Genomic DNA, 72,089 nt, shown 5'->3' on the forward strand with positions numbered 1-72,089 from the left:
AAATCTAATGTATTTTAATTCTAAATTTTTATATTTTATATGAGAAAACTAGGTGTCAGAGGTCCATGTACTATAAATGTGATCATTTAGATGACTTATGAGAAGCTGACCTTGTTCTGTTGATGTACTATATTTGTTCTGTTTAGATGTTTAAATTTAGATGTTTTACTCATAAATGATTTTAATAAGTATTTTGTGTTTAATAAGGACATGTTAGATGACTAATTATTTTCACTAAAAATATGCTCTTCTCTTTTTGTGCCTCTCTCTTCAGGTGTCTCTTTTGTTCATGCATGACTCTACTGTTTGCTGATGGAACAGAAGGTCCTCAGTAAGTCCTCCATGGTGTCTAGACTGCCGAAATTTGGTGCCCGTCCTGTCAGTGGTACCCCCTCATCCCTTCCCAATGGTACAGCCCAGACTGCTCTCACGCAAGATGGCAAGAATCCCCCAGCTAGGCCAAATGGAGTGGTCAGAGCCTCCTCCTTCTCCATGAAATGGAGAAAGGATAGTGGTGGGCCGGTGGACCCTTCAAACACAGTTGAGGGCACGATACCAGAAGAGAGGGAAGAAGTTTGTTCCCAAAATTCTACAGGAAGTAGGGAGTTAAAAAGCCCTTCTACTCCCACAACCAAAGTGCACAGGTCTGCCTCCTCATTGCCCACTGGAAGCCCTAAATCTGCACCCAAAACCCCTAAATCCTTCCAGAGTCCTAAACCAAAGTCCAAAATTTCTCAAATCACGACAGCCTCCAAAAGTCAGGACATATCCCAAAAAAGCTCAGGCTCGAAGCCAACTCAAAATGGGACTTCATCTCTGGGCTATTCACCGAGCCAAGCAAGCTCTTCGGGGCTTCAGCGATCAAGGGCGAACTCCAACTCTACTCGAAGCACCTCTAAAGACAGTTTGTCCCAGTCCAACGACAGCCTCTCGCGCCAGTCACTCGTGCCTGACTACTTGGTGCGTTCTCAGAGCTTCACTCACTTCAAGCAACTGCCCTCGCAAACATCCGCACCCATGACACGCTCCTTCTCTTTCAACAAGGCAGTGGAGCTGGCCAAACCGCTAGCTAATACACAGCTCCGTCCTCCGAGAACACTTGGACTCAAATCTCCTTTGAGTCTGAGTAAAGGCCGGCTAGTGCTTGGTTTGGGATTTGAAAAGGGGATAACAGATAGACTACCTTCTGAGAATCCTTCTTCAGGGAGTTTAACACCAACTAATTCCATAAAAAGGCCTCTTCTGCCTAACTCTGTGCTGACAAAACCCTCATCACAGGCCTACAGGCTAAATCGACCAATTCCTGCCAAACCGCAGTTCCCTCTAGTGGTTGGGAGGAGCCCAGTGGCTCGTGACATTATAACCCCGCCCCTCTCTCCTGAATTGCTTCATTGTGCCACAAAGAACGTAAGTGTCTGATTCCATAATTTACAGTACCATGCATAATTTAATATTTTGGATTTAGGGCTGGACAATATATTGAATGATATGATTTGGGGTGCACCGATCATGATCGGCCGATCGTTATGCGCATCTCGTCAGTAAAGCCGGTTCTCTAATCAGTGGTAAATTCCATCAGGTGCGTGATTTCACATAGAGCAGCTGTTACTACACAGAGCCATTGTTAACTGAGAAGCTTCGCAAATCCACGTTCATTTTCAGCGTTTATTTGCGCATCTTCTCAGTTAATAATGGCCCTGTTTAGTAACAGCTGCTCTATGTGTTTAAACATGATGAGCACAATAAATATAACAAGGCAGAAGTGTCAGTCCTTGTGCACTTGTGAGCAGATATTAGGTTAGAATATGTGCATTTGCACAGAGTGTCTTTTAGTGCACATTGGGTGGGTTGAGTATGGATGTAAGTAAACTGACCATTGTGCAGTTGTGCAAGAGTGTCTATAGTGCAAGTGAAAGTGCAGTGTCCATTGGAGTGTTATTTTTTTCCCCCTTCTTTCCTGTAGACATGGGGTAGGAAGGCAGTTAATGATGGTAGTAGGATGCTGGGTGGCATCAGCTTATTCAGGATTCTGACAGCCTTGGGGGAAAAAGCTGTTGCAGAACCTTGCTGTGTGGGTCCTGATGCTGCGTAGTCTTCTGCCTGATGGCAGAGGGTCAAACAGATGGTGGGAGGGGTGAAATGAATCTTTCACAATGGTGGAGGCTCTGTGTACACAGCGTGCCTGATAATGTCCTTGATCGAGGGGAGGGAGATCCCTATGATTTTCTCAGCTGTCCTCACTATGCGCCGGAGGGTCTTGCATTCTGCTATTTTGCCATTACCGAACCACACAGTGATGCAGCTGGCCAGGATGCTCTCCTCAGTTCCTCTGTGGAAGATGGTGAGGATGGGTGGTGGGAGGCTGGCTCTCTTTAGCTTCCCCAGGAAGTGAAGATGTTGTTGTGCCTTCTTCTCAGTGGTGTTGATGGATCAGGTGAAGTCGTCAGAAATGTGCACACCAAGAAACTTGATGCTCCTGACTCTCTCTACAGCAGAGCCACTGATGAGCAAGGGAAGATCATCAGTTGTACTTCTCCAAAAATCCACATTGATAGACAGATTGTTGCTGAAGCATCAGCTCGCCAGTTGTTCCAGCTCCTCTCTTTATGGCGTTTCATTATCGTTGCTGATGAGGCCCACTACTGTCGTGTCTTCAGCAATCTTGACAACAAGGTTGGATTCTGACTTGGCTGTGCATTCGTGTGTTAGCAGCATGAACAACAGTGGACTGAGAACACAGCCTTGAAGGGCCCCTGTGCTTAATGTGTTGGTGCCTGATGTTCTGCCACCCATGTGCACTGACTGTGGTCTCTCTTTCAGGAAGTCTAGAATCCAGTTGCAGAGTGGTGTGTAGAGACCCTGTAGAGAAAGCTTACTCCCTAGTTGTTGTGGAATAATTGTATTGAATTCTGAGCTAAAGTCAATGAAGAGTATTCTGACATATGAGTCTTTTGTGTTCAGATGTGATAACACTGAGTGCAGTGTGTAGGAGATAGCATCATCAGTAGAGCGGTTGGGGCGATATGCAAACTGTAGAGGGTCTAGTGAAGAGGGCAAAGTGGAGTGGATGTGTTTTTTGACCAGACGTTCAAAGCACTTCATAGTGATGGGAGTCAGTGCCAAAGTGATTATCGGCCAATTGTGATCAGTAGCCGATCTATCGGAGCACCCTACTATAAGTTGCTCTACTGGAGCAAAATTGTATTTTGGTGCCACCACAGAGAAGTCACACTATTGAAACATGACTTCATTGCAATTAAATAGTTTTATTTCCATTTTGTATGTGTGGAAAGGCATCAGGTTCCACAGTTTCCACAGTTTCCCCAGAGGAGCCCGTGACCGAGCCAGGGCTGGATGGGAACCTCAGCTACACTGGAGAGGGAATGGAGGACATGTCTCTCTCCTCTGCATCTTCTCTGGAGAGGAATGACACAAGTGAAGAGTTCCTAGATGACTTTGATCATCTAGGCGACCAGTCTGAAAATGGCATCCATTTGAACAAAAATCCTGTGGCCACTCCCACCCAAATGCACATACAGGGATTCTTTAATGAGACCGTGGACTGGACTGGGATTGGTCTGGCAGGTATAGCTGTACATTATTCATCTAATTCTTGCATTTATTTGACAAACAGTACATTGTTGATAATATTATCCTATTGTGGCAAACATGCAGATTTTATGCTATGTTATACCATGTCTGTTCTCAGGTGACAAGACAGATTCAAGTGATCCGCCGCTCATGTCCCCTGATGTGGATCGTCACACGACCTCTTCTTTGGAGCTCTCCCCCTCTAACAGCTCTGGAGGAACATACATGTGGGATGAGGAGGGCTTGGAGCCGCTGGGACACAACACACACATACACCGTAGCAGCAGTTATGAGTCAGATCTCAACAGCATTGTGAGTATACACACACCCTCCCAAAATGAGTTTGAACTACCTTTAGAAACCTGGGATTTACATATATGCATTGAGCATACACTTTTTTTATAAGCTCCAATGTACAGTAAGCATTTAAGTACATTTAATAAATTATATAAAGAAGGGTAGTGAATAAAGATAACTAGTAATTTTTTTATAATTACAATTATAATAATATAATAATTATAATTACTTTATATAATAATTTTTGTTGTTGCAGATAAGTTATTTTCTTTTTGCATATAATGATAATAATAATAATAATAATACTGAGTAATAATAATAATAATAATAATAATATTACTGAATAATAATTATAATAATACTATTATTTTTATTATTATTATTATTATTATTACTATTATTACTATTATTATTAATATTATTTAAAAAATATTTTAATACTATGTTAACGGTAATGCCTTGCTTTTGGCTGATAATAATAATAACTTTACCTTCTGTTACCAGCCCGATTTTAAGCACACCTGAACTATTCTCACATTATGAAATACAACAGGGTGACTGAATGTGGCTCTGCAAGTCTTGTAGAAGGCTGTTCTGTTCCATACTATGTGGATGTTCATAATCTTTCCTCTGCTGTGCATTTCGATAACCCATCGCTCCTGTACTACTTGTTGTTGGTTAGCACGTGCACTTGTGTGTGTGACGGGATCTCTCTGTCCCTATCCTGCTAATAATCACTTTGCTAATTTGGGATTAGTCTCTGTGTCTCTTGCTCGTGACTCTGCATGAGTCTGACTCTGGGTCCCGCCGTGCTGTTTCCAAAGCCCTCGATCACGTGGGAATGCAGAACAGTGCCACTTAACATTCCAGCTTTTGATCCCACTGAGGAAGACTATGATGTTGTTCCTAATTTTTCTTTTCTTTTTTTCTATGATTGTTGATGTCGGATCGGCTCAGTGTAATGCCGAAAGAGTTTGGCTAGATTTGAAACCGTAATCAGATTTGAAATATCAGACTTCCCCTGTAGCAGATACACACATGCACCCACACACACAGACATGCTGACTTGACTCTGACTTGAGACATTATGTAATCGCAGCATATATACATTTTAGAGTGGCTGAGTCATTGTTGTTATACTTGAGTGGGTTGTTCCTCAGATGTAGTTGTATATCGAGGAGTTCAGGTTACATAATGATCCATGATCCACCAACACTGCACGTTTTCATTGTCTCCTTAATCAAATAAACCTGATTCAGCTCATCAGCTCATTAGTAGAGACTGCGTGTCAGACCAAGGAGAGATACAAAATGTGCAGTGTTGGGGGGCCTCCAGAAACGTGGTTGGGAACCACTGACACAATGGATGGTTTCAGTTTGAGCTGGACTTTAAGTGACATCTTGTGGTGTACTGTAGGTACTGCAGAAATTCATTTTGCACGAATTTTTTGTTTGTGATGCTTCTTAACACCAAACATGAACTATTAAAGTTTGTTGCATAACTTTTCCTAGATCTTTATGAAGTGTCTTTGCTTGACCTGTGTTATACTGTTTACGTGTTAATCAGGTGGAGTCACATGCACAGTAATTGAATGATTAATTTGATCTCCTGACATCAGTGGATCACCTTTAGATCCTTGCTCTGTGTCTATCTTTAGTTTAAGACTCCTCTGCTCTTACCGATACTGAAACAGAGGCCTGATCTCACCCTCAGCAGGTGATGTAATGGCAAACTTTATTTGCAATGTATATGCAGGAGGTCAAACTTAAACTTAGGTCTAAACTAAAATTCAGGTAACTTTTTATTTTTATTAAAATGTTTTATTTTAATAATATTAATAATACTATTCAGAATATTCCATAAACCTTTCATATTAGTTATTATATTTTTATATTTTTTATATTATACATTATATTTTTTATTATAAACTAATATGTAATTCCTTCTTACACATTCTAAAAATAAGAATTATTTATTCTTGTACTTTTTATATTTAGTTTCTGCTTCTGGGGTATGATACTTAATAAATTGTCTATACAGTAGGTTTTTCTTTTTGCAGTCATTTAATTATCCTTTAGTAATTTGATCAATTTGCTTATATATATATATATATATATATATATATATATATATATATATATATAAACTAATATCCTTAGGTTTCCTATAGTTATTATTAGTGTAATGAAGGCCATTTCAGTAGTTGTACTGTATGTTTTTTAAATGTTGGATGCATTTAAAAAAATTCATAAGCTAGGGTGAGGCATGCAGAAATTCCTGTCTTAAGGTGGAGAATACATATGATTGAATTAAGACTAGTTTTCATGCTTGGCTATTTTTATGTATTTTTTTTTTTATGTCAGATTTCAAAACCCTTTCTGCACTCGTGACCACAAGAGGGCAATATAGATTCAAGAGGCACAAGACAGGTTTCTTTCCACATTGTGTACTTGTGTGTTGTGTGTGTGTGTTATATTCCTCTATTAAAAGCACACCACCTTTTGGGCTCTTTTAAGATTTGCTTATTTGTTCTAAATATAGTCTGTCTTGCATGAGTCATTTACAGGCCAATTCACTAACTTCTAATTAATCTAGGAGCAGAAGCCTTTGTTTTTAACACCGTAAGTGATTCTGAGGCTGTTTCTGCATTAACTTGCTGAGATTTATAGAGCATTGTTTAAAGGGGTCATATGATGTTGCTAAAAAAAACATAATTTTTTGTATTTGGTGTAATGAAATGTGTTTATGCGGTTTAAGGTTAAAAAACATATTATTTTCCACATACTGTACATTATATTTTCTCCTCTATGCCCCGCCTTCTGAAACGCATAATTTTTGACAAAGCTCATCGGTCTGAAAAGTGAGGTGTGCTCTGATTGGCCAGCTATCCAGTGCGTTGTGATTGGCCAAATGTTTAAAACGTCTGATGGAAATGTTACGTCCCTCAACATATACTGTTGTGGCATGTCCCAGTCAGAACACCGACATGACAGGACAAAAACAATAAAACCCATTACAAATGAGGCAGTTGCATCCAGTGGGAACATAATTACTGATTACAATGATTTATACATGTCTCCACTTCGTCCACAGTGCTCTGGCTTAGTCTTAACTTATATCTCTTTGGATTTGAGACTTTAGTCTTTGCAGCTTTACAGATCTTCTTTATGCACAAGAGCTAGTAACACTCCAGAGAGAAAGGAACATTTTTAATTGCATCAAATGACCCCTTTAAGCTTTATCATTTGCTAACATGAATAATACTGTAAACAGGATTTATATAATTTTTTTTATAAACATTTAATGTCTGTAATCAGCTCTCAATTTATTAGGCTAACTGGGTTATTGGCTCTTTCTTATTTTGCTTAATCTCTTTAAGACCTGCGATTCCAAATGGCTTTTGAGAGCCTTTCCATGCACACAACCACCACACGGTCTCAGAGACTGTGTTTTGTGTGGGAGTGCTTGGCAGCGTTCTGTGTGGCACTACCAGTTTGTGAAGTGGAATCTAATGCACATATTCAGGGTGACAGGAACACAGAAAAAATCTTTAGAATTTTAGAATTACAAGCATATTGACCTCTTTTTTTAAAATTACCATTGAAAGTTTGGCTCTGTTCAGAGTATATCTGTAGGTGTCTGCGTAATTGTGTCATGTATGCAATATAATTCAGGAATTCAAACGCATTCCTTTTGAATCCCCTTATCTGATAATCTTATCTGAGGTTCTGTCTGTATCGGTCCGGCTCTAAAGAGACCTTTAATCCAATCTTCCAGGCTGATTCGCGCTGGCCTGTGTGAAATGGGCTATGTTATTTCAGATCTTTCAGCACTGGTGGAGGGTGCTGATGGAGCTTGGGCTGCGTATCTAAGCTGCCGTCCGGCGCTGTGAAATGTCATTTCCTCTGAAGCAACTGCCATGACTAAGCCCCTTTATACATGGAGAAGAGTCCGAGCGAGAGGGACCTGCGAGACTATGTATGTGTAGGTGAAGTGTATGAACACTGGCTGCTTTGAATACACATTTTGTGTCCACTTGTAAGACCGTACATTTTGTGTGCATGTATTAACATCCAGGAGAGGGGCCTGTCTGTTTTTAAGTACATATTTATATGATGGATGGGATTGGAGGATGTCTTGTCAGCTTAGATGACTTGAAGAGATGTTTTTATTCACAGTTGCATGATTGATAATGTTTTCCAAAGTATGCTGAGAGCATATTTGTACTGTTTTTTTTTTTTCTCCTGCTGTATATAAAATATTGGAAATTATGCAGAAACTTTCATAATGTACTGTTATTTTTGCAAGAAAGTCCCCCATTTAGGAAAGCCAATGTATTTAAAATAGCTTGAAGGGATAGTTCAGAAATGAAAATTCTGTCATCATTTACTCCACACATCATTTCTTTCTTCTGTGGAACACAAAAGAAGATTTTTCTCAAAGAATATCCTATTATTTTCAAAATTATGAAAATGAATGATGGCCTGGACTGTTGAGCACTAAAATGAGAAAAAATGTGGTCCATATGATTCATGCACTACATAAAAGGCTGAATCTCCAGCAGCCAGTATTTCAATCTTAAGTGTCACATTATTCTTTAGAATTTGTCATTATCATAATTTTAAAAAGCTGTATTTAAAAACAACATAATGGTTAATCACTGGGCTGCCAACACAAAGGCACAGGTTTGAAACACAGTAGGGCAATAATTAAACCTTTAACTGAAGTAGTACCAGCATTGCACCTCTGAACAAGACACTTAACCCCACATTGATCTATAGAAAATGTCCCTGCAATTAGTGCAGTGTTAAGCATTTGTTAAGTGAAGTGACTAATTAAAAAACAAAACAAATTTATCACCAAGAAGCAATTTCATTCTCCATGCACATAAATGGTTAAATGACTGTAGATTCATGACAGTGCTATCCAGTATTTTCTGTATGTTTTGGAAATGATGAATCATGAAATAAATGAACTAAATATCCTTTCAATTGGTTCCAGGCCTTTTATACTCACTCCTGCTCTCAAATTTTACTTTCAACTTGAAATCAATTCAGAGCGGTTTTATGGTATTTCTTAAAATATTTTAGCACATAGAATTGGGAGAACATCTTTCTTCAAAGATCTTATTTTCTTTTGAACTCTCTGTGCCAGACTTGATGTTCAGAATCGCTTTAAAATGCATTAAACAGCACCGCAATAGCTGATAACTGCCCCTTATGTCTCTGACACACAGCTTGAAATGTCCTTTCATTTTCTGTCTGAGGACAAATTGAGGTTTTGTTGAGGCATATTGATTTTCACCTTGGTGTGCTTTTGGATTTTCATATAATCCAGATGGCCTGAGAAGTCGTCGTTTTTATATACAGTGGGTACGGAAAGTATTCAGACCCCCTTACATTTTTCACTCTTTGTTATATTGCAGCCATTTGCTAAAATAGTTTGTTCATTTTTTGCTCAATGTACACACAGCACCCCATATCGACAGAAAAACACAATTGTTGACATTTTTGCAGATTAAAAAAGAAAAACCGAAATATCACATGGTCTTAAGTATTCAGACCCTTTGCTGTGACACTCATATATTTAACTCAGGTGCTGTCCATTTCTTCTGATTCTACACCTTCATTTGAGTCCAGCTGTGTTTGATTATACTGATTGGACTTGATTAGGGAAGCCACACACCTGTCTGTATAAGACCTTACAGCTCACAGTGCATGTCAGAGCAAAAGAGAATCATGAGGTCAAAGGAACTGCCTGAAGAGCTCAGAGACAGAATTGTGGTAAGGCACAGATCTGGCCAAGGTTACAAAAACATTTCTGCTGCACTTATGGTTCCTAAGAGCACAGGGGCCTCCATAATCCTTAAATGGAAGACTTTGGGATGACCAGAACCCTTCCTAGAGCTGGCCGTCCGGCCAAACTGAGCTATCGGGGGAGAAGAGCCTTGGTGAGAGAGGTAAAGAAGAACCCAAAGATCACTGTGGCTGAGCTCCAGAGATGCAGTTGGGAGGTGGGAGAAAGCTGTAGAAAGTCAACCATCACTGCAGCCCTCCACCAGTCGGGGCTTTATGGCAGAGTGGCCCGACGGAAACCTCTCCTCAATGCAAGACACATGAAAGCCCCCATGGAGTTTGCTAAAAAAAACACCTGAAGGATTCTCTGGTCTGATAAGACCAAGATAGAACTTTTTGGCCTTAATTCTAAGCGGTATGTGTGGAGAAATCCAGGCACTGCTCATCACCTGTCCAATTCAGTCCCAACAGTGAAGCATCATGCTGTGGGAGTGTTTTTCAGCTGCAGGGACCGGACGACTGGTTGCAATCGAGGGAAAGATGAATACAGCCAAGTACAGGGATATCCTGGACGAAAACCTTCTCCAGTGTGCTCAGGACTTCAGACTGGGCCGAAGGTTCACCTTCCAACAAGACAATGACCCTAAGCACACAGCTAAAATAATGAAGGAATGGCTTCACAACAACTCCGTGACTGTTCCCAGCCAGAGCCCTGACTTAAAACCTATTGAGCATCTCTGGAAAATCCTGAAAATGGCTGTCCACCAACATTTACCATCCAACCTGACAGAACTTGAGAGGATCCCCAAATCCAGTAGTGAAAAACTTGTTTCATCTTTCCCAAAAAGACCCATGGCTGTATTAGGTCAACAGGGTGCTTCTACTAAATACTGAGTAAAGGGTCTGAATACTTAAGACCATGTGACATTTCAGTTTTTCTTTTTTTAATAAATCAGCAAAAATTTCAACAATTCTGTGTTTTTCTGTCAATATGGGGTGCTGTGTGTACATTAATGAGGAAAAAAAAATACTTAAATGATTTTAGCAAATGATTTTAGCAAATCAAAAAAAATAAATTACTTAAAATGATTTTAGCAAATGATTTTAGCAATATAACAGAGTGAAACATTTAAGGGGGTTTGAATACTTTCCGTACCCACTGTATATGCTTTTCATGTTAAGCAAAAACATTTAGTTTGTATTCATGTAGCTTTTTGGTGGCTGTATATATTCCCTTTCTTTTATGTCATTGTCCTTACATAAAGAGTGCGAGTGAATTACTACAAATGTCTTTTCTGTTAAATGTAATGCAGTTTTCCATTTCTATTAAACTCTCTCTCTCTCTCTCATTGGTTGTTTCTCATGCACAGGACATTCTGAACAACTTGGATAACACTGGCTCATGTGACCTGGAAGATGATGACCTCATGCTTGATGTGGATCTGTCAGAGGACGGGGCCTTACTCAATGGTTAGCACACACTAACATACAGTGTAACTCGGTGTAAGAGTAGTATAACCAGTAATCATTTACTAAGCCAAAGCTGCTTTCTATTTGATGTCTAGTGTGCTTCAGAATCACATCTGCATCAGTTTTCTCAAAACTTGTAAATCTGGTTAGTATATAACTTAATAGAAAAATGTCTCTCTTATTCTTTTGAACACCAGTACAGGAGTTTATCAGCAGCTATTTACCACTGTAGTCCACTTGAATTGAATTTCTAATATAATTATCCTTGCGTTTATCTTTGATCTATTAATTAATCTTCTGTTTGCGTAGATAATGATAGTTGACCAGTTTTAATCATTATGTTGATTGATCACAGCCAAGTGCAAGTGATAATCACTATATTGAATGTGAATGGCTTTTGTACGGATGGCCATGTCAGAGTTTCCTACAGCTCGGTGTGATTTGAATGAATTTAATGTGGTGTAGAGATTGAATTCAGTATATCATTAGTTCAGTTGGATTTAGTATATCATTTCGTATTTGAATTTATGTTTTGTGGAATGTTAAGTGTTGTAGAGATCTGACATGACTGGGTAAGCTAGTGTATTATTTTTCAAGACTGTGTGGGAAGGGCTTTTTCAGGATTATTTATTATATGACTGCTGGCAGTGTGGAGCTTTGTTTTTGTTTTTTATATGTTTGATGGATGAATCATGAGTTAAGGCTTATATGATTACTTCTCCCCAGCAAAACATTATAGTAAATTAACCTAAAATATTGGGGTAAAATACCTATTTCACGTGAATTATTTCCCTTTTGGATTCTGTGCAGTTAATTTAATAGTGCTGTAATGTGACATTAGTTTATATATTAATATTAAATGTATAAAAATGTATTTAAGGCTTTCAGTTAATCTGAGGACATTAAATGCATTAATTATTGTTATCAATAGTTAGATTTTTTTTTTTAAATATCCAAATTAGTGTTAGACTAAGTTTTGCAAGTTACATTGAAGACTGCTGTCACTGCTCAACTGCGCAAGTCAGTTGCCAAATACTGTTAAGAAACTAAATGAGTTATTAATGCAACTTTAATGCATGCATTTTTTTTTTAGCAAGAACACATTAAATTAATCAAAAGACATTAACATTAACATTAATTAACATTAAAGACAAGTGTGAAGTGAGTTTTTTTTTCTTCAAATAAATTCTGTAAAATAGAAAACCGTTATAAATGTAATAAAATTTCACGATATTGCTGTTTTTCTATTGTATTTTTGATCAAATAAATGCAGCCTTGGTGAACACGAGGCTTCTTTCAAAAACATAAAATCTTACCGAACCCAAACATTTGAATGGAAGTATATATTGCTGTATTGCACTAACTGTCCTGTGATACCACATACTGTTAAACAAATTAAAGTAAATAACAGTAAAGACATACAATAGTGCCTGTGTCACTTGCCTGTCATGAATGAGTTGCTATTCAAGACCGCCCCAGCTAGGAATACTGAATGTCAACTGAATCATCCGAGTGACTCTCAGATAAACTCTGTTTTGGAAGAGAATGTCCTAATGTCGCTTCCTGTTTTCTTCAATCTCAGAGTGTGATTTTTAGAGTGTGCGAGTGAGGTCACAGGGTGGTTACGGGTTGTGCAGATTCCAGACTCTTGTGTACGTAGACAAATTCCACGTTAGAGAGATGGCAAACAAAAGACTTCATTACATACACTTCACAGATGACATTTAAATGAAGGAGTACGGGAACCGCAAGAACAAAACATTTCCTGTTTGGGACCATTCTTTCAGCTGTTTGTGTCATGTTAAAAAAATGTTTATTTTGAGCATCTTGCTTGGTTTTTGTGTTTTGTCATGTTGACAGTATTCAGTATTTTGGCCTGAGCCAACAGTGGGAATCGGTCAGTTTTACAGTGCTGTATTTGTGTGTGTGGGTTGTATTTATAGTCCTGGGCATCATGGCCTGCAGTCATGTGAAGGGGGTTGCAGAGCCAGAAAGAGCCAGAGGAGGGAATAGATGACTTCAGAGCCCCCTCCCCCTTGTCTCTCCCCTCCCTGTCTGTCTGTCTCCTCCTGTGGCTGACCCGTCTACTTGGCAGGCAGAAAGGCCTGCTGTTTTGACGCTAGTTCCTGTGACTAGAGGGGAGACCCTGCCCAAGGGCTGTGCTGACTTCGGTCGAGAGCACCACCGTCAGTTCCTCTTCTCTTCTGAAGGCCCCAAGGCTCAGGGATTACAGCTGTATGTGTCTGGTTCTGGTCAAATCTCCCAGGGAGTTCCCAGAACTCTCAAACTCATACACCCATGATTTAACAGAGCGGAAAAGTTATTGGATTTGCAGATGCTCGGCTGGCCGGTGAGAAAGTCGCAAGAAGTTTGGCAATTTTTGAAAGTTTTCTACGTACTTTAGTTTTGGAGTTATTCACCACACAACTTTGGAATTTTTAACTTTGGGGAATTTCTGTCCAGCTGCATTTCAACTTTTTTTTTGGATGCATCAGTCAAAACAGACCATCTCTGCTCTTAGTTTGAAGGTTATTTGTATTCGTGTGGGTGAGTTTTGGACTGTTATTCGAGTTGGTTTTTGAGGCTCTGGCAGTGAACTAGACAGCAAGGACGAGAGGAATGTAGCAGGTCTGTTTTGGAGCTTAGTTTTCTGTCTGTTCTTCTTAGTCTTATTCAGTGCTAGAAGTGTATAGAAAGATTGAAAGAGAGCTTGTGTGTGAGACAGAGAGATTTTGTGTGCCTCCGAGTGTGTTAGTGTGTAAGTTTGCCCTGATACTATCTCGCCTCAGGCAGTGTGAATGCTTTGTATCTAACTCCTAAGAGCTCGACCTTCCAGAGAAAGATGAGCCAAGGAGTGTGTGTCTGTTTCAGAGTGTTTCTTGGAGACTAACTGAATTGTGTTTAAAAGTGAATTGGGTTGTGGGCAGTTGTTCAATGCGTTTGTTTATTTGTCATTGACTGCTGTTGACCCCTCTGTGCATGCAGATGGGATGGCCCACTTCGAGCGCTCTGACAGGGGAGGCCGGCCGACTCAATGGAGGAGGAGACAGCAGAGATGGAGTGGAATGGATCATGCTCACAATGACAACAGGTAAATGCCTTAGAACACACATTTTCTGAATTAAACATGATATAAAAAATGTATAATAGGAATTCATTGGATTATGAAAAGTAGCGGTTACCGCTATCAAGAGAAGTTTCGCTGTTAGCGTTTATATTTTATAAAGTATACTATTATACATTATCATATATTTACTATAAATTATATTTTAGTCAAAGTTGAGTACTATACATATAGCATCCAGGAATAGAACTGTAAAATGTATAATACAGTGTTAATTATATTATATGATATCATATTGCTCTGAGATTTATTCATAAGTTGTTTTTGTTTTTTTGCATGAACATTATTAATAGTTAATTTAATATCGTTTATTTTTTCAATATTTTGTACCCTATTACTGACCCTCAGAACTAAATTATTATAGTGCTTTATAATTTGTTTTTAACCAACTTTTATGAACAGCTGTTTAAAGCTGTTTGGGGTCTTTATATTTATAATTTTTTATATTTTTGAAAGCAGTGTCTTATGCTCACCAAGGCTGCATTTATTTGATTAGTAAAAAAAGCACTATTATGAAATATAACTATTTTAAAATGTAACATTTCTGTGGCTGCAAAATTATGTATTTTGAAACACTATAAATGTATTTACTATATACTATATAAATGTATTGTATGTATTTTGGGTTAATTTACCCAAACTCTTGAATGGTAGTGTTGATCGTGACAAAGCAAATAGGCCACACGTTAGTCAGATGTTGTGAGAGACGTTGTTAAAATAAACCTTAACATTAAGGAAACTTTAATTTCTAGATATATATACAGGAATAAAAAATGATTGATTTAAAAATAATAATGGCAATTTCCTGAACTTTGAATAGATGTTGTTTATGTATAAATAGTCATCTGATTGCCAAGTAGTCTGTGCATTCTGGTTGACATCATAAAGTTTGGAAGAAGCTGTCTTTTTGAACTGGAGAGAAAGTTTTGAAAGTTGCAGTTTGTTTTAGTGAGGTGAAGTGACGTAACATCCAAGCAAGCAAGTAAGTATGGTGACCCATACTCAAAATTTGTGCTCTGCATTTAACCCATCCAAAGTGCACACACACACACACATACCCGGAGCAGTGGGCAGCCATTTATGCTGAGGCACCGGGGAACATAAAAACCTTGTTCAAAGGCACCTAAGTCAGGGTATTGCCTGTCTGAGACTCAAACCCACAACCCTAGGGTTAGGAGTCAAACTCTCTAACCACTAGGCCAAAACCTTCCCCTGATTTAATCACTTCTGGTTTCAAAGATCAAGAAAGTTTTTCTTTAATGCTGATTATTGTTTCTTTTTTTTGTATTTCCTTCTATTAATGCTATTAAATCTGAACTCTCTCTTACTCTCTTTTAGGCTGGCTGGGTTTCATCGGCCCTTCCATCCTGCAGTTCAGCAAGACAGTCACACAGTGGCGCTAGATGAACTCACTCTCAAGCACATGACGGAGGACTGCTCATCTGTCAAATCACAGCTGCTCAGACTTAAGAGTCTGTTGCAGGTACCACACGCACACAGCTGGAACTGTCAAATTTGCACTTACATATGCAAACCCAGCTGTTACCTTCTGAGCAGCTTTAGTATGGGTATAGGGTAAAACAAAAAGAGGAAAATAATAAAAGAACTAGATAAGTTGTCAACATGAGCATTTTAACTCCAGAATAAATTATATTTTTTTTGTAGATTGATGATGGTGAGATTATTCCAGAGAGTTTGGATTCCAGAGAAGATGACAACAGAGCCCAGAAGGTCTGTAACATCCCATAAACACCTGTCTGAATAGAGCTGTCCAGCTTGCTGTCCCAAACCCTGAAAAAGAACATTGGCATTTTCAAGCCATAGGCTCCCTCAGGAATTTCTAATGTGTATCTATAAATGTGTTTTTCAAATGCTAAATAATGGAAACGATTGTGCCGGTTTGTTCTATAGCATAAGTTACACACATTCATATCTTAAAACATAAACTTTCAAGCTGTTAAAAATGTTGCGAGCAAGTTGCTACATAAAGGCTATGTGGGTGAAGTCGTGGTCTAATGGTTAGATATTTGGACTCATAATCCAAAGATTGCTAGGTCAAGTCTCGTGCCGGCAGGAATTGTAGGTGAGGGGAGTTCATTTACAGTGCTCTCTCCACCCTCGATACCATGACTGAGGTGACCTTGAGCAAGGCACTGAACCCCCAACTGCTCCCCGTGTGCCACAGCATAAATGGCTGCCCACTGCTCCGGGTGTGTGTACACGGAGTGTGTTGGGATGGGTTAAATGCAGAGCACGAATTCCGAGTATGGGTCACCCTCCTTGGCTGAATGTCACTTCACTTTAAAGGCTAAAACTATAAGTGCATGAGATTCCTAGTATAGTAGCTTGTGTTTTCAAAGCACACAGTTTCATAATTCACGTTTAAGCTGGATGTAATTTATGAGGTAGAAAGAAGTGTATATATATATATATATATATATATATATATATATATATATATATATATATATATACATTCTTGAGTAATGTTTACCACAGACCTTATTATATTCATAAATTGCAAACTGCTATTCTAAAATGCCATTAATTATTCCAGAGGGAACCCACGGTGAATTAGTGAATTAGTTCCGTTTTGGCATATAAACAGATCCGTTTACAGGCCAAAATTAGTTCAGTTTTGGCCACCAACCGATCTATGCATCTCTTTTTCCATTCTGTACACTTTTGTTATTTATGTGTATACAATTGAATATTTGTTTTGTATTTGTGTGTCAGATGGAAGATCTGATGAAGGAGGTGGCGCATCTCAGGGAAGAGCTGAAAAATAAAGATAAAATCATTACACGACTCACTCATCAACAGCATCAACAATCTGTGAGCCATCGCCATTCCTGACACATTCACACTTGTGCTCATTTTGACCATTTATATTGATTGACAATACATAATGCATGAGTGACTAATCGGAGCCTGCAGTGTCTGCTAGAAGATACTGTAGTCATGCTAACTCCATGTCTGCATGAATGAGATGAAATCAGGACGAAATGTTCTCAGAACAAACCCACATCTCATACTGTTCATTAATTTCACCGTTCCAAGCCATAAAAACTGCGAATTGTGCATCAACACGTGCACTTTAGCCTTTAATCCCAATTACTGTCACCTTCAGTGAGCAATTATATCATTAGCTCTAATAAACTTGCTCACCTCTTTTGCATTATTCTGATTGCAAAGGAAAGATGAAAGCAATTGAGATTTCCTTACATTAGAACAAGCGTATGTTATTAGTGGGGGTTAAGGCAAGGTTCATTATTAGTTATACATTGGGTAAGAAAATTTATGGAATTTAAACTCTCCCTCATTTCTTGTGCTATTGCCATGAATGATACCTCAAATTCTGTGGTTAACACACATGCTTAAAGTTTAGTAGTTCTGAGAAAATTTAGATTGCAAATCTACTTTGAGTAAACATAAAAGTAATGATTTATTAGGAATAATGTATTAAAACATTTTTTATAATAATAAATGGCTTTATTTTAATTTATTAATTGATTTATATTTATTTATCAGTAGTAGTAGTATTTATAATAATTCCTAATGCATTGTTGTTTAATGATTTTTAGTTGTCGTGTCACCCTACAAGTTTTGAATGCATAAGACATTTAAACCATTTGTATTTTATTTACAATGTGTGCAAATCAAATTATTATTGCTTTGATTATTTTTCTTTCAGCCGGTGAGATGTCAGTGTCATCAGCAGAAATCAGGGGTCAAAGGTGAAAGAAAAAGAACTCATCATGATAAATCCACTCAGACGACATGGCGACCGCCGCATCATCACCCTGCTGTGAGTATTTTTTAGCTATCTGGCTACTTGATCGCATCATCAAGGCACCAAAAACTCTCCCAAAATGTCAGTTTAGTGAGTCAAGTGCATCTATGTGCGTCCTTGGTGAGCCATCTGCCTTGTTTTCATTTCCTGTTTCCCTCTAAACCTCTCTAGGCTTTATAGGTGGCTAGTTGTTTACAAAAGGGGGAAGCAAATGTGTTGTCAGGGCTGACAAACTAGACGACACATTCCTTCTGTTCTTTTCCTCTGCTCCATCCTTTCCTCCCTCGCATTCATTTTTCATGGTGAAATAGCCCGACGGTCTCGCGGGATGCACTGAGCTGAGGCTCGTTTGCCGAGGTGCCGATTTAGCCAATTTGCAACTGCAAGGGGAAACTGGGCATCTACTACAGAGTGCAGAATGATTGTCATCTCCTATTTAAGTGAAGCCGTGCTGCACTTACTCTGGTGGTTTAGCTTTCAGAGCCCCAGCCTGAGAAGTTCACCAGGGGACGTGTTCTTATCAAGGACCGGCACACAATCAGTAAGGCCAACGGGACACAGGGCGAAAGCTGAAATCAGGAGAGATTATAGGGAGGAGAGAGAGTTGAGGGAGGTAACAAACGATGGATGAGAATTTGAAAGTGGAATGGGGAAGAGAAATAAACAGTTATTGAGGATTGGAGATAACAGGGCAACTTGTGTTCAGTTTGCATATATGTTAGTGTTTGAAAATAAAGAGTTCATAGTTTCTGTATGACTTTCACCTCCTACAGTCTGTGAATTTTCACCAACTTTCTTCTGTGGGACATAAATGAAGATGTTTAGATGATTTTTCCATATAATCAAAGTGAATAGTGACCATAGCTGTCAAGCAAAATTATCATAATATAAATTTTTGTCTGTTTCTTGCACTAAGCTGGTTTTAAAAAACTTTGAATATAGTGTAAGATTTGTAGGGATAACATATATGTAATTTAAAAAAAAAATTTGTGCACTTAGTAGCACTTGGTTCCCATTCACTTTTATCATATGTTCCATTCATTTATCATTCTCTGACATTCTGATTAACCCTTTGGGGGGAAAAGCCATGCAGGTATGGACAGGACAAATGGGTAAATATATATATATTTTTGATCAGATATCCATTTAATGTAGAAAATAAGTTGTAAAATCTTAGAAATAGCAGGAAATATTAGCTTAAAGGGATAGTTCACCCAAAATTAGAATATTTATCAATTTAGCCTGATGTTGTTCCACAACCATGTGACTTCGGAAAAAAATGAAGATATTTTTAATGAAATCTAAAGAGGTGAGGAAATAATGAGATAATATTATTATTTTTTTTTAATAATTTTTTTTTTATAATTAAGGTTTTTTGACGGGATGTTAAAAGTTGAACCTTGCATTTGTTTATTATGAATTAAGTTATCGGTGATCAGTTATTACTGGTCACAAAACTGCAAACACTAAAGAAATGTGTAGCATGTTAACAATTTTTAATCAGTGGTTGCTGGCTTTATCATAACTCAAACACTCAAATATTTGTTCTGCTTACCATGAGTGTGACGTGTTCCTGGACGGACTAACTTCGTTGTCCTTGGAACAACGTTCCTTTCAGTCTATCATAGATCTCACTCTTTCCGTAATGCTAAATGAATGCCTAAAATTAGCAGATAATGACTGGTTGATTGGACTCATTCCTGTGAATAATGCTGATTCAGGAAAATTTCCTACTTGCGTAAATGACATATTGTATATTAATTATGTACCAGTTATCATAGCATATTTTGTTTACCCCAGTTGTGTCTTGTAAAACAGCTGTTACATCGCATTTTGTCTATACTGTCATTTTAAGAGAAATCTGCAAATTGCACATTGAATACATACTCGGTAATGTGCTGTATCTTGTTTGTTTAAGCATTAAGTGAAGTGAAGTGAAAGTGACATTCAGCCAAGTATGGTGACCCATACTCAGAATTTGTGCTCTGCATTTAACCCATCCGAAATGCACACACACAGAGCAGTGAACACACACACACACACTGTGAGCACACACCCGGAGCAGTGGGCAGCCATTTATGCTGCGGCGCCCGGGGAGCAGTTGGGGGTTCGATGCCTTGCTCAAGGGCACCTAAGTCGTGGTATTGAAGGTGGAGAGAGAGCTGTTCATGCACTACCCCCACCCACAATTCCGTCCGGCCCGAGACTCGAACTCACAACCCTTCGATTGGGAGTCCAACCCTCTAACCAGTAGGCCACGACTTCCCACTGAGTTTTGCTGAGCCAGTATTTTGACTGGTCCACTTTACAGCTTTATTCTGGCCAGGAACAACCCACTTTGACAAGAAGAAACTTGCTTTTATGTACTGTTTGAGGGTGGGTAAATCTGAAATCGGTCATACTGTAAAAAAAGAAAAAAAAGAAAAGAAACGGCAGTCTCTATGAATGGTTCTGTCCATCAAAAAGTACAGATAGATTAACAGACATGAGTTAATACCAAGCCAAATAAGCAGTTGTGCTGATGAATATCCCATTTACTTGATGTTTAGCCAAAGCCAAATATCATTCTGTTTAGTTTGATTAAAACAGTTAATTTGTCTTAAGTCTGACTTAATCATGTTTTTTGGGTGAGTTAGATTTGTTAATGTTTTTAAAATATGTCTCTTATGATCCCAAAGACTGCATTTATTTGGTCAATAATACAGTAAAAACAGTATTTTTTAGTTTTATAACTATTTTATATTTAAATATATTTTAAAATGTAATTTATTCCTTTGATGGCAAAGCTAATTTTCAGCAGCCGTTAGTCCAGTGTCACATGGTCCTTCAGAAATCATTCTAATATGCTGATTTTGGGCTTAAGTAAAACATTTATTATTATTATCAATGTTGAAAATCGTTGTACTGCTTAATATTTTTGTGATAACTGATTTTTTTATCAGGGTTCTCAAGTTCCAAAAATTATTTAGGATGTTTAGAATAGAAATAATGTGTAACATTATAAATATCTTTACTGTCACTTTTGATAAAATGAACACATCTTTGCCTTAAAGGGTAAGTTCACCCAAAAATGTAATTAATGACTCACCCTCATATCGTTCCAAACCAGGAAGACTGTTCATCTTCGTAACACAGTTTAAGATATTTTAGATTTAGTCTGAGAGCTTTCTGTCCCTCCATTGAAACTGTGTGTATAGTATACTGTCCATGTCCAGAAAGGTAAGAAAAACATCATCAAAGTAGTCCATGTGACACCAGAGTGTCAGTTAGATTTTGTTGAAGCATCGAAAATACATTTTGGTCCAAAAATTACGACTTTATTCAGCATTGTCTCCTCTTCCGGGTCTGTTGTGAGTGCGTTCACATTAATGTATACATTAATTGAACTACAATCAGCTTTGGTCTTGTGTGCTTGCTGTAGGAGATCCTTTATATATTCAGTTGCCCAATTTTTATCACGTATACAGACAGATGAACACTAGCTTAAGTAAAAAAAACAAAAACAATAAAAAACCTGCTGTAACTCAATTGTAACTGTGCATGTAAACGTACTCTGAGTTATAATATAAAGGTAAACAAGTTTAGTGTTCTGTTCATAATGAAAAGGCTTGAGAGACTCAAGACCATGCTCACTTTCTGGGCATCAGGTTTACGCCATACAATAATTTGTTCCCTTTTGTTTTTTTCACTTCAACCTTGCATTTGATAATGCTTCATGGGGAAACCCCTTCCTCCAAATACTATTGAAAGCTTATTGAATCACACCAATAACATTGGTGTTTAAGCACACAAAATATAGCGAGGGCTTCTCTCTCTAAGTAAGGCAATGTTTGGAGATCATCCATTCAGAATCTTTTCCTTCAGCCAGCTTTCTGCAGGAAGCCTATCATCAAAGACTTCTCACCAATATTCTACACACTGCAGTCAGTGGACAATGCCCTGGAACACAGCAATCCCCTGCTGTGTTACAGTAAGTTTCAGACAAGGATTACCTCTAGGGATTGCCTTTCTTGCACAGAGCCAATTGAACATTCTGATGGCCATCATCTTGGCCATCATTCAAGGTGATGAACTCGCCCAACAAGCCCTGCTGTGCTCTTCCTTTAAAGCCTCTTTCGAGCCGAGAAGTGCCATGAGCTTCTGATATGGATCTGTCAGGGTATATCAACATTTATTAAAAAAAAAAAAAGGAAAAAAAAAAGTCATACAAAATTCATGGCAGTTGTTTCGTTTTGAGTTTATATCCCGACTGCTAGATGGTAGTCTTCATTTCTGAACTTAAACAGTGACAGGAAATACTAGCATTAAGACGTGCCACTATTATTAGCGTTTATTTAGTTCGCTGCCATTAATGGAGGATGAGAGAATTGTTCCAGTTCCCGCCTCGGTGTACAAAGCTAAGTGTGCTGTCTTTTAAGGTTTTGTGGTAACATTCGCCCCCCGCACCTCGGTTCCGCCGCATGTCATGTCCCCTGGGAAGAGCCACGACTGTTGCTTTCTCTCGTAATGGGGGCGTTTTGTGCAGTTGGGGTGGTGCTTGTGTGTGTGTGTGTGTGTGTGCGTGTGTATGTGTATATATACTGTATATGTGTATGTATATATGTGTATATATATATGTATGTGTATGTATGTATATGTGTATATATATATATATATACTGTATATGTGTATATATATATATATATACTGTATATGTGTATGTATATATGTGTATGTATGTATATGTGTATATATACTGTATATGTGTATGTATATATGTGTATATATATATGTATGTGTATGTATGTATATGTGTATATATATATACTGTATATGTGTATATATATATATATATATATATATATATATATATATATATACTGTATATGTGTATGTATATATGTGTATGTATGTATATGTGTATATATACTGTATATGTGTATGTATATATGTGTATATATATGTATGTGTATGTATATATGTGTGTATAATGTGTATATATATTTAAAACATTTATTAAATATTTATTTAGTTTCACATCTAGGTGGAATTTATTTTTTTATTTCTACCACTGTCTGTTCAAAATAAATGAAAAGAAACCGAGCCTAGTAGATTTTGTTTTTCCCTGTTGTATCGAAATCGTATCGAACCGTGACCCCCGAACCGAGGTACATAATGAACCGTGACATCTGTGTACCGTTCCAACCCTAGTAGTTAGTCTTCATAGAAGAGATGTGTGCCATTTCTCTCTGTGATGTGTTTTTTTTTTTTTTTTCTAAACTGTTTTGTGTCTAGATTCACTAGGGTTTGTCTCTGCAGCTGTGCGGGTGTTGTGTGTGTGTGTGTGTGTGTGTCACAGTTTTTCTGTGTGTTGCAGGCTGTATCCACTCCGCTCCTCTCTCCCTGGCAGTGCCAGTACCAGACTGCACCTCGTGCCAGCATGCCTCAACGCCGGCAAAGTGAGTCATTAACCCCTGACCTCTGACCCCATTCCCTTGGCAAAATGTTCAGATTTCTTTCCCATCATCCTCGGTTTCTTTCTCTGCTGTTTCCTTTCCTTCTTTCATATTCTGTCTCTCTGTAGGTTTATGGATATATATATATACACAATATAGTTACACCAGGCAGTGAGTCAGGGCTGTATAAATAGGATATTAGTGTAATGAGAGAGAGAGAGAAAGGAGGAGGAGGAGATGTGTTAGACAGATGAAAGTTGAATTTGTTTAAGAGGGTTAGACAAAGTCAGCAGATGCCCGCTGGGCAGTTTTGAAGCATCTCTGTCAGGTCTAGGTGGGTCACTGCACTGGGTGGATCACACCATCCGTCCCACAGTGTGTTTGTGTGGATGGCTCCGCTGTGTCCTGTCTTCAGGTGTGTTTGTGCAGGGATTTTTGGATACACATTGCTGTGCACCAGTGCGGTCAGTTGAAGAGCCAGCATTTGTTGTCTGAAACAGCATGAACACATGCAGGTTTAACAGATTGTGTGTGAGAGGGAGAGAGATCTGGGAGTAATAGGATTCACTATGGAAGAAGAGCATCTTTATGTCTGTATTTAAATTGGTTTAAATTTACTTTGGCAAAAGTAAATGTTATATTGTTCTGAATATAATAATGGATAAATGGGTAGCTCTGTCTCAAACTCATCCCATTGACTGAGCTTGAAGTTGGCTTGTCAGATCAAACAATCAGAGCTGCAAAAACCAAAGGTGAATTTAACCTACAAATGGCTGTAATTGGTTATAGTTGTCTGCACATTAACCTGGAATGGGTGTGGAAACCGGTTTTTGCCTAATAGAAAATAAAATGATAAATCTGATTTTTTGAGAGATGAAATTAAATTATGATTATGATAAATAAATAAGATATGTATACTACCATTCAAAGATAAAAGTTAGCATGAATCAAACATATCACTGTTTCCACAAAAACAATAAGCAGCACAAGTTTTTAAAAGACAAACTGTATTTAATATATATATATATATATATATATAAGAGGTGGAAATGAGCTTCTATGGATTAGAGAAAGTATATTACTTAGGAAAAAACGGCAATTAACGCCTTAAGGATTTGACTCCTATTCCAAAACTTTAAGTCCTTATGAATGAACTTAAAACTTGTTGCTATACCAATATTTTTAGCAACAGTTTTTATAGTAAGTTTCAGTAAGGTTCAATTTGCAATAAATTGAAGATAGTGTAACTGTGTGCACAGTAAATTCAGTTGTATTGTCCTTACTATGCTCTATCACAACTTTACGCCCATGGCAGTGGAGGATTCAGGTATATATCATGAAAGATAAGTGAGGACAGCAGTAATTTAGTTTTGTAGTCATTTAATTTTGCAAGAAGAAAGCTGTGATAATTTGATTGTAAACATTGCTGTAGTTCAGGTAGAGCAGATGTCAGATTGTTTGGTGTCTTCCTCAACCGATCGGACACTTTCTTCTTCTTATTTTTTTTTTTTTTACTCACTATCTGGTCTGTCTTCCTCTTCCCATGTTCTCCTCCCTGTCTTTTCCTTTTCTCTTCCCTCTTTCTATTTCCTGATTGGATGAACTTGTGCTCTGTGTTGTTTCTCCCCCTCTGCTTAACCCATAATACTCCGGGACAGGGGTGGAGCATCTTATACATTACTTCCGCGACACAGCGTGGTACAGTAACCTCTACTAAAAGCTTCAGCCTTTGCATGGTCATGTGACTTGAATGACCGATGCATGCTTTTGAATCTGATTTGTATTTTTGAAGCATGGATTCGTTTTTTTTTTTTTTTTTTCTGAAACATTCACTTACAAAACAAAATACAGTTGGCATGAGACATTTTTGGCTTGGTTCATGACTTTTTTGCCCAAACCACCTATATGAAGTCCTCTCTTCCTCCGTGAGCTATGATTGCTGTGGTTATGTCAGATCTGTCTTTGCTTTGATGGAGCTACAGTGTTGTTTACTGGTGTGTTCTGGGAGACCCACCATCTCTCTCAGCCTGCTCCCAGAGACTTTATCCAAACAGGCATCTGTCTGCACAGGTGAACCAGGGTTTAAATATCTCAAAACATACACACAAGCAATGAATTAGCCCATAGTGCAATTGTCCTTGGTTCTGTGACTGCACAGGGAGACGCTGAAACATTTTAGAGGGCAATTAAAATAAAATGATCCAATAACTCCTTCAGGATTCACATTTTAACCTCCTCTTCTACAAACCCAGGATATTAAAAACTCTTCTATTATCAAAATGGCCACATTTCATCAGCCAAATCTTACAGTAAGACGAATGACTGAATTAAAGCCAGACTTTATTACAACTCTCTCTGTTGTAATATCCAGCAATCGTGTTGCGAAGTTATCTTTTGAAATATTTTGGAGGGAGTTGATTCTCCCTGCTTTTCTTGGAAATCTGGATGGCTTTTTAATGCTAAATGATAAAGGATGTTTCTCTTCTAGGACAAACAGGCCAGTACTTTAGTTTTAAATAGACACCACCACAAACAAACAACAAACCTATGAAATAATTTTAATTATTAAATTATATATATTTTTTAAATTAGGTTTTCTTTACCAATAAATAAATAAATACAATTATAATTTGCAACACTAGCGGGAAATTATGCAGCTATAACTATGTGAGAGCAAAGAGTTCATATTCCTTTTTTTACTCTATTCTAAAGCAATAGCATTAAGTGCACAGCATTACTGATTTGTGATAGTCTTGCAAGCGTCCTACAAGTCATCATTGCAATTTTTGCACATCCTTATCACTAGTGTTATAGTAACTTTTCTTTTCAGACATACTAATCAGCAAATTAAAAAAAAAACATTTCAATACAACAGACAAAACCATTTGAACACAATATACTGTATGTAATCCATTAACATAAGTTTAGTGACAACTCCGCATTGGTCAGCTCAGCCATGCTTAACCCTCTGGGGTCTGAGGTGATTTTGGAACTCTTGAGCCTTGCATTGTAAAGACTCAATCAATAACCTGGTCCTTATTCTACTGGAATTATTTCAGATTCTTCAGGCACTCATTCAGAAACCCCTTTAAAAGGTTTCACAGATTTTGAATCCGTCCACTAAAGCAAAGCAGCATGGAATCTGTTTGCTGTTGCTGTTTTTCATTTTACTGTTTTGTTGCTGTTGTGCGTTTGGTGTTGCATGATTCTTTTGTTTTTATGATGTTAGTATTGTATGATGAAACCAATATTTTCAACTCTAAATTCTAATTAGATGAGCATTGTTTGAAGACAATATAAAAAAAAAAACACATATGATGAATTTTATAATAAAGTTGCTATGTTGCTTGGCAACCCTAAAACTGCATAGAGACAGTATAATGAACTATAATTCTTGGCACGAGAATTGTTTATCATGTACAAATTGTTAATTTGAACATTTGGTGTCATTTTTCATAATGCTTTTGCTGCTTTTATAAAAGCAATAAGGCTGTGGGGCTGTTCATTACAGCAATTGTACCACAGTAAAGGGTATTTTAGGTACTCATCTTTGTATTATGCTTAAGAATATACCTTAACCATACTGTAAAAAGTGGCATTGATTGTCTTATTGCTTCTTTTAATGAAAGTGTAGAAACAGCATTATGACAACAAGCTAATATTATAACCGTACACCACTGTTCAATAAATATTTTACACACTAAAACAATTTATCTGCAAAATTATAGTTTTTTACGGTAATGTCATCCTCTGGAACTGGGGCTTTCACCAATAAAGCAAGACATTTAAAATTAGTTGGACTTGACTGAAGCAAATCAATTATTGGTATAAACAGTTTATTAATATGTTTTAATTATTTCGATTTCGATTTTATGATTTTGAAAGCATTGTTGAAAACAGTAAAGGAGTTATTTGTCAAAGTTGTGTACTTTTCATTGGTTGACATTCTAAAGCCCCATTCACATTGACAGTGATTTGGAGTGACCAAACTGACCAGATGTCAGTTGTTTTCAGAGTTGGCAACAGAGGCGCAATTTTACCATTGAGAGTTTTTCGCATTTATGCAAATGGACAGTGATACGATGCGACAAATACTGAAAGGAGTGAAGACAGTGAAGCACACATGTCAGTCCACATCATTTAAGAAAAAAAGGGCATGGAAAATAATGCCAGTCTGTCAACATTTTGAGTGATCTATGTAAATGGGGTTTTAAGTTCTTACAGAGTTTAAAAAGTTACAGTTCCTGAGATGACTATTCTCACTAAGAGACCGAGATGGCCAGAGATAAATACATTTTGGATGTGTTCTCTGAAGGTGTCTGTACATGTGTCTGCACCCCTGAGTCTTTGGGATTATACATAGAGGATGTGACTGTCTGTACCTCACAATTCTATATTAAATACAATACTATTCGCTGGCAAACTTCCTGCACATAAACTCTCACACACACGCTTTTACCCCCTTGTACCTGCTTTCTTTAAGTGAGGAATGAGCATGTTGATGGCATGTGATACAATTGTTTTGTGTTTGTATTTGGAGATAATGGTCCCCGGCTGAATAGAAATGTGGCAAGCTGAATGAAATCACTGTTAGCCAATAGGGGGTGCTGTGGTTTCAGTACATTTCTTTTGCAGCTCATGAGAAACAGAGAGTGAATGAGAAGGAAACAAGGACTTGCGCCACTGTCATGGTGTACAGTTGTCTTCATTGAAACTCACATGCATACATGCTCATCCACCCAAAACAATTCTATTACCACATTATTGTCACATTTGGTTCGCAACTCAACAGTCAAGTAACCAATTCTCACTATTAACAAGTTGCTAATTAACATTACTTTATATTGGCTGTTTATTAGAACTCATGATGCACATTTGAACAATAAATCTTACCCCTAAACATAACCAACTACCTTACCAACTACCATTGAGCAGCAAATTAGTAGTTTACTGAAAAAATTGTCCATTTAATTCATTTGGATTCTAGTTTATTTGAATTCTACTTTTTTCTTTCATCATAAATTCAGGAATTGATTCAGAAATGAAAAGGCCTTCTCAGTTTTTGAATTGTGCATAATGCTGGTTCAAGCACAATTTAGTTTTTAAGTAGATAACCACATCGTAACCTAAGTGACTAATTTCTTAGACTTGCAGCCAAATTTTATAAGTGAATTTGACTAATCATTGCTGTGTAAACGAGACTAGCAACAGTTTTTGTCAGTTAAAATCCCTTTTTTACAGCATTGCTATAGCTGCTTCTGTAAACTGTTCTATGAATGGGATTATACGAGAGTCACACCTGTTTGTAAATACAGATATCAGTCCCATACACTGACTATGGGATTGTAACCCCCTGATCACAGATCTCAATCCTGGTTTATTGTGATAAATAATGTTGTGTTTTGTCTTCTGCAGCCTCAAATACTTCAGCCCATCAGTCACATCCCCAAAGAAACCCTCATCCAGGGAAAACTAGCAAGAATAGTCCCCACCGGGGGCCACAATGAAGCATGCACCGAAGAGGAATGGCTTCTTGTGTCCTGTCCTCCAGCCAACTGCACCTTTCCAATTCTTCCTCCTGCTAAAGACCCTCACATGGAGTCAAAATCTCTGCCTGACCCAGAAGAGCTGAGCCGGTTGCTTAGCACCCACCTTCGCATACAAGACGACAGTGAGAATGACTCACCAGGGGCTGGAGAACAGATTGCGAAATTGACCCCTGAAAGCCGTCAAAACAATCTCCTGCAGCACAGCCCGCGTGTCCTGCAACCTCCACGTCTACACAAATGGGTAACTCTCCCTGCTCTGTCTATAGGGGGCGGTAGTGGGTCAAACCCAAAACCAGGATCCTCAGTGATCCACCAGGCCCAGCAGCTTCTTCCTCCTCCTCTGTCCAGAGGTTTGCCATGCTTCAGTGCAGGGAACCACAACATTACTCGCGGCCGGCTCTCTCAGCCTTGGCCAGCAGTGGTCAGGAGTGAGGCTGACCCTCAACACAATGCTCCGGTACTGCTTGGCGTCTCCACAAGACTTAAAAAGCCAAAGATCCAGTGAGGGTCAGCTGCAGCCATAGACACTGATAAGGCTACCTCCCTGAATGCATGAACACACATGCGGCTTGCACTAGACTAGGTGGTGTTAGTGGCTAGGTAATGTTTTAAGCTAAACAAAGCAGCTAAGCTATCGCATCTAACTATGCAACAAAAAGTATTGTCACAATCAGCGAATCTTTCGCGCAAAACTGCTCTATCACTTCAAACTAAAAGTCACTGATCATAATTCCTTAACCACTAAGAAACCTTTACCACTCACAATTACATCAACCATACAAGATAATTATAATCTAGCTGGATCCTAATGGATTGATAAACTGAAGAAAAGACTGACAGACAGAAATTCAGTCTGAAAGAGAAGGCAAAAGCAGAAAACGAGTACTAGAGAAGTCTTTGTACTAATACTCAACAAACGTCAAAGATGACGTGAGTGCTGTGTCATTGACTGCCTGTGGAGATTATTCAAGACACACTCTGTGTCTGGCTATTTCCCCATGCGGTGTGCCCTCAGGACACCAACTCATTTAGTGGGTGAATATGACATTTACAACACCAACCTCCTGAGGTTTAACTGCGAAAACGCATATTATTTTTTTTGCAGCCTCACAGATCTGGTCTAAAAGAGAGAGTCATTATGTCATGTGACCCAAGTCTTCTCTCCAGTTTCCAAAGGAAAACTTCTCGGTCTGCTGTGATCTGATCTGATCTGTTTGTGTATTACTTTATGCCTCATTTCTCATCTTTGTCTGAATTCACCACATAAACACGAAGAAAACAGTGCAAGCTACAAAATCTTTTTTTTTCTTTCGTTTCCATTCCTACATAACGTCTTGTTTCCAAGTGCAGCAGAGTCTCTTTGACCTATAGACAGTGTTTTGGCAGGTGGGTATGCACGCCACTGACATTGTTCCCTTTATTTTCACCTTGGCTGCAGTCATGATCAGATGATTTTCAGTTTAATTAGGCTTATGCCTCATGTGTTAACAAGGTTCTTTTTTTATGGATTATGGCATGCTCAAAGCATAAACTTGCTTTTTCAACCCTCCCCTCCCCCACATTAGTTGAATACAATATTGCTATAATGCTTTTTCATTATTTATACATTAAGATGTTTACAGTTAAAATGCCTTTATTAATCTGTTTGGTCTGTTCCAGTGCTGCAGGAATAACATTTTTGCCTTGTCTTTGGAATAGAAATACTCTTGCGGTGAAACTTTAAATGTACATAAAGTACCTACCTGAGCAATTTCTTAATTTTTGAAAAAGATTTTTGTCTTGATGTTGCACTAACTTATTTTTGGCTCCGCAAGTAATGATACTTAAAACATTATCATTCATGGAAAAATTGGACAATTTGTCTTTTGCCATTAGGTTTGAATGATTTGTAGAGGTTGCTTTTGTTACCAGTAGCTGTTTTCTAAGGAGAATGGTTTTCAGTTTGTTCTCCTTATGGAAATGTTTCTCTTTCTTAAGGTCAGATTACATAAATATGTCTCAGAAGGTTGATAAGATTGTCTGTACTTTGAGTTTTTGTGCTTTTGGCATGCCTTGATACATAATGCACACTGTAATACATAAATATACAACAAAATCCACTTCATGGAAGCACATGGACTTATCTGTACTATGATTTTAAATATGCAAGAACCCACCTCTGTGTGTTTGTGCAATATATGTATCAGAGGGTGTATACGTATCAATATATATACCCTTAACCTTCAAAGTGGAAGTTTATTCTAAAGAAAAAATGTTTCCTTTTTTCCACCATACAAGGGGCATTTGGTATTACAACATGCTCTTACGTGGGCCATATACTTCTAGACACACCCTGAGCAGAGACGGGCAGCCATGTCTAAAACCAACTAAAGTAAATCAATAGAAGAAGGATATTTGTGTGTGTTTCTCTCTCACCCAACTCTGTGGTTATACTAAGCATAAAATCGATGGAGGGCTTGTTTTATAATGCTCTGGACGCACTTTGTTTGTATTTCTCTCTCTCTTTCTGTCTCTCTTTTTATCGGTGTACGTGTGCAGGAGGAGAGGCCACACATAATACGCTGTCTACTTGCTAATGCAAAGTCGCAGAAGTACATTGATTCCGTCTGCTGTGGTCAGAGGTGAATCGCTCATGTCAGTGTCTGTTTACAGATAGGAGCATCTTATCTTTCATTTGCCTGTTAACAAATGAGGTGATACACACACAAAAAATAGTGTATAATTAAAGGGATAGTTCACTCAAAAGCTGCTTATGTCATTCCAAAGTATGATGACTTTCTTCTGTGGGAGACACAAGTAGATCTTTAGCAAAAAGTCCATATAGTGAAAGTCAAGCACAAAAACGATCCTGTCTGCTTGCATTTTGGACCACATTGAAAAAAAAAAAAATATTCCTTTGTGTTCCACAGAGAAAAAAACAGGTTTGGAATGACATTTTCATTTTTGGATAAACTGCGTCTTTAGATGTGTCTAGAACTTCAACGTTTCAAGAATATCTGCAAAGATGGCAGTACCTTTAACTAATAACCATTAAGGAGCCGCAGTGTAGAAAAACAAAACCAAAAAAGAAAAAACCTTAATCAAGAACAGTTAATTGCATCAATAAAATACTAGGTATATTTCCTAATTGCATTATTAAGTGCACCTATACAAAGACCTGATACTGTTGTGTAAAATACATTTATGACTTGCTGCCCATGTGTTTATGACACCACCTGGGTTCTTATAACCTGAACAATTCTTTGAAAGCATGAAAGTGTCTGAAACAAACACTTACTATAAACTTAACAATTTCCCTTCCATATAGTTCATATCTTGTCATGTTTTTTTCCAACTGCTTTGACATGAAAGTATGCAGCAATTTCAGAATGCTACCATTGCTTCATTGTAGCTTCATGAATACAACAGCTACAACCTGTTTGTATGGACAGAAGAGGTGTTTACTAAAAGAGGAATGAATTCAAGCACTTTAAATTTCAACCTCAACACTGGAGAGACTGTGGTCTTTTTGACCGGTTTAATTTGCTGTCATCTTATAGTGTGCAACTACTTTTATTTGGCTGTTTGTTTTTTGATGTTCTGTCCCTGTGTGCCCTGGTCCAGTGGAAGTTGTGAGACTTTAATAAAGTGAAGGAATATAATTCACACTCTTTGTTGCAATTTCTTTGTGTCAGACATTCATTTGCGTGGATTGCTACAGCTCTTCTTTTTTTCAGGCCTGCTTTATGCCACTGTTCATTATACTAAGAATCCACACATTAGGAAAGAATTGTTTAATATCCTCAGAGTCTGCCCTAAACACTGTGTATAAACAGCCTTGACAATAAAGACAAATAAGAGCTGAACTTAAGCATTTTCTGAAGAAAAGTTTCAGCATTGTTTCTCCAACATAGGTGGGTATACAGAGAAATACAATTTTATTCCTTCAGTTTCATCGTGCAATTACACCAAAAACAGTCTGGAAATTGTCTTGACGATTTGACGATATTTTACTATAGATTTTACTATATAGATACTACAGATAGATGGACGGATAAATAGATAGACCACATATAATCTGCGTTTGTCTTTTTCAAATGTCTTGTTGCTGACAGCCTGTATCCCTTCTCAGGGCGCTGATGATTGTGTGAAGATTTGTTGAAGGGCAGAGATCCAGGAATGCTATGCTGCTGCCAACAAGTCATTCTCGTTTCTCAGTGCACTGAACTGAAAATGCTGCATCCTTAAATTCTCTGCAGCAGTGCAAAATACAAGTGGTGTTGATGTACAGCCTAAATCTCTGCATTTCCTGCTTGGAAAGTTGGAAGCTTTTATTTTCTTATATTTTTTATTTATTTATATTTTTGACTTTTTCAGTAACTTTATCAGTAAGTGAAGTTTTCTTCTTCTTTTGATCTACTAGGAAGTGTCAAAGAGGCCGGCTAAGGTGAGACTGGGCTGGTCAGTCAGCCTGTAGAAGCTTGTATAGGTGTTTGAAGTGTATTTGGCTTTGAAGTTGAGTGTAGGAGGGTTAACTCCAACCAGGACACTGATTGCTATTGTAGCATAGAACAGGAACTGAATGGAGGACTTATCTGGAGTCTTGTAGTTAAAGTGTTGATCATCTGACCCCATCTGCCCCACCAATCATGTTTTCGAACTGTAATCTAGAGGTCAAGATAGTAGATGGGTATCTTTGCAGTCGATGCTGAGTGTCTAATGGTCTCTTGACTGGATAAATTGGGTATGTGTGCAGTTTTTTTGAGAGAGAGAGAGACAAAGAAATAGGGAAGAGAGATTGGAGAATGCAGTGTGAAAGAAATTAATTACATAATTGTTGTCTGTGATTATCTGGACCTCCAGAGCAGGTTTGTTTTTCTGTTGTTCATTTGTTTATTTCAATCCAAAACAAAGGCACTGACAGTCTTTACATTTCCTTGTAATAAAAAACTACAGAAAGAAAGGTTTGGAAAATGGAGAAGAGAAAACAAAAAGAGCCAACACTGTCCACTTTTCTCTCACTTATTTCTCTTTTTCTCTATAAAATTGCTTTTCCAAGCAAGGTTAGGTCAGAGGATTATTGAGGTCTTTGCCACAAGCTTTACAATGCAGTCCATAAATGGTTATTGAGGTTAATATTTAATAATATACTAATATAAAAACTATTATGGGAAAAAAATATTAAGTTTTAAGCAAATCAAGTGCAGAAGAGCAGTTTAATGCAGAAAAGTGTGTATCCGTTTGCTTGAATAGGCTGTGCTGTCTTAGAGAAGAGGAACGTTAGAGTAGTATCAAGCATTCAGACATGCCCCACTTGAACCTCTGCTCTTCATAACCACGCAATCACTGGAGTGAGCACTTAAACTCATCTTACAGGCTGCCTAGAGGTCAGACAACACTTGAAGCTCTGTATTCAGTGCCCATTGAAGAAGGGTTTGCTGTCCTGCAAGCACACAAGGAGGTCATCATGAACACTGAGGCCTGTTTCAATACTTTTTCATCTCGATGTCCATTTTAACAGTAAGTTCATAATTCATGTGAGAGGTGCGCGCTGTGAGTTTCGGCAGAGCTCCCCACACATCTGTTGGGCCTGAAGTTCCTCATGCAGTCACTGACAAGCAACACTTTCTATGCATATAATAATAGCAGTTTAGTTACAAATTGGGCTTTGGGTTCTGTTCTGTATGAATCAATTACCATTTGGATGTTAAAGTTATCCCTCCTTCTCACGTAGAATGCATTTCCACAGTCATGTTTGAAATAATTCTCAGTGCCACACTCTTGATTGCCATTTCATAATTCATGGCTGTTATTAAATTAAATGCCTAACATAGTAACCCCATAATCACTTTACTTTCTGTTCAGAGATGCAGCTATAATCCCGTCAGCATGAAAACACAATACAAGCCTGCAGTACACGTAGAGCTGGACACTACCATGGTACATATAAGCCACTCTATAAGTTATTTTCTAGGATCTTTGATAGTTTCATCTCTGAGACTATGAGTAATCCTATTTATTACATTTTTGTCTATTCAAGTATGATATACAGTTGAACTGAGGAGGATTCCCTGTAGGGATCAGACCTGCAATCTTCTGTTTACCAGCCCTGAGCTTTAACCATTAGTTTTTTCCAGATCTGTCTCTGTGCTCCCTCTAAACCGGCTGCATGTATTCAGTGCACAAGTGAACTGCCATCTTGTTAGTTTTTTGCTGCTGCAAATGTAAATATATATTTGCAGCAGCAGCAGTGGTTCTCAATTACAGTCCTCATGACTCCCCCGCTTTGTATTTATCTGCAAAGCTATCTCATGGCCAATTCATACATATTTTACGATGTGGCTAAATTTATATGATTTCAGTGATTGTTAAGTTTAGGGGCTAATTTACCACCTCGTAAAACACGTAAGATTTTTCACAAATCATAAGAATTTGTACGAGTAAGGTCATAAGTGGACATCACAGGATATCTGGCCATGATTCCAGCTTGAAGGGAGTGTATATGTTCAATTCAAATGCCGTTAAAGTGTGCGAGATGGGAATTCAAATTGTATTTATTTACAGAAGTATGGGTTGCACTTTATTTTACAGTACGTGTACTTACATGTACTTATAGTGTACTTACAGTGTATTTATCTAAGAAAGTTCTGGTAATACAAGGTATCTACATGGGGTAGGGTTAGGTTTAGGGGTAGGTTCAGGGTTAGTACCTAGTTATTACAATTATTGTAATTACTATAATAAGTACATAGTATGTACATGGGGAACAGTACTGTAAAATAAAGTGCTACCGAAGTATGTTATGTCACACTTCACACTTCTCTAGTAAGTTTCGTCTGTGTGTGAAGAAGCTGCAGCTGTGGTGCAAGTGAAATAAACTTCAACAGATTTCCCGAGCTCAGGGAGTAGGGAGCAATGAACACTGTGTAGGGATCTGTCAATCGGAACACAGTTCATGCACGGTGCTCACTTCTAACAACCTGATGATCTGAGTCAGGTGTGTTAAATAAGATAGACATGCAAAACATGCAGAGCGGTGGTACATGAGGACTGGAATTGAGAACCACTGTCGTACAGGATGGCAGTTTGTCAGATGTTTGTTTTGTGGATTAGTAACCTGTGCAATTCTAGACAGATCAGTGCACTTGATGTCTGAAGTATGTTGTACATGCAGCTGAGTGCTTTTGTTCATGACTGATGAATTTTAGAAGAATAGTTCTCAACGGGTGGGTTGCTTTCAAAAAATGGGAAACAAGGAAAAATAAATATGCAAATGCAATTTATAATATGCCAATTATTTCAAACCAAGAAATCATGCCTCGTTAGGAAGGGAAAATAAATAGGCTTACTTAAGTGTAAAAATGAGATTAAAAATAATATATAAAAATGTATTACATTTATTTGAATATTTTTTTCCAAGTGGAATAAAATGACTCACACTACATGAATTACTGAATTTCTTGCAAAGAGGGGCAACCATAAACTTCTCTGAGCAGTCAATTTTTGGCTGCTAAGAACATGAAACCATCAAAATTCAAAAGACATTTAGAAACCAAATTTAGGCAAAACAAAACCAGTTAATAAATACTGATCTAGTACACTAAACAGTCAGAAATCTGCTAGAATCAGCAAAAGACCTCCACAGAAAACCATCCAGCTTCACTTATGATCGAAAAAAACATATATGAATGATTGAAATATTTATTTATATTTGGTAAATGAATGTTTGACAAAGCCACAAACAACTTCCCCTGCCATTTTTCATACTTTAGTGATAATGAGTTTTTTTTTTAGATGAGATGATCTTTAATGAAAAGATTTTTTTTTCTCTCTGTTGCATTATCTATTTTTAATGGCTGTTTTATCAGAATAATCCTTGATGAATCAACCATCATTGTTAAAGCCTATGTTTGATGAAGCATTAATGAGCTTTTCTCCATCAGTAACCGCTGAATGAATATTTTAGTGGTTGTAAGCTCAAATCAAAATTTTGTATGGTTAACAATAATTGATTACTGTCTGCTACACACTTTCCTGTACAGAATACTTGTTTGGGAGTGATTTATACATATTACTAGCTTTTAAAACAGATGGAATGTGTAATATCCACTAGGAATTAAGAAATTAATAATAAAGTCTGATATTGTACACACACAATATATATATATATATATATATATATATATATATATATATATATATATATATATGTATATGTATAGTTTTTTTTTTGTTTTTTTTTGCACAATTCAATAGCACTCATGCAAAGCTTGTCCAGTCAGATAAGCTTTCAATCTGTCATCTCTCTGCTCAAGAAATGGGTTTTCCTTTCAAAAAGAATATGGTGTAATATTTATACTGCTCTGGGCAATGGTTGGATTTAAAATGACCTGCAGAAACCTAGTGAGGGTTGAAATCGTACAAGCACAACTGCACATCAATAACAAACGAATTTGAGAATGTATATATCTGAATCAGTGACACTATAATAACACAAAGTTCATTTGAGACACAGTTTACCATTAATCACTAAACCTCATGCTTATTAACAAGAAACAGGGAAATAAAGAGGGCAATCAGCCAGGCTCCCTCCGGCAGTTTGCTATGGGACGGACTCTACTGTAGGCAAAACTAATTAAAGGAAAAAATGAATTTAGAAAGCCACCAAGCACAGGTATAATCTACTACCTCGACAGACCTGAATTGGTTTTATTCAGTAACCAAGCAAGTGGAGAAAATTAGGTAGCGTGAAAGAATCAGTTTAATCAAATTTGACACCCATGTTTCGTAACAACCCCCTGGAAACAGTTTCTGATAATCAGTCATGTCCTCCATGGTAAATATAACAACACAAATGTGAATGGAAGCAGAAAGGGATGATGAAAACAATTCAGTAAACTGAACACAAAAAAAAAAAACAAAGAACCATAACATCAACCAAACGGCTCAGTCCAGAGTTTATGTGAAGTTTATATTGAAGTGTACTTGAAATGAATCCTTTAGTCTTATGCTTGACAGTCTGTCAGTGAGTCACAGATCATTTGAGGTGCGACCTGGTATAAAAATCTGAAATGAAGCACAGAGAGGGACATGAGTCAAATCGACCATATTCAATCAAAATCTCTACAGTTACATTTATAGTATTTAACCATATAGGAGCAGGGTAACTCATTTAACTGTGAATGAAAAATGGGCTGTTTTAGTCCGCAGAAAACCTCCTTACATTAGTTTCAGCTGAAGAGATCTTATTAAATTGGTGGCTGCATAGCGTGTAAATATGTGTGGGAGTGGGTTATTTATTTAAAATCAGTGTTGCCGGAAGCCTCTGGGGATTTGCAATGATGTAAATATTTGAAGAGGTCTTGGTTATATTGTCTAAAAACTGTGCAGCATTTGGAAGTTTAAAAATGCAAAACTTTTTCCTTCTCTTACTAAATATTTAAACACTATATATGCAGCATTTATTTATCACCAGAATGATGTGTTTGATGAAGTTAGGAACATCGATGCTGTACCAGAGAATACGACAGAGGTGCTTAATGGGATAGTTCACCCAAAAGGGAAAACTGTGTCATCATTTATTCACCCTTATGTCATTCCAAACCTTTATGACTTTCTCTGTTTTTCTTTCTTCTGCAGAACAAAAAAGGATGAAGACAATGAACGGTGAAAGGAATTTCAAGCTTCAAAAAAGATACCAGAGCACTATTAAAGTATCATGAAAGTAGTCCTTTTGATGCATTGCAAGTCTTATGATACCTGTGTGAGAAACAGACCAAAATGTAAGTCATTATTGGTAAAAAAAAAACTTCTTGACATCCATCCTAGTTCTTCTTGATACATTCATGGGAGACGTAGCAGTGTCTGATTCATGAACGAAGTCTTTTTTGGAGTCAGATCTTTTCAATTTATTGGTCCACAGAAAGGTCTGAATGTTTGATTCAAAAGCCAGACTGTCTGTTCTTGAGTTTAACTCACTAACTCACCAGTCACAGTGGCTAACAGCTGGCTGTCGTCATATGGAGCTTTTTGTGCTTTTGCTTCCTATTTTAATGTTTTAAAAGCCTCCGTCTCCATTCAAGAAGAGCAGTTACCAGCACAGTATTCAGAATTCCTCCTTTAGTGCCCTGTAGAAAAAGCAAAACATGATATTAAGCAGGTAAGTAAAATAATAACTTGATTGTAATTTTTTGGTGTGAGATTTTTCCCCTCAAGTCTCCTGTTTCAGGTTAACATAACATTTTGTAGATTTGTAAAGTTATGTTATGAATACAGTCCCTTCCTCTTCAATGTTTGTTCTGTCCTCAGGAGCTCTTTCCCATAGTTTACCAAAGCTATTCTTTATTATAATTAGTTTCTGCTCTCTATAGTTCTTTCTCTTGCTGTTTCAGAAGTGCACAGTGAGCTTCCGTTTAATCACAGCTTCCCTGCACTTGCCAAAGGCAGATTACAAAGCCTGTGGAAAAAGCCCCTGGAGACAAAACTTTTGCCTGTTTATGTTTCCATTTTTCCTTAGCCACTAAGTTATTTTCTTCCAAAGTACCTAAAAGCACATAATCATTCACTTGTTTTCTTTCAAATATATATATATATATATATATATATATATATATATATATATATATATATATATATATATATATTTTTTTTTTTTTTTTTTTTTTTTTTACGAGAGCTGCAGGCTTCTTTGATGGTTTAAGGTCTGTAATACCTGGAGAGAATCATCCATTAGCATTCAAAGCCAAAATAAGTGGCTTAAAGTGGAAACTTGCTTCTTTTTTCCCCATTAATTGTGTTTATACAGTATATCAGGTCGATCTTTAATGGATTGTAGATTTGCTTGCTAGTTATATCACATTATAGGATTTTGGATAATTAATGTCAATAAACCAGTAACTAGGTTCCTCTTGAGCACACTTGGCTTCACTTGGTCAGTCTCTGTATACGCTGTTGCACTTGAGTCTATAATCCAATAATTGCAATTTATATGTTTTTGTGGATCAACAGAAATAGAAGCTATCTGTGTATGCAAAGACTTCTCTGTCTTCTAATGCAGGTGTATCAAAGTTCAGCATTGCAGTATAAATGACAAACTTCTAATCTGCCCCCCTTTAGGTAATAAATACTCATAATAAATACTAATAGTCATAATAGTCATAATAGTCTGAATGAAAATACTTGGCCTGAACTGTCGAGAACCCTCACAGAGCTAGAGAACTTTTTATTTTTTTATTTAATTCTTTAGCAGGCCTTTTTTTTATTATCCACAGCCAGTGCTAGTGCATAAAATAGACTACTATATGGTGGTTTATCATTAATTTAGAAATAAATATTGTTTTTTTTCTTTCTTGTGCAGTTGTTAGGGGTACAGTAAGCTTAGGGTTTGGTGATGAAAAATATCCACATTAATGTTTAATATAATTAAACAACTATATTTATTATAAAAATAAATGTATTATAGTGTGGTTGAATCCACTTCGGTGTATGGTGTTATTCAACCAAATATTGCTGAGGCTTTAACAGAATCTGATTTACTCATTAATTTTCTTTTTTTTTTCTATTATTATTATTTTGATGTGTTTGTAAGCCAAACCACAAAAGTGAAATATGATTATATCTAAAATGTGTTGATGAGAGAGTTAACTGCTCAAAGAAATATATGGCTGTATGGCTTTGATGAATTGCCAGTGTTTGGCTGAGTGAGTTTGGCTCTATTAGTATATACAGTATATTTCCTTCCACTTACTGAGGCTGTGATAAATGAATATTTTTATTTTACCATTTCAAAGGCTTTAGTCTGGAGAATTTATTGCTTTTATTGACCTGAAGAACTGGATACAGCTTAAGGGCATCTTCAGGGGAAGTCTTCAAACAGCATGTTAGTGCCTTCAGTGAACTGAGAAAGCCAGACAGTCGCCATCACCCAGGAGACAACTTCCAAGTTCTCCATAAGAATAAGACCTCCATCATTTTTATAAACAGCTGAACCCTTACAGAGTTACAGAGATACCTTCCAAGCACAGATTCCTCTATAATCAAACGCTTGGCCCCCAATTAGCAGCTTCAGCTGGAGGATTCATATGACAGATCAAATGTTAGGCAGGGCATTCTGAAGTGCGATAGAAATGGGACCCAGCTGCTGAAAAAGTCTGTGTCCCTGAGCATTTCTGAAAAGATAAGTAAGAGTTTATAAACGATTCTACACATACAGGGTGTGTGATAATGACAGGCTACTGAAAGTTGTTTGTTTTTTGTTTTACGTTCTTTTCACCTCTGTAATGCTTCATTCTGTATAAGTATGCAGTGAGTCTACTTCACCTCCCAGGAGTACTGTAACGCTCCATACCCAGTGAAGACCATTTCTTTATGTGTGTCACTAGCTACCGTTCTAGTTATTCTAGATTCATTGCACACAAACTGAAATATTCCAAGATTTATTTTTTGTTTTAATTCTAATGGTTATGACTTAAAGCTTAGGAAAATAAAAAATTCAGTATCTCAAAATATTTGAATATTCCAAATTGATTAGTTTGATACATTTTAGTATAAATACTGGCTACCTCTTGGGCTAGTTGTCACAGTGCCAAAACCACTTCCAAGTGGTTTGATGACCATGATATTACTGTGCTTGATTGCCCAGCCAACTCACCTGACCTGAACCTCACAGAGGTATTGTGAAGAGGAAGAGAAGTAACATCTGACAAACAATACAGAGGAGCTGAAGGCTGCTATCAAAGCAACCTTGGCTTCAAAAACGCCTCAGCAGTGCCACAGGCTGATCGCCTTCATGCCACGCCGCATTGAAGCAGTAATTCATACAAAAGGAGCCCCAACCAAGTATTGAACATTTCTGTTTTATAAAACTTTTTTTGATTGATCTTTGAGAAAATATTCACATTTTTTGAGATACCGAATTTTACATTTTCCTAAGCTGTAAATCATAACCATCAGTATTAAAATAAAAAAAAACTATTGAAATATTTCAGTTTGTGTGCAATGAATCTAGAATATAAGAAGGTTTGCTTTTTTTATTTAAATTACAAAAAAAATTAAGAACTTTTCCATGATATTCAATTTTTTTGAGATGCATCTGTATCTCTCAGAGGGTGGTCATGGCAGAGTTATATGAGCCACCGAAAGACAGACAGCTGCTCTCAGGCTGCCTGTAATGTGATTCAGCCTTCTGATAAACACCAAAAGTAACCAATCACTGAGCTCCTCTGCTTTCTGATAATTGAACACACCCCAAACCCTTGATAACTTGCCGGTGAGACCAAAACACATCACCCATTTATGTGTCAGAGCCCCTAAGCCCTGTGCTGTGACAGAGAAACATCCACTTTCTCCAGCCTCCAGGAACCAGAAAGGACCAGGTGTTGACTGAACCCCCTATGACAGAATATAATTTTGGGCATTGCTGAGCAAAAGCAGACACCCGCAGAAACGCTTCCATATACCCCATGCTAAGACATGACTAATCAATATCTCACTCTGCATGCGCCTGCTCCTGCTCCTGCCTGCTGTAATGGTGTTTATAGGTGATGGGGTCCGTCACTAAATCCAGATGGCCCCTAGAGCAGACTGGCTGACAGCATACAGCCCTTCACAGTAAATGTGGCCTTATTGGTATGACTGTATGCTGCTGTTATGGTCATATTTTAAAATGAGAGCTGAAACTGACATTGAAAAGGAAACCTTTCATGGCTCAGTCCTATTATATTGAAATAATTTTACAGTGTAATAATGGCAGGTTAATGTACAGTGGATGCTGAATAAACACTTCTCACTTCTCACTGTTTATTAGATATATATATATATGTGCCTTTTGTTTCTTTCTAGATTTCTGTCATTTAGAAACTTTCTGGGTTACAGGGAGTCCATAGTTTTTTAGATTTAAGATTGAGGGTAGTATAGAGTGCTTTAAAGATACTCAGCTATATGTTTTTTTTTTGTGTGTGTGTGTGTGTGTACCTTTATCATAGCCCTGGCCACATCATGATTTCACTGGAGATTCTGTATTCGCATAGCATACCAGATTACAAACTTCATGGACATTTTCTACTGGGAGAAACTGACCTTATTGGATTCTTTCAATATATAGTTCAGTCCATCCTGCATCACATCAGACATTAGATAATAGAGTAAAACAATCCATGTGATTAGATTTTATAATGTTTTATCATTGAAACATCTTGTGTTTCTAAAGATGCCTCTAGAAATCCCTTACAGAAAATTTAAACTTTACATTCTCGCTGTATATGTTGTAAAATTATGTTTACTAAAATTTAGCTTGTCTTTCTCTTATCAATCTATCTTTTAGTAATACCATACATGAATACATACATAGAAGTATATGTTGTGAAAGAATAAGCAAAAATTAAATGGAAGGGAGAAAGAAAGGATTGAGGGAATGAAAGAAGGAAAGCATGCATTTTCTGGTTTATTTAATACATATTTATGTTTGATTGTTGTTTATTTATTTGTGTTGTTTATAATACATATTTATGTATTAAACAGTTTATGGACAATCATGATTTTCTGTAGTGAAATTGGATTAGTAATGTATAATAATAATAATAATAATAATGTTTTTGCTATCTAGAAAAAGGTAAAAAAAAGGAACCGATATGGGTCATGAATGCACGTTCTAATTAGAACCTTTTCAAAAAGTGAACCAAGGTTCCCCCACAGTTGCAATCTCCATGAACAACAAAAAGTTCATTTTTGAACCTTTTCTTCTAAGTGTGCATGAAAAGGAAAGAAAAGAGGAAAAGAAAGAAGGAAAAAAAGAACAGAAAAGGCATTGTAAAGCAGGTGAGGCTAGAAGGAAGAAAAAGGAGGAAGAAACAAAGGAACGAAAGGATTGAGGGAAGGAAGAAGGAAGGGAAGGTTAGGAAGAAAAGAAAGAAAAAGAGCACAGTCACATCACATTTGCAATTCACTGGCTGATTTTATAAATTGCAGTACTTGGACAGAACACCGGCACTCTAACAACTGTTCCAGTAAGCATTTTAATCTTTAATGATTTTAAATGCTTCTCAAAAGTGGATAAACACTCTTTAATGCAGCAAATGTTCAGCATGGCCGGCTCTGAATATTTAATTCAATAAAGAGGCTCTGACCAGCAAATTAAAAGCTATGGAAACATTAACTCAAAGCAGCATCTCACACACCTGTGTTTCCTGATAGACACATGGATTCATGCCAACCCATGCACAAATACCCTCAAACCCCCCCCCCCCCCCCCCCCCCACACACACAATCCTAGCAGGATGGAAGAGAGTAAATGGATGTGGTCTGGAGTGTGTCTGTCAGATATGAATAAGCGCAGTCCTCCCGGGTGTCATCTTCTCCATCATCACAGTGGAGGGCTGCCCTATCTGGGGCAGCACTGCTCCAGGAGTTGCCCACCCCTAGGAAAGACTGAGAGGATGTGAGGTGATCCCCTGCAGTGCTGCGCCGGTGCTCTGACAGCACTCAGATGAGATCCTCTTAGACAAACTCTACTGGAGTAGGACACATTAAATAGATATGGTTTGATGCTAACGTTGGCCCTGTTTTTCACTGTTTCCATGATACTTTTCCCAAATACTGTATTCTTAGAAAATGATATCTGCGCTGTGGGTCTGACCATGTATTAGAAGCATATTATTGACTTTTTTCTCTTTATTGTAGCTTATGTCTACAGTGTGTGTCTGACAGTGAAAAACAAAGAGCAAAGTTACTATTTTCAGTTTACTTGCATTCTTTTTTTCTGACTGGAATTGGGCAAAATCTTAACAGCAGAACAAGTTGTAGGAGGTTGGTGGGACTGTAGTTATAAATATGCATGCAGTTGTCAAGTGATGAATATACATATTTTAGACCTCTCAGTCACAGCTGAGAGCGGTGGGGGGGTTCTTCTGAGGAACAGGTTCTCCTGGGGTGCATCTGATAGAAAAGCTGATCAAGCTTCTGCCACCTATGGATGTCGAAGAGCTCGATAAAATCTCTCTAACCTTGGTTTACATGCAACATGCAGGATTCTCCACTCTATGTTCCTCTCTCTTTTCAACTAGTTTTAGACTTCACATGAAAAGGGGCATTAGGACAGATACATTTCATTTAAATAATTTGCCTTTGGCTAGTATTTGACATTTCTTTGATCATATGGAATGCATTTTAAAGTATGTAATGCATTTAAGTGTGCAATGTGGGCTGTTTAGTACCTAGTGAGAATTTTTTCCCATTTGCACAGTTGGAACACCTACATAGGAAATAGGCAATCATTTTTATGAAGGTGTTTTACCATCATTTGCCTTTACAGCTTCCATAACTTTTGAATAGTGTCTATAAAACATCTGGCAGTTGAATTGGTGTCTGTGATTAAAGTGTTAGTATTTGGAGCTCTTTCATGGATGTCGGTTTTATGAAGTTCTCTTTGGTTATTTTTCTTGATAAATATTGAGGTTTGCTGTCACTTTGCAGCAGTAGTTCTGTGTTGTTTGGACCCATTCTTTCTTAAAGAGGAGGTCTAATGCTATTTCACGAATTCTGACTAATTTACACTGCTAAAGAATTGGATTCTCATGCTAAACATGATTAAGAAAGAAAAGTCTGAAAAAGTACTAAAACTTGTTATAATTTTCAAGTAAATAGATAATTTGGAAAGGATGTATTTTTCATACATGATTGACATAGTTTAATGATGAAGTAATGGCTGTTTTGGTTGCTTTAACTTTAAATGGGGTATAGGATAACGAAAAAATGTGGTGACGCATTCTATCCTGCCTTCTTTTGGAAGAAATAGAAACATTTAGCTTCCTATCATTTTACAACTTCCCACACACCAGAGGATGTGACAAGATCTTTTGTCCTCACATTAAATTCCTGGTGCTGTTTGATAGAGTGTCTGAGGCTTTGTATAGTCTATATCTTTATGCCTCTTCAGTGTCATGGCTTGTACAGTATTGTCAAGTATTCTGTCATGTCTGCAGTGTCCAGCTCGCTATTAGCACAGGCACTAAAGGAACAAGATCAATGCACAGCTACAAAGACTTGCCAGAATTCCACAAAGCAGCACACTTTGATCTCTTTTGAAGTATTATTTTAGTATTTTTCAATTCGCTTTTAAACCGAGTCATAGTCGTAGAAGGCTGTAAATAAGGCTGCTTTCCTACACTCAGCAACGAAGCTTTTTTTGGCAATGCCTTTGAGATATTTAAAATGTCCATTAGTTGCATCCAGCACATTTTTACATATATAAAAATGAAAACTACCAAAAACACATGACTTTAGATGAGGGTAAAAACCAAAGGAGAAAAAAACCCCACAGAGCTATTATTTGGTGTCTGTTTACACTGGTCGCATGCTAATTGTCTGTTGTAGGCTACTCTAAGTTTAAAATTAAAAGATTAGTTTACCCCAAAAATGAGAATTTGCTGAAAATGTGAAAGATTTTGAGGAATTTAGTATTACATCACTCACCAGTAGATTTTGTACAGTAAATGGGTGCCCTCAGAATCAATAAATGTCTTGTGAGGTCAACAGTTGTGTGATTGTAATAAACAAATTCATCAAAATATTTTTAACTTCAAACCATTACTCCATTTCTTGCTGAAATAGTATTTCAAAGTATCCAAACTATTGCTTTCTCCAGTGAAAAAGTAATCTTGTCTGAATCAGGAGAGAAATATGCACAGATCAAGCAAAGTTTTTCAGTCCAAAACAGTTCTAAACAAACATGTTGGTGGATTTTGATGTGAGATGACAACAGGGGATGGACTATCACTGGAGGAAGCATTACCATAGACTATGGACTCGGATATTTTGGCCTGTATAGCTACAATTAAAATGTCTTAATAATAGATTTGTTTCTTACAAGCGTGCTCTTTTTACTTCATAAGATATTAATTGATGTATTGTAGTGGATTACATTTGGATGATTGTTTTGGATATTTTAATCAGCTGTTTGAACTGTCATTTTGATGACAAGCATTCACTTTAGAGGATCTGTTGGTGAGTAATTGATGTAATGTTAAATTTACATCAGACCTGAGGTTGAGTAAAATTTCAGCAAATGTATCTATCCCTTTATGCCTGGACACTTGAAAGCCAAAGGTGCCTTGTTTGTCATCCTCAGTGGCCAGTTTCCTTGCACTTGTTTTTATTATAGCCGAGATGTCCTCCCAGAAGATATCTCTTATCTGTGGAATTCTAGCAATAATGCCAAGCAGCACTGAACAAAGGGTTGCCCTGTTTGTGAGAGAATAAGTATTCTAATCCAGCATGGGAGTCAGTGCCACCCCAAAGTGAAACAATAGATCAGGAGGACCGTCAGGGACAGATATGATGCTAGTGATCCGTTTCCTCTGCTGCTCCAGCTCAGTCCAATTAGAGCACCTGGTAAAAGTGTTATCCTTCAATCCTGCTTTCATCTTGCTGAATGAGCTGATGAAGAGGGGACACAGAGAAAGAAAGACACAGTTTGATAAAGGTTGATGGAAGTTTAATGAGACAGAAAGTTCACATTCAGCAAGGCTCTAAAAAGTACTGAATACAGCTACATGGCCATTTTAAAGGGAAAGGTAATTGTTACATGAAAATTTGTGCCCATCAGTAGAAGATTAATTGATTATTGTAAAGTAATCAATACTGAAATTACTGCATTTTGAAACCATGTTGGAGGGAAAACTGTTTATTATATTTATGATATAGTCCATTGCAGACTACTGTATCTTGTCTGTCTGAATTGTGACTGACACACATATATGTTTATATGTTTTCAGTGCACTATTTAATGCAAGGCAATCGTTTTAGTTAATTAAATGAAGGCCAAATGTGCCCAATATCAATAACTCTGCCACATGCTGTCAATTTTACTATCATCTACAGTCTTTGCTCTCTTTGTGCTCTAGTGCTTTTAGCAGATATAATGTCTTTACAATGTTGCTATTAACCATCTCAAATATAGCTCACATGGTTCCCATGGTGGCATCTGGGAATGTGGCCAGGGGCTGGTTAGGGACTGATGTTGTAAGAGGGTTTTGATGGACCATATGCCTTCATTCTATTACAGTGCCCCCTTAAATGAGTAAAATATTGATATATATGTGTGTGTGTGTGTGTCTGTCTATGCATTATTACATTTGTCATTTCCAGACTACTGCATCTGCCTGAATTGTGGATTTGTGATTGAAATATGTTGTGCTTTAAACAGAAGATGGATGAAAGGTCTATTAAGGGGAATGCTGTTACCTCTAGAGGGTGCTTCAGTGTGTTTTTAATGTAAATTAATTAATAAATTAAAACAAATTAAAGCGATTGTTAACCACAAAATGTGAAAGGGGTTGTAAATCACAGGATATGTCACAAAATACATATCTAATTCACCGGCTGAGCTTTTCATGGCTGAAATGCATTTTGTGACATGAGCTTTTTGTTTAAATGAAAAGTACAAAAATGGAAAAGCATTTATTCAGTCTGCAATATTAGTCAGGTTACACTTGACACCCCATAGTTAAAAGTGATCATTTTAATCATAGGTTTATTATAATCAGAAGTGTTGCACTCATTCAGACTGTGAGAGCCTGTATAAGTGGGTTACACACACACACACACACACACACACACACACACAAACACATTCCATACATACATAAATCAATAAAATGGATGATCATATATTTTCATGTATTTGTGAAGTTGGGGCATTGTGTAGATCCTGTATATTTGATATATTTTAAAGATTATGAGACACATGAAAGTACAACATAGCCAGCACACTCCCATGACATCATCTCAAGCAAATATCAACACCAACATTTTGATGATCAACTGTTCAGCCAATGGCCGAGCAGCTGTCCATTAAAACATACTTGAAAGTGATTTATGCTAATGATTGTTTTGGAAAAGCCAATTTAATTTAAAATAAATCCCCATGTGGTGTAACTGCAGAAATCCTGATTAGTGTGTACAGGATTTGAAACATGAAGTGAGTCTGAACAGCACAGGCCTCAGATCCTGGAAATCTCCCCAGCTGTTTGTTGTATTCTGAATGAAACAGAATGGCAAACGTTTATGCTTCAAATCCAGCAAGGCCCGACATTCCCAGTGGCGTTAGAGTGTCACTAATGGAATATCTCACAGCCTGACACTCTTCTGACGAGCCAGGCTCAGCTGAGAGAATTACTGATGGGGTAAGGCCAGTCCCCCCGCTCGTCCTGCTCACTGACAGCTAACACACTGTGCTGGGCTCACTTGCTTTGTTTTCCTCCACAGGGAGATGAATGTTTTGTGATGGAGAGAGGAAAGAATCTCTGTGCTGAATATTATAACACTGCATGTTCCAGAAGTGTGGATGGTGCAGAAAACATGGCAACAACACATGAGCATGGAAAAGTAACTGCACTGAGGCTGGTTTCATTGTTTAGTGTCATGATGATATATAAAAATAAAAATGTCATTTTCAAATATATTATACCAATGCTAAAATTCTGGCCGATACAGATAAGCTGATAATTATTTATATGTTTTGGTCGATAATCAAATAGCTGATAGCTACATTTTATAGCTGTAGATTTGCTAACTATCTTTTTTAGCAGTGTTATTAACATGTTAATGTTTTAAATGAGAAACAAACATGAACAAATATATAGATTTTTGTGTTTTTCTCTTTTGAATATTGCAAATTCAGACTCTGTGGGAGTGTGTCTGAAGTCTTGGGTATCTTAGGGTATTTAAAAGAGCTGGTGCCCATTGAGAACAGTAAAACATTTGGTACAGTCAGTAAATTAGCTCCAGAGGACCCTAGTGGGTCTCCAGTGGAGTTTTGTGGTGTAAGGCTGGGACAAGTTTTAAAAGTTATCATTAATATTTTATTCTGCACGGAGTTTATGAATCATTAAAGGAGATGTCAATAGAAAGAAATTAGGACTTTAGTTTTAAATATATGGAAGTAATTAAAGCAGGTACTGAATCAAAATTGAATTACAGAAGTCTCATAGTATATCTATGAAATCATTTCTGATGCTGAGGGACAGAGCCTAACAATATTATGCTTTGTCTCTCTGTCATTAGTCTCAAGGTCAGATGGCACACTCACCAGTGGTGGACAGTAACGGAGTAGCTTTACTTCGTTACTGTACTTAAGTACATTTTTCAAGTATCTGTACTTTACTGGAGTAGTTTTATTTTGAGCAACTTTTACTTTTACTTCACTACATTCCAAAGCATAAAATCGTACTTTTTACTTCACTACATTTCATAAAACATATCGTTACTCACTATAATATATCACGTGCTCCGACACGCAGAAGCGGTGTCTGATTCATCATGAACGAACTGAGTCTTTTCAAAAGAAACTTTTAAATCGGATCGCGAATCGCACCAAACGATTCGTTTAGGAATTAGAATGATCCGATTGCAGCTGTTCTGGAGTCGACCACTCACTGATTCAAATGAACCGTTTAGTGCGAGTCTCCAGAAGTAAGAACCGGGAGATCTTGTGAGCGCGCGTGCGTCTGATGTTGCTAAAAGTAAGTTATGTCGAAATTTTGGATTAATTATTGTAACTGAAAATCATATTTAGGTCAAAACTGTCAGTTGTTTGGGAACTAAATCCGTTGTAAAGAGTGATCTATTTAAGCCCACTAAAATGCTCGAGTGCAGACGATGCAGACACATCAATTGTACGTAAAAAAAAAAAAAACAACAACAAAAAAACCCCCCATAAAATAACACAGATTAAATACAATAACTTATGCACGTTCAAATTCACCGCTGCCGTAATGTTAACAGTTGTATTATATACATATGTATATTGTTTGGATTAACTAGACGAGTAGACAGACATGAATGTTCATCGTACTGAAAATAAGAAATATTGTTAGCTGATGCTAACTGTCTAGCTAACAAGCTTGTTAGTGCTAAGTTGATGTAATTTTTATAATGTCCAAATATTTTTATTCAGCCACATATATATATATATATATAGATTACATCTGGTTAGAAAAGAAAGGATGTGATGTTCAGAACATGGTAACTACAGTAATTATCAGTGGGAAGAGATGCACCCCGTTTGGCTAAGGGTGTTTTTAAACCACAGACAAGATTTGAGAAGGAAAAAATCATTATGAAATTTGTTTTATTATTTTTTTCCTTAAAATGTTCTTCCTAACTTCAGGCCTTATTATCATGTCATATATACAGTACAGACCAAAAGTTTGGACACACCTTCTCATTCAAAGAGTTTTCTTTATTTTCATGACTATGAAAATTGTAGATTCACACTGAAGGCATCAAAACTATGAATTAACACATGTGGAATTATATACATAACAAAAAAGTGTGAAGCTGAAAATATGTCATATTGAAGGTTCTTCAAAGTAGCCACCTTTTGCTTTGATTACTGCTGTGCACACTCTTGGCATTCTCTTGATGAGCTTCAAGAGGTAGTCACCTGAAATGGTCTTCCAACAGTCTTGAAGGAGTTCCCCGAGAGATGCTTAGCACTTGTTGGTCCTTTTGCCTTCTGTCTGCGGTCCAGCTCACCCCTAAACCATCTGGATTGGGTTCAGGTCCGGTGACTGTGGAGGCCAGGTCATCTTGCGCAGCACCCCATCACTCTCCTTCTTGCTCAAATAGCCCTTGATGCCTTCAGTGTGACTCTACAATCTTCATAGTCATGAAAATAAAGAAAACTCTTTGAATGAGAAGGTGTGTCCAAACTTTTAGTCTGTACTGTAACTTTGATGTTCTGTAAAACAACTAACTTTAAAATACTTTTTTCTTACTGGTGAAAATCAGATGGTCATCTCTGTTTACTCTCAGGTTCATCACAGTGTAAGCTTCACAGTGAACATTACTCTCATCAGTGTAGTCTATATCAACAACAAAAATATCTTGACTCCATATAGTGGTTATTTTGGAAAAAATCCAAGGTATTTTGAGCAGTAGGATTATAAAAAAAATGTGCTAATATAAAATTAAATTAAGTAGCCTATATAAAATTGCAAACATTTATCTTGCAGTACTTTTTTACTTAAGTACATAAAAAATTGAGTACTTTTGTACTTTTACTTGAGTAAAATTGAAAAAGGAGTACTTTTACTTTTACTGGAGTAATATTTTATTATATGTATCTGTACTTTTACTCAAGTACTTGATTTGTGTACTTCGTCCACCACTGACACTCACAGACCTCGTCATCTGCTCACTGTCCATCTGACGCATATTGCATACAAAATGGACAAGCACTATCTGGCACTACTATTCTGATTGAATGACTTCAATGCAATTTACGGTGGTCCAGGTGCACCAGTCCACCAGGAAACAAACTTTTGAAAAAGGTAAAGATAAGTGATAGTAGATAAGTGTAAAGTTCTACCACTTATCCCATCACTAAACATAACTATCACTGCAGTGGCTGCAATGTAAAATAGTTATGAATTGATATGATATTGTGTTGGAGTTCTGATTTAATCTAATAAAGTAGATATCCATGAGCATAACTGACAGCCTGCTACCAATCGAACAGAATACATTTTCTCTCATTTCTGTGCCCCCCGTCAGATCTGTCTCATCATTAGTCTTTTTCTTTTTAGCTGGTCAGGAATTCAAAGTCAAGTTGGACTGCATTAGCAATCCTGCAGCGTAAGGGGCTGGGTGGCATATTCACTGAAATGTGGTTTGTTCATGCTGTTCAGACTTTAAAATTGGCTTGAAGGTTGGTGTGAAATGAAAATGTTTTATTAGGGAACACATATTCACTATTAACTTGAAGTTCTACTCAATCAAATCCTATTTGGCTGTTTACTGATAGCAAGTAAGTCACTTGTTGTAGTTGTTATGTTTAGGTTTGGGGTAGAAGTATTTAAAATATGGTGATGCAGAATAAGGCATTGATATGTGCATTATACATACCAGTGAACAACCAATATGCTGGTAATATGCATGTTATTGATTTTGTTTTGTTTTGTTGATAATCTGTTTTACTCAGATGTATGTCACAATACAGTAGTATATGTCACTACTTTCTGGGATTCTAGAATTAGAAACAGCCTTTTAAAATCTTTTGACTTTTGTGTTTTATTGACATATGTTGGTTTTGTATCCATTTATTGATTAAAGGTAAAACATGAAAACTATATTATTTGGAAGTCAATAAATAGAGAAGTTTGTTCTATTTCCATATCAGTAAGCACAATTCAATCGGTGGCTCCCAGTGCACAGCAATACATTTTGGAGACGTGTTTGTCAGTAAAGGTAGTTTGTCAAATTTATGGGCAATATTAAAGACAGCTATACTACTGAGATTTGAAACCATGCCATAATTTCATGTGCGTGCACGGATGTTTATTTCTGGAATGATTAGCTGTCTATATTACAGCACTACTGACCTTTTATTTCATCAACCTTTTTGGCTAAACACACAATGACTCAGCACCACCTCTTCTTTTCTCCCACCACCATATCTATAAATATATAAATATTTCCCACAAACACTCGTTTCACCATTTAGAAGCTAAAGACAGGCCAGATCGGAGCCTGACACTCCTACAATGACATCTGTGGTGAGGGCAGGATACAAAGAAGTGCACCAAAAGAGCGAAAATTAAATATTCATCATTCTAAACCTGTGCCAAACCTGGCCTCCTCTTCCATGATCTTCAACAAAATGAGTGTCACATTGAGTATTAAAAAACACCATCTTCTCAGAATAACTTCTCAAGCTACAGTTATTCTCAGGAGGGTTGTGGTTGGATAGGGGAGAATCTTTTTCAAACAGAAGCTCCAATATAGATTTTTATATATCTAGCTAACGGTTAGCTTATCAACAGCAAGTCTTCATTTTCCTATGTTTTTTTTGTAGCTTTTAAAATATATAGATGTGAGCTCCATTGCGTCAGCGGCCATTCAGCGCTCATGATATAATTTGTTTTGTGTAAATCTCATGGGTAGTCCTTGGTTTCATTAATCTATTATTTGTTCCAGAGCAAGTAGTTTTGGCTGAGGGCAAAATCTCATAATGTCATATTTTATATAACTTTAAAAGCACAATATATAAGATTTTTAATGCAAAAACCACTAGAACAGTGTTATATATTTTACTGACTTGTGTACTTACATTATCCCAAATGTTTCAAAGAATGTTAAAATCCAGAGAAATAAGCAATTTGAACTTGTGACATGTCCATAGTTGTCACACACCTGGACTCATTTAGCTTGTTTTTGCCCGTGACCCAGTTTCTGTCTTCCGTGTTTAGTTTGATTAGTTCCCAGGTGTCTATTATCTTCCTCATGTGTTCCATGTCCCTGTTAATTTAATGATTCCATCCACCTGTGTTTCCCCAATTATCTGTTGTACATAAGCCTTGTCCCTTCAGTTCTGTTTTGTCGGGTCTTCTCACTTGTGACCACTTGCTACTTACGTGTGTCTACCTCTGTGCTCCATGTTGGATATCCCCTGTGTTGGATATATTAAAAGCCTTATTCTGTTTATCCTCGACTCCGTATTCCTTCAGGCAGCGTAAAACCGTGACAGAAGACCCGACCAAAAGAGAAAATAGAAAACTGCGTGTTCTTCCCTCCGTTTTGCTTTTGTTTTTTCACAGTCTTTTCTTTTCTTAGTGTCTATGGATCCCCTCTATCGTCCCGAATTCCTCATCCTCCTGCTGAAGCAGGAAGGACGTTCTCTCGAGGACCATACCAAACAGTTTTTCCTATTAGCTAATGCCACCAGCTACCCGGACGGCGCGCTCTGCACTTTCTACAACACCAGCCTGAACCCCAAATGCAGAGCGTTGTCGTCCGAAGATGGTCCTCGAGAGGATTTCGCCGCATTCGTGGAGTGGACTCTGGCGAGAAATGGGTCACCTCTCACCGTCTGCCCCATAGAGGACCTCGCCAGCCCCACTCCCGACCCAGAGACCAGCCAGCCACCACCCTGCCACACGGAGCCAGAGCCCACCGCAGCCGCAGAGTCCGAGCCATCCACTGACAGGGAGCCGGATCTCGAGAGCGCGACTGACCAGGTGTGTGAGCCGGCAACACTGTGCATCGTGGGAGTCCTCGTGGAGATCGAGGGCGTGGAGGAAAGCCCTGCCCACACTCCTGCGACTGAGGGTGAGCTGTATGCAGTCTCTGAAGATCATATGGAGCAAGTTCTGGATCTGATGGACTGGTCTATGGAGGTAATCCCTAATTTTCCTGTTTCCCCGCTGGTTCCGTCCAGCCCTGATTCCCCTGTATACCCTCTCAGTCTCCCACTCCTACCTCCTCCAGTCATTTCCTCTGCTCCATTTCCGCTGGTTCCGCCCAGCCCTGAGTTTTCTGTTTCTCCGCTGGTGCCGCCCAGCCCTGAGTTTTCTGTTTCTCCGCTGGTTACGCCCAGCCCTGAGTTTTCTGTTTCTCCGCTGGTTACGCCCAGCCCTGAGTTTTCTGTTTCTCCGCTGGTTCCGCCCAGCCCTGAGTTTCCTGTATCTCCGCTGGCTCCGCCCAGCTCTGAATCTTCTGTTTCTCCGCTGGTTCCGCCCAGCCCTGAGTTTTCTGTTTCTCCGCTGGTTCCGCCCAGCTCTGAATCTTCTGTGTCTCCGCTGGTTCCGCCCAGCTCTGAATCTTCTGTGTCTCCGCTGGTCCCGCCCAGCTCTGAATCTTCTGTGTCTCCGCTGGTTCCGCCCAGCTCTGAATTTCCTGTATCTCCGCTGGCTCCGCCCAGCTCTGAATCTTCTGTTTCTCCGCTGGTTCCGCCCAGCTCTGAATCTTCTGTGTCTCCGCTGGTTCCGCCCAGCTCTGAATCTTCTGTGTCTCCGCTGGTTCCGCCCAGCTCTGAATCTTCTGTGTCTCCGCTGGTTCCACCCAGCTCTGAATCTTCTGTGTCTCCGCTGGTTCCGCCCAGCTCTGAATCTTCTGTGTCTCCGCTGGTTCCGCCCAGCTCTGAATCTTCTGTGTCTCCTGTATTCCCTCCCAGCCTCCCTCTCCCGCCTCCTCTCAAACCTGCTGGTCCCTCTACTCCTCTTTCGCTGGTTCCGTCCAGTCCTCATCCTCCTGTCCTTCCTCCCATCCTTCTCCTCTCTCCTCCTCCTAGACCAGCCAGTTCCTCGCCATCCCTGCTGGTGCCAGTCAGTCCCGCAGCTCACCCTCAGTCCGCGCCATCGGGGCGCGGTGGTTCGCCGCTGGACTGCCAGTCTCCAGCTCCGCCTTGGCGTGTTAAGGCCCTGTCTCCGCCTCCAGCCTCCGAGCCCTGGACTCCTCCTCGGCCCTTCGACCCAGCGGCTCCGCCTTGGCTCTTAGCTCCCTCGTCTCCACCGTGGCCTGTCATCCCACCTGCTCCACCGGGCTCCCTCGTCCCTCCGGCTCCACCTTGGTCAGTCGTCGACCATCCGCCGCCTCGGGACTCCACTCCTCTGGTTCCACCTCGTCACTTCATCCCTCCGGCTCTGTCAGGCTCCTCCTTCCCTCCGGTTCCACCTCCATCCTCGGTCACTCCGGCTCCACAGCGGTCTGCCGGGACCCTGCCTCCACCTTGGTCGCCTGAGCCTTCAGCTCCACCTAGGCCCTCCGGATCCTCGTCGTCACCCTGGCTCTGCGGCTGTGCTGCTCCATCTTGGGCTCCTCACCCACCGGTGCAGTCTCCGCCTGTCGGCCCCCTGGTGTCGTCGACCCTTCCTTCTCCATGGCTCCTCCCGCCGTCGACTCCACCTTGGATCTCCGTCCTGGCTGGTCTCTGGTGGACCATCTGGCTCCTCCTGCTCCTGTCTCCTCCCTGGCTCCTTCCTCCGTCGTCTCCTCCTTGGCTCCTCCTTCTGTGGTCCCTGTCTGCTGGCCCCCTCCTGGGAGTCCGTCCTCCACCGGAACCTCCTCCCAGGTTCCCACCCATGCCTCCCTCTGTTGTTTCTACGGTGCGAGGACGCACCTACCGGGAGGGGGGAGTACTGTCACACACCTGGACTCATTTAGCTTGTTTTTGCCCGTGACCCAGTTTCTGTCTTCCGTGTTTAGTTTGATTAGTTCCCAGGTGTCTATTATCTTCCTCATGTGTTCCATGTCCCTGTTAATTTAATGATTCCATCCACCTGTGTTTCCCCAATTATCTGTTGTACATAAGCCTTGTCCCTTCAGTTCTGTTTTGTCGGGTCTTCTCACTTGTGACCACTTGCTACTTACGTGTGTCTACCTCTGTGCTCCATGTTGGATATCCCCTGTGTTGGATATATTAAAAGCCTTATTCTGTTTATCCTCGACTCCGTATTCCTTCAGGCAGCGTAAAACCGTGACAATAGTGTCATTGTGTCTCCTGCTAATGACATTCATTCACCCTACATTTCCAGTTTTGTTTTGTAGACAAAAATGGAAACACATTAAAAAAGTTAACAGCTTAAGTCATTTGTGGATTAATGCGTATTGGAGACGCGAACCGTTTAAAACGATTCAGTTCGATTTGGTGAACTGGTTCAAAAAGATCCGGTTACATCGAATGATTCGTTCAAGAACCGGATATCACAAACTGCTCTAAAATTTCTTAGACTGTGTTCCGAAGATAGAGGGTGAGTTATTAATGACATCATTTTGATTTTTGGGTGAACTATCCCTTTAATCTTTCATTTTCCTCCCTTTTGCGATAGATATTGCTGGCCTCTAAAATTTCTTCAACAAAAACATGTGGACATAACAACCCTTACAAAAACTAATCCTTGGTTTTATTGAAGTAAAATTTTCTTTTGTTTCATTTCTTAATGCTTGAGACTATAAAATCAATCAGACAACTGTATTAGTAAAATCATAGCCATAGGCGACTGTCTAGCTACAATTGTAATTTGTAAATAATACAGTTGAATTACAATTTAGCTATTTACTTTTTTCTATTTTGTTCTATTTTGACCCATATAGTATTTATTATTATTATAATTATTATAATTATTATATTTTTTTACTTCCATAATAATTTGAGGATCGTTCACAACAATACAATTCTGCTTTGGGCACCCATTTGGCCAGCAGCGGCCCTGTTCAGGGTTGTATGGTACAAAGCTCCATGTTTAGTCAAAGTACTACATTCAGCATTGATCAGAATTGTCCCTCTTTATAATTCCTAGATGTTTATGTTTGCAGAAATCTGCTTCACCTTAGAACATCACAGATTATCGTGGAAGTTCCAATTGTAAACAGCACTGCATTAGTATTTCTATCATGCAGAGAAAATGAGTGATCACTTGTTGATCCGATTCAGTGTGAGGAGAATTACTGTACCGTTGCGGTGGGCTGCAGGAGGCCTCTTTGAAGGATGAATGTTTTTGTTTACTGCTTCACTGAGTGTTTGCACTCACATGTGTTTTTTTGTCCAAGGTCTCTTACACTTACACACACACAATGTTGTCTCTTTCAGACTCACACACACACACACACAGCGTTTGCTGAGGTGTATTCATGCTTGGCCGAATTGGTTTCGTAATGTAACTCACTTGATTTGGGAAGGAGGGGTACTAGGAGAGCTGGGAGAAGCAGTCCGTGGGCTTTCCCCTCTGTGGCCACACTACTCTGACAGCATGTTTCTGTACAACCACTTCCTGTGTCATTTATACACCACTGAACCCTGTCATACTGAAGCAAAGAAGAACTGCCTGTGTTTTACAGATCAGCCTTTATGGTTCCCCTGTCCAACACTGTCAAAAGATCACCAGGATAAAGTTGTGGACTGACACGAGTCATTTACATTTATGCATTTAGCAGATGCTTTTATCCAAAGCGACTTACATTACATTCAGGCTAACATTTTTCTCCTAACATGTGTTCCCTGGGATTTGAACCCCCAAACTTGCACTTGCTAAAACATTGCTCTACCACTTGGGCTACAGGATCACCAGTCAGGAGTAAGAAGCACAGTGAAGTCTATTATTAAGAAGTGGAAAGTATTTGGTACAACACAGACACTCCCTGGATCAGGACTTTGTTTCAAACTGGATGAAAAAGCCAGGAGGAAACTGGTCATAGAGGCGACCAAGAGGCCTAGAGCAACTCTGAAGTAGTTGCAAGAATTTATGACAAAGAGTGTTCATTGTGTGCATGTGACAACAATATCACAAATTCTCCACAAATGTGGCTTGTATGGGAGGGTTGCAAGAAAAAAGCCACTCCACAAGAAAGGCCACATGTAGTCACAACTGAGCTTTGCTTAAATGCACCCTGAAGATTCTGAGGCAGATGAGACTTAAATTTAAGATATATGCAGTAAAATATCCAAAAACCAGTAGGCTAGTGTTATAGATTTTGTCCAGCTGATTACTAACAATATCTCCAATGTTTTCAACTACTTGTAAATCATGAGAAAATTCCCATTTTAAACAGTGACACGGGGCAGTGCAGTCACCTGTCAATGACGTTAGTTACCCTTTGTGACCACCTTTACTGACGTACAGTAAAAACCACATGACAACAGTGTTGTGGACAAATGTGGAAGTAGCTTCACGACAAACTTTAACTAGAAAGAGATGCCGATCTCGCTTGTGTTTTACTCGACAGGTGAGTTGTTTTGATTCGTATCTTTACAGAAAACGTGTGTTATTATAACGATGAACAAGATTAGTATTAAGGGGCATACACGCCAAACGCAGGGCATCACGTCTCTAGACCCGTGTGAGGACGCGTCTGATCCATAGTCTGATCGTGTCTTCGCATTGACTTTGTATGTAATCTACTCGCGCAAATCGTTGAACTCGCGTTAAATCCATGGTTCATCTTCCCGTCTGATTGATGGCAGTCAGCGGTTGGGTAGAATACAACAAATCCCATCATTCAATTCTCCTTCTTAGCGTCCTCAAACCACGCGATTGTTATTATTTTGATAGTGCGCCCTCTAGTGGCAGGTCCTACAACCTGTACCTTTAATTATTTGGCCTCAATACCAAACTATATGTATAGTGGAAATTCAGTATAACTTACCATCCAAATAACAGATTTCCTCCAGTAAAGCATAGATGTAGTAATATTCTGTTCTGGGGGTGTTTCTCTGCAGCAGGGACCACTCTTAGAAGCAAACATTCAAAAATGAACCTTTTGAGGTCCCTGGAGAAAAAACTAAACAAACAAAAAAAAAAACCAAATGAATGAGAATATCATTCCAACAGTTAAATTAAATTAAATTAAAATATTTATTTTACTAGAAACAACATGACAACAATGCATTATTTAACATTATCAAACTTATATTACTTCCTGTACTTTATCTCGCTAAAACATTGTGACAAAAATATCACAAATTCTCCACAAATGTGGAGAGTTAGAAGAAAAAAGCTACTCCTCAAGAAAAGTCACATACTGTACAGTCACGTCTGAGCTTTGCCAAAAACGCACCCTGAAGATTCTGGGACAGATGAGACTAAAACTGAATTATTTTACCTCAACACCAAACTATATGTGTGGCGGAAATCCAATCTAGCTCACCATCCAAATAACAGCATTCCTCCAGTAAAGCATGGAGGTGGTGATGTCCTGTTCTGGGGGTGTTTCTCTGCAGCAGGGACTGGAGCACTTGTCAGGATAGAAGGAAAAATGGATGGGGCAAAATACCGTCAAATTCTTGAGGAAAATCTGTTGCTCTTCTGCCAGAAAGTTGACAGTGGGAAGAAGGTTTATCTACCAACATGACCCAAAGCACACAGAAAAACTGATCACACAGTGGATGAAGGGGAAAAAGATGAATGTCCTTACACGGCCTAGTCAGAGCCCAGACTTAAACCCCACTGAAAATCTGTGGAATGACTTGAAGACTGCAGTCCACAAACTGTCACCATCACATTTAAATGAACTTGAAGAGTGGGCAAATATTGCAGAACATATTCCAACAGACTAAAGGCTGTAATAAAAGCAAAAGGTGGTTCATCAAAATACTGACACTATGGGTTGATCTTTTTACAACTCAGTGATTCTGTTTTTTATTTATTTTCTGATATTTTGGAGTTATATCTTTCACTTGGATGTAAAATACAGCTTGATAAAACAAAAAACTATGTCTGCTTTCATTTCAGGCTGCAAAACAATGATAAAAGGGCACTTGAGCCTTGCTGATGGGGCCCTGGGGTACCTAAGATTAGAAATGTTGCAAAACACTGCTATTTCACATATTGGTATAGAATTGTATATGTTTTTGAAGAGCTGTAAGTTAGTTGAAAATGTTTTTTGGAAATAAATATACATTTGACCATTTACAGTATGTCTTAAAATAAAGGTAAAAGAGGAAAAGGTTTATGATTCTTTTCTGTATAATCAGTTTCAAGTTTATAGGCATTTTAATGGTGTACACAGTAAGACAAAAAGATCACACTTGATTCTTACTGTGTAAAGGATGGAATGTCATGAGTGAATCTAAGTGGACTGAACTGAACTGAATATGTCACATGATTGTATATAATTACCTCTGCTGGATTTCAGCTGCTGATTGTCTGAATGTGGAGATGCTACTTAATGGTTTTCTGAATGGAAAATGAGTAATGGGTGAGAACTTTTCTCTGGTAACAAACAATTTGTTTTTTCCACATCTGTGAATTATTATTCAGTAGCTCTTAGAATATTTTAACACTGTTGTTGTTGTTGGCCTTTTCTTAACAGATTGCTTCAGGTTTCATGAAGTATCAGAAAGGCATCTCGTCTCTTTACAGAAACATTTGCATTAGAGTTTCTAAGAACGAACAAAACACAATCAGCCTTTCCACAGATGGACAGCACAGTGGTTCATGATGATAAATGGCTTTACTGTCAGACTGAATAGCTGATGTTGTTGCCTTTAGTCCAATCACTGTCATTTAAAGGAACTATCATGGCTGTCACATTATAATAATGGAAGCCTTCAAGAATCAGTCACTGCTCTAAAGTCTGGCAACATACAGAGTGTGTGTTTAGTTATATTCTCTTTATGGCTTGTAAGGAATGATGCACAACATTTTTCGAGTATTTTATAAAAGTGTCAATTCTGATGGCTAATTGTCTGTAAGTCCTTGATATCAGACCCCTCACAGTATAACAACATAGGTGAGTATGTATTGCTCTCATTTTGCCAGTGTACATCTGCTGGAAGAAACGGTGCATTTTACTTTAAATGAAGGGAAACTAAAAGGATGAGTGGCAACTTTTCAAGATACCCTAAAAATAAACATTCACAGAGATCAATAAACTCTGGTTAATATTTTATGTTTTGTCACCAAAATAATTAACCAAAAAAAAAACTAAATATTCTGGATTTTCATCTGTGGAACATCCACATAAATTGAAACTATTTTTGTCTAAATAGAAAAGCCAACGGCATCCAAAACAACATTGAACCCCACTGACATTTATTGTAAGAATAATGTTTGGACAAATATAGTATCCTTACAATAACATATAAGATTTATTACTTTGAATGGCAGATTAACCTTAAAGTACCCTGAGCAGTATTACACTGAGAAGGTCTTGAAAAAGTAATTTAAATTATTGAAGGTGATGATTATATGGAATGTGAAGTGATCTCGTTAAAACATAGAATAGGGGTACAAATAATAGCCTAATGACAGCATCATACTCTAGAAATAATGACACAATTAATTTCCTATTTTTAGTTTCTGCAGAGGTCCTATGCTGCCAAACAGAAGCAATCTTATTGGCTTTGAGGTGTCGGAGGTCTGAGATTGAATGTGAAGTGTGGTGAGACTTTTTTTATGCTCTTTCTTCCTCTCCAGCAGATGCTGACAAACCAGGCCTCTGAAGTAACAGGACTTTAACTGCTAGTGGCATTTCAATATAAGCAAGCAGTGCTAGAAATCCACAGGGAATTATGTATTTTAGTCTTTTCCTGCCCAAAGTCAGTGTCTTTGGAGATTTCAGGAAGTGTTTGACAGATGTGCTCGATCTGCAGCATCCTCTGAGTTTGGACAGATTTGACAAAGAGATTGTTAAATGCACCACTGACATCTAAGTGGCTCCACACTAAAAGTGGTAGTTCAGTTCAGATGAGTTTGACAGCTATTGTACAGCTGGTCACCAATACAATCTCACATATTTACAAACGTTTGTTGGATTTTAGTTTGACCTAAGGATACATTTTTAATTGGGTCTGACATTGCTTTTCCATCCATGCGCAATTTACCAAATGCCAAAAGCAAATCTCATAATGTCGATTTTTTTTTTATCTCTGATTGTGCTGCACTGTCAACAATATCTTTCAGTACATTATCTCCATTTGAGTTTATTAATTTAGCAAAGTGAATGGGTAAACATTATCTAATTCTAATTTAATTTGAAATCTAATTCGAAGTTCCTAACTGCAATTAATACATTTTAACTTGTATTATAACTAACTTTATTGCGATTGTGTAATGTAGTAAGTTGCTTGTTGAGTTATATTGCAGAATGCTTAGAGAGCTTGTGATACAAATGGATCTAACACAGAAGAATGTACAGGTATGGTTAGTCTCAACAGCCCATCTGAGATAGATTAGGCTTTCTTCTCTGAGCTTGTTTATAAAGTAATATTTTGTAATGACCGCTGAGAACTACTCTTGCACTGTGATTGCATAATGAAGTTTGGGTGAACTTTTTTTGTGGCGATTGGCAGAGAGTTTTTCTTCCTGGGAATTGGAATAGGTCTTCATTATGAACAGAGTAAACAAGTGAGTTATGTAAGAAAAGATGGGGGCACACTTACTTTTTTAAAGTTTTTGCTTGCTTCTGTTCCCCGTGGTTGCTATCTAGATTTTTTATGATATTTAATGAATCAGTAGCTTAGAATGATATATAGTTTGCAAGATTAATTATGTCACTCTTCATGTAATCTATTCGTAAACATTGGCACATGCAAACAAAGAGCGTTCTGCGCGCTGGCATCCAGGTGCGGGTTAACAGGTTTAATAAATAAAATGGCATTTGATGAATTCATTATGCTTGTTTCTCAATGCGAAAAAGAGTAAGGATTCTGGTGTGTTTCAAGTACAACATCAAAACTCACTGAATCAGAACAAAAGCATCTTCACACATGCAAGATGCAATGATGCAACACTCATTCAGAGGTTCTGACTCCATTAAAATGTGTGCTCATGCACACCACAATTGATAAGTAACTCAGTGGTCTATATATGTGTATTTACAAAACTATGCATGCATGTTTTTTAACTCTGGCAGTGAACTCTGAAGTGCTCTCTAACAAGACTATCTAAGCTACTTGATGCAGATGGGCACAACTTTATTCTAATTAACAGAAGTTTAATTAAGTTTAATTTAGGGCCGGGACTCGATTAAAAAAATTAATCTAATTAATTAGAGGCCTTGTAATTAATTAATCGAAATTAATCGCATTTTAATCGCATATAAATATTTGACCTGAGAACAGTGTGAAGTAATTTTTTTTCACATGGATTTATAGTATACCATTGAATAATGACTGAATAAATAAGCTTAAGCAACAAAATATTGTTTATTTTTGTTCAACCAAGTCTAGCAGACCAGTGCAATTTTTGCCATGAAGTGTAGCAATAGCATATTTAGAAACAATTTAGAAATAGTACATTTCAGAAATTCAGGAAGCTTATAGGTGCTGGAACCTTCTGTAAAGAGTTTTTTAAGTAATACACAATACTGTCAAGTACATTCAGAACATTGGAAACACTGACTATTAGAAAACATCTCTCTGTTGCTTCAGAGGCCATAACATACTAAGTCCAACTCTCAACTACCTTGGCCAAAACAATAAAGAGTTCAACATAAACTGTTGCACCAACAAAATAATACCTAGTTCAACATAAAGTGTAAAGTCCACGCTAGCTGCTATATGTTTTGTGTTGAGGTGATACTTGAGACTCGATGTGTGCTGCGGTGATATGCGAACGCTAGTTGGTGCTCCAGTATAATCGGTCCCGCCGAAACTCATCCAGTGAGAAACGTTCCGCGGTGCAAAAATAAGTTATTAAAAATGCGGGAATTTTTTTTCTGTAATTAATCTTAGTTAACGCGTTATTTTTTGTGTAATTAATTAATCTCAATTAACGCGTTAAAGTCCTGGCCCTAGTTTAATTACATGTAACTTTTCAGTTTGTCTCACTCATTAGCAGACTCTTTATGCAGATTACATCGATATGCCAATAGGTGGCAGGAAGCAGCCAACAATTTAATTAATTGATTGAAACAATTATTTTTCGGGATTTATTCAGAAACACTGATTCATCCAGGAATGAAATAAGGGAAGACTTTATAGGTAATCATTGAATCGTTCACCCAATCAATTTGTTTTAACACATTCAATTAGGAGCAAAATACTCCTAATTGAAAAAAAATTGAGAGAGATCTCAAGGAGTGGGAAGGCCTGCGATCGGAATCCGAGGTTGCTTTATTTTACACGGAGTTAAACCATTCATGAGAAAAAACACAGTACCAAAACACATTCAACCTGTATTACTATAATAATACACATTGGAGAAATTTTGCATTACATTACTTGCTCACCAAAGGATCCACTGCAGTGAATGGGTGCTGTCAGAATGAGAGTTCAAACAGCTGATAAAAAAAATAATCCACATTACTGTAGACCATCAGTAAAACCTTTAAACCATTACTTCTGGCCAAAAAACTGTATGAGTTCATAATCCATAATAACTCTTCCCCCAGTGAAAAAGTCCATCCCATGTTGCCCTTTCACATCAAAATCCACAGACATATTTTATAACTTTTTTAACTTGTAAATGGTGCCTGATCTGTGAATATTTCTCTCATGATTCAGATGAGACAACTTTTACACTGGAGAAAGCAATATTATGGATAGAGGGCTCATTCGAAGTTAAATGCATCTCATATATTACCTTGTAATTTATAATCAAAATGTCATGTCAGCCTTGATGATGGATTAGTTTCTTACAAACATGCAGCTTTTCATTTCACAATACATTAATTGATAGACTGGGGAAATGTGGTTTACTTATGGATTATTGTAATGTTGTTATCAGCTGTTTGGGCTCTCATTTTGATGGCACCCATTCACTAAAGAGGATCCACTAGTGAGAAGGTAATATAATGCTACATTTCTAAAAATCAATGTGTTTCAATGGAGAAACAAACTCTTCTACATTTTAGCCAGAGTGTGAGTAAATGTTCAGCAAGTTTAATTTTTGGGGTAATCCATTCTTTTAAATTAAATAAAAATGTTTTCCAATACATTTATTGTAGTCAAAGTTTGTGCAATACACTGTGACTTATGGCCAACTTTCTCTCTTCATTTCCTATGAAATGATCAATGCACACTTGTTCCTTCTTATATACAGTACATTCAGTACATTCAGTACAATTTGTTATCTTGCCTATGGATACCGAATACCAAGTAAAGCCCACGTTGCAGGGAACGAGTGGGCAACTGGCAACAGGCTGGGTTATAATTTTTCAAGATTTTCTTGCTGCTCATTGAAACAGTTTCATCATCTCCCTTATCAAAGCTTCAGTCCAATGTGTTGAGATATTAAAAAAAAGATTCTTGATTGATTAAACCTTCATGTCTCTCTTGATTTCATTGCTGTTCTTCAATGAGGCAGCAGCACCTCGCCTCAATCAGGAGGCTGCTGAAAGTAAGTTTAGTCTTCATTAGAGGACACAGATGAGGCATCTGTGGGGAGAAAAGGCCTGGTGTGCAATGGCACTTAGTCAAACCCCCTGCTGCTCTCTTCATCAGCTCCTGTTTATGGAGGGGGAGAGTGATGACAACAGGTTTTCTTCTGGCTTCAGGCTCTGCTAATTGTCCAATAGGCCAGCGGCATATCAAGGGACAAAGTTAAGATGTGACACTCCATCTTCATATGGCCTAACTACAGCCTCACTGCTGGAGGCGGTCATGCATTCAGAGTGATGCTCTCTTTTGGCCAGTGTTTATAAAACTTCATAGTTTCATTTGGGCAAGTTGAGGCAAATCTTTCAAAGAGAAATGGCTGTGTTATTTTTATTTGCCAAAGTAAAGTGCTCTCAAAGGCTGCGTTTACACTTGGCATTAGCATGCGATCACCGTGATCTGATCAAACAGATCGGCTCATCAGTCAAAGTTCTTTCAGTTCAAGGATAAATACAGTAGTAATTAGTGTAGCTTTTAAAAACAGTAGCCTGGTTTAAAAATCTGATCCTGTATATATATATATATATATATATATATATATATATATATATATATATATATATATATATATATATATATATATATATATATATATATATATATATATATATATATATGAATAATTAATAAATAATTATCAGATCTTTAGATTTTAAAAAAGTCCTAAAATGGAATCCAATCAGACAAAAATATATACTGTAATATATTTATTCTGGGAAATTATCCAACATACCTGTGAGTGGCAAAAGTATGTGAATCTCTAAGTTCAGCAGCTAATTTGAAGTTGAAATAAGAGTCCATCTGTTTAGGGGTGACTATCAGGTTCGCAGTGTGTGCCCTGTATTTTTTTTTTTTTTTTTTTTTTAAGTATAGGCATTTATCAAAGACCTCTCATGTTTATGAAAGTGAATCAAGACATGAACAAATGAGCTCTCTGAGCTCCTCTGAGCTCCTCTGAGCTATAAGATGATTAACATTTAAAATGCCTAAAATATGGTTTGCATATAGTGGTTTTACTGAGTCCCACACCAATAAAATTCTGCATCAAATAAAACAAACATTACATTTAAAAATCCACTGACATTAAAATAGCTGAACCACAGTCACCGGCTTTCTATATTTTTCTCACAAATATCTATTTTTACTGCTTCAGACAAACATTAAGGGATTACAACTTTATACATTTCATCAAGAAATAACTGGAGGATTGCGTGTTATTTGAATAAATAACATAATTTAACAATAACAGCACATCAGAAGCCTTTTGAAATGTCTGACCAATCTTGTAAAAAGCCTTTTACCGTATTTTTCCAAATGCTCAAATAAAACTGCAAAAAGGCTCAAGGATATTTGAATTAATAGTGTATTGTGTGCTTTCAAACGAACAGCGAAAGGCCTTCAGTTTTTATGTTCTCTGATTCAGTCGTCCCACACCATGGAGATGAGTTTTAATGCAAGCTTTGAAATTGCTAAACCATTTCACCAGTTCTTTAGAATACTTACTTTTAAATTTATTTTTTGAAAGGCGTCTAACTGAAAGCAATGTGAAAGGCCTTTTTTTATTTTATTTTTTAAACGTATTGAAATAAGGGCTTTAACAGCCTTTCTAAATGTTTTGGAGTTTGCCAGAATGAATGTGGTTTGGACACACTCTCTGCTTTTAAAACAAATCCGTTTTATAGGTCCGTAATTGAAACACAGACACATTGTGAGCACTCAGTTGCTCGATTAATGAACCACTCTGAATTGAACTGGCTTTACCTGGTGTAGAGTGACCTGCTTTTACTCATATTTTGCAAATCTTCATTAATGGCATATAAACAGCATGTGTGAAGTTGATCATTTGTGAGTGCAACTGCACCTAAATTAATAATAATATATTTAAACTATCACTTTTAAAATACAGAAAAGACTTTCAATTGTAAGAATGCCTCTATTTTCACAAATGCCAATGACTGTTGAGTAACCAAATTGACACATCAAAGGCATCAAAGGATTTATTTGGTTTAATCTCATCTTGTTACCTATTTCCTGTCTACAGATTCCCCTCTCGTTTTTGTCTTTATCATATTGTTCCAGACACCCAGCATGAGGTCTTGATGGTGCAGAAGTATCTGATTGTGTAGCACTCTACTGATCTGCAGAAGGATGCAGCTTCATATCAGGTGCGTCTCTCTGGCTTTTCTAACTTTTTTGGAAAGTGAGTTTTGCATGAGAATGTAGCATGTAGGTACAAGAAGATAACAACAACAAAGCCCTAAGTATAACACGTGTCGTAAAATTTTCCAGGACATCTAGTGAAAGTTAAGATGGTTACAACAACCAAGCACCTGGAATAACAGAAATATGCAAAATCAAATGGCATGAACCATCTATTTCAATTTTAAATGACACAAAACTTTGATTTGCTTCTGCATTAAATCGATGGACTGAGTCAAGGATCATTAACAATTTAATGCCTTTTCTGTCCCACAGTGTGGATGTCCCTAGCACTTTTAAAAACTAACAGAGATGTTTTTTGCATCTGAAATATAAATCTTGCTGCAAATTTACTCTCCGTGACAATCCGTCTGTTAAGTTCATGTACATTATTTATATGAGTGTGTGAGTGTGTGGGTGTTTGTATGTACCTGGTTTCCCGTGATTATGGAGACTAAATGTAAAAAAAAAAAAAAAAAAATATACAGTAAATTCTGACCTTGTGTGGACATTTTTATTTCAAGCTACTAATCATTATATATATATATATATATGTATATATATATATATATATATATATATATATATATATATATATATATATATATATATATATATATATATATATATATATTTTTTTTATCTGAATTTTGTGTGTTTATGTGTGTTGCCTCTTTGTCAGAACACAAATAGGTTCATTGATGGTAAATAATAATATGAGCGATGTGAATAATGATATGAGCAGATCTTTATCAAGTCCCTTTAACCGTTAACTGCCACACAACAGAAGAACTGAAGCAACCAAAACCTCATTTAATGGGGGATTTTCTTGTTTTAAAAGTTCAATGATAAAGTTATGCTGTAAGTTAACTGTAACTTGATTGTAAGTTGCAGTAGTAGTAGTTTACTGTCTAATTAACCATATTTCTTTAAATATAAAGGAGACTCTATTGGTAATAATTTCAACTGAAATTATCAATTATCATGATATTTTAACTGGCAAGAACGAATAACGGTTAAACATTTAATTTATCAGAAATGTCTATATAAATCTGTGGGAGAGCTGATGTTGCTGTAAAAATATTAAATATTATAGGAATATTGATAGTCACCTTATATTTTCAGTTCAGCTTTTGAGTTGAGTTGAGTTTTGACTTGTTTGTTTTTAACCCGATATAAAATTAATGTTTTGGCTTCAATGGTTTGAAGACACTGGAAACATTAAGTCCTGGATTTTCCTTGGCACTGTTTGATCCAGCATCACACAGAGTTCCTCTAATTAGTGCAGCTTATTATAATCATACTACAATGGGTGGCACAGAGAATGTACATGATTAATTGAGTAATTAAGTTTGAGTCTCTGGGAGGTTTCACTTTGAAAATGAAAATCCCTTTTGTGGTGATGGCCTTAGAAGGATTTCCTTTGTCTCTCTCTCTCTCTCTCTGTGTGTGTGTGTGTGTGTGTTGTACATTTTCTTCTCTGTCCTTTGATCTTACTTTAACCAAATTTCCTTGTTGAAAAAATATTTCATTGCAAGTGCAATCATGCTCTTAATAAACAATCAGAACTCTGAATTCTTCAAACGTTTCAGAAGAGTTAGAAACTTTGACAGAAGACCAGACATTCAAAATGAATGTTTTTTCTTCTTGAGGAACATCAGAAAACTGATACTTAAACTATACTGACTTGTGAAGCTCACACTTTTTGACTTCTTTGGACATTGTGAATTCTTTATTTGTTTTCATTGTTTACAGAGAAACCATTATGAGATGACCATGCAGTCATAACTCTCTCAGCAATCATGACTTTAATATCAAAGTACTATAACATTTTGTAAAACGTATTTATAATTTTTTTCTATTTTCATTTTAATTTTAGTTAAAATAATTTTGTAATATATGTTCTGTAATTGTTTTTAGTTATTGTTTTGGTTATTTTTTTGTCTATATAGTTTTTAGTCTTTATCAAGTTAAACTAAAAAGAGAAATGTTGATAACTCTGAGCAGAATCGATATTTTAACATTTCTGTTCTGCGTTCCTCTGATATTATTATCGGTTAATAACGTTATTTTTTTAAAAACAATATTCTTTGCCTATAATTTGCCTAATAATAATAATACAATAACAATAAAGTACAGAGTTTTCTTCACTCAAAAAGAAAAGGAAAAATAGAGATCTAACGCTTAGTCACAGCCAATACAGCATCATCTTGTCTAGATTTTGGCCAAATGTAAGCTACTTAATAAGAAAAAATCTATCAACACTTTAAAGACATCAATCTATTTTTGCGATATTTAAAAATGTTTGCTGCATTATAAAAAAATAATAAAAATAAAAAATAAAATCAAAATAAACACTTGTATAAGATTGTGTTTTAAAATTGAAAAAAATAAATAAAATAAAATAAATAAATAAATAAATAAATAAAATAAAAACAAAAACTTAAGTCACGGCTGACATCGCATTTTATTACTTAGCCCTATTACTTCAGAAATAATGAAGGCTAAAATATCTGTAGTCTAATCAAAATGTTTGCAAACATTATAAAAACAGTTATTAGTTTCTCTCCAAATCAAATCCTCTAAAGTTTAGGCTATAAAGTCGTAAATCCAAAAACAAATTAATCTAAGGTGAAGCTGATGCCTACCTCTCTCATTCGGCACGAACCCAGATGTTTCCATGTTCCCGACGTATCTGGATGCTAAAATGTTATTTATTTTATAGTGTTTGTACTTTCAATTATTATTATTTAAAATAATCTTGTCAGTAAATGGTTAATAATAGGTTCTGTGGAACATTAAAGAATAAGTCAAGGGTAACCAAAACATTTTTGTTCAGAATATCTTATTTTATGAGTTTGAGTAAATAATAAAATAATTTTCATTTTTGTATGATCTACAGTATGTTTTAATACATTTAGCCAAATTATGTCACATTAGGTTGCTGCAATAAAAAAAAAAAAAAATGAATGGAAGTGAAAATTGGGTAACAATTGTGCAGTGTTCCTTTTTACAATTTAAAATTAAGTATTTAAATTTTAAATAGCATGATTGAGATGTAGGTGTTCTTTCTTCAAAATGTTCTGTTTAATGTTGTATTTCCCCTTAAAGCGTGTGTGTGCACTGTAGAAAAACAGGGACCAGTTGCTTTTTGCTGTTCTGAGTGTGATGTTAAGAGACTACGAAAAGTCCCATACATGCTAAACTCTGCCTGGACTCCATTTATTACAGGTGTACTACAAAAATCTCCCTCAAACAACAAAGCAACA

At 37.5% G+C, this 72,089-nt stretch overlaps 1 protein-coding gene across 3 annotated transcripts; it reads left to right on the top strand.

Moving 5' to 3' along the window:
• Positions 1-298: 298 nt before the first annotated feature.
• On the top strand, positions 299-32,701 carry LOC128031552 (serine-rich coiled-coil domain-containing protein 2). 3 transcript variants are annotated; one of them, XM_052619870.1, is made up of 12 exons: positions 299-1,407; positions 3,294-3,585; positions 3,710-3,903; positions 11,054-11,153; positions 14,139-14,244; positions 15,616-15,760; positions 15,943-16,008; positions 17,014-17,112; positions 17,972-18,085; positions 23,427-23,508; positions 25,164-25,203; positions 28,921-29,117. In XM_052619870.1, exons 1-12 carry the CDS (start codon positions 313-315, stop codon positions 28,979-28,981), a joined length of 2,394 nt encoding a protein of 797 aa, XP_052475830.1. In that variant the 5' UTR covers positions 299-312; the 3' UTR covers positions 28,982-29,117. The 3 variants fall into 3 exon arrangements, with proteins under 3 accessions (XP_052475830.1, XP_052475831.1, XP_052475828.1); XM_052619871.1 differs by lacking the exon at positions 25,164-25,203 and having other exon boundaries at positions 28,921-32,701; XM_052619868.1 differs by lacking the exons at positions 23,427-23,508; positions 25,164-25,203 and having other exon boundaries at positions 28,921-32,701.
• Positions 32,702-72,089: the final 39,388 nt, after the last annotated feature.

This window comes from Carassius gibelio, chromosome A17, assembly GCF_023724105.1.
Source record: "Carassius gibelio isolate Cgi1373 ecotype wild population from Czech Republic chromosome A17, carGib1.2-hapl.c, whole genome shotgun sequence".
In the NCBI taxonomy this organism is placed as follows: Eukaryota; Metazoa; Chordata; class Actinopteri; order Cypriniformes; family Cyprinidae; genus Carassius; species Carassius gibelio.

What these genes read in the sequence shown, in the direction of transcription:
- LOC128031552 (XM_052619868.1), top strand. Translation starts at nt 313, where the DNA reads ATGGAACAGAAGGTCCTCAGTAAGTCCTCCATGGTGTCTAGACTGCCG. An exon ending in GACTTAAGAGTCTGTTGCAG is followed by an intron (nt 15,761 to 15,942) that starts GTACCACACGCA and finishes TTTTTTTTGTAG; the next exon opens with ATTGATGATGGTGAGATTAT. An exon ending in ATGACAACAGAGCCCAGAAG is followed by an intron (nt 16,009 to 17,013) that starts GTCTGTAACATC and finishes TTTGTGTGTCAG; the next exon opens with ATGGAAGATCTGATGAAGGA.